At 38.0% G+C, this 72,089-nt stretch overlaps 1 pseudogene; it reads right to left on the bottom strand.

The window, feature by feature from the left end:
• Positions 1–31,386: 31,386 nt before the first annotated feature.
• LOC142505738 (uncharacterized protein At5g41620-like) lies at positions 31,387–34,691 on the bottom strand (annotated as a pseudogene).
• Positions 34,692–72,089: the final 37,398 nt, after the last annotated feature.

The raw sequence follows: 72,089 nt of genomic DNA, 5'->3' as shown, positions 1-72,089 counted from the left end.
ACAAATACAACATCTCAATATCTTAAATATCAACTTACATAACAATTCTAAACTTTAACCCATTTCCAAACTTGAATAAAATTGGAAAATACTTACATCATCTTGAAGCCCGTGATGAGAGGATAAAAAATCTACCTTCATTTCATATTTTTCTTGAACAAATCTCCCATAAATTGAAGAAAGAAATTCGTTATTGGAGAGAAGATGGATGAGGATTTGCGGGGAGAAGGAGGAAATGATTGGTGGAGGTGAAAATGAGCTTAGATATTGATTTTTCACGTCTGTAGCGCCACATCGCCAATTTTCTGCGCCTCAGCGCCAAATTTGCGCAAAACTAGCGCCTAGGCGCTACTATTCTAGCGCTGCAGCACTTGAATAGTAACCGATAAACAGTAATTTTTTTTATATATTTATTTTTAAATTCGGGCATAACAATTTACCTAGGATAAGTGGGCTCAATTGCTCCTAAACTTGAAAGCCCAAAACCAAGCCCATTATCATGTAAATTAAAATATATAAAATAGAAACCTAGGCTTTTTGGTACTCATATCATCCAAACACAACACACTGTATTTCGAAAATTCCTGGGAAGAAACAAGGAGTCTTCGTCGCCCGTTCTTTCTTCCTCGCATCCCATGCTGGTGATCACATATTCGAGCATTCTAAAATGCAAATGCACGCTTCTAAATCCTTTGACGCATCATTCAAACAACTAGCCACCGATACACACGCGCTGCGTGTGTCATGAATATATTGAGTGAATATATTAAACATTGATGATATTATAACACCACGTCACCGAAACATTTTGTACTGAATAATGAAAGACAGTGGAGTCCAAAGCATAAATAAATCTACCAATCTCAATTACCTTACATGATATAAGATTTGATCATAAAAAATAATATTATTTTGAAGCCGCAATATCATCTAATATGAAAGAATGATAAATTTCAACGTAAAAGAAGTAAACAAATAGTCAAATGATTTTCTAAAAATATAATAATATCAGCGAACTAAAATTTATTAAATATAAAAACCCCAAATTTGTCTCCTAAATTCAGCTAATAAATTGAACAAAAACAATTAAATCTATATTTACCTTTAGGCATTGTACGCATAAGTTAAACACCCTCTGTTCTAGCGTAATAATAAAATATTCATTTTATCGAATCATACCCAAGTACAACATAAATATACAAAAAAAATAGAGCAATTTATTAAAGCGTGCTATAAAAAATTGACATGATATAACAAAATGTAAACTACTTCAAGGATTTCGCCAAATACATAGAAAATAAAGTAGAAATTAACAAACTCCTGTTATTTGCCAAAAAAATCAAATATGGTAAGTAGATTACTTCACAAAGACGAACAATACAAATTCTAGCAATAATGGTAGAATTAAGTCATTTCTGGAAGACACATTTTATGTTTTGCTCAAGTTGAAATAGAAATCAACAATTTAAGTAGATCGAACAATGGAAATAAAAAGTTTTTTAATCCATGCTAAGGTCAAGTTTGTTACTGTAATACTAAGTATGCTTAAAAACCTGTGTGTTGGCTATTTATGGAGACTGTTGGTTGGATTCCTGCCTCGATCATCCTCGTTTTCCATGTATGAATCGTCAGGTTTGAATACATATGCAACAAAGATTCAAATATGCCAGATCAGTAAAGATGCAAATGTGCCAGATAAAAGTTCCGATTTTGAGATCAGAACTCTGCTCGATCTTGAAACATTTTAGTTTAATCTACCAACCAAAATGTAAATTTGTCTATAACATAATGGTAAAAAAATTAGAAAACAATAATAATGGTAAAAAAATCATAACAGAACAGAAAAGAGAATCAAAACCTTGTAAATTTTGATGAGTTTGAGGCGTGGTTGAAGATATGTCTAAGTTGTCGGCGTCGTGAAATGCAGCTAATTGGATGAGAGTAAATTGACAGAGCTTATCACAAATGAATCTAAGAACACCGAATAACGAAGATGAAAAAACCTGAGAGAATAAAAAATTGGACAAAATATAAAACCTTGATCTAGAAATAAAAATTTGAAAACAGTTAATAATGAGATTGCTCGGCAATATACAAACCTAATATGAATACATAAATCAATGAAGAATGAAGTTTAAAAGGTAAATCAGCTCAAAACAACAAAAAAAATACTAAAAAAGTAGGTCGAGAATTAGTGAATGGCCTTCAAAACATGTAAATAAATGATCTTCAGACATATAAGGACGCACAAAAAAGAACATGAAACCACAAAAAAATCAACATGACATCCGTGTGAAGATCCCAACTTTGCCATGAAAGGCTCAACGTTAAACCAAATTGACCAAATCAATAAGAAGTTTTCCAACCATTTTCCTTTTTGTGCTAGTGCCATGAAATTTAAAAATTTAAAGAACTCAAAGGAAGAAGGATTATAATTTGATGAAATTCTAAGTTGATGAAATCCGAAATTCCCAATCCTACACAATCTAAACAATTGGGGACTATAAATTATCACCAAAACTCAAATCCTAACATAAAACGATAAATAGATAGTAAGTATACAATGAATTAAAAATTGACTGAATGTAATTTTAACAAATAAAGGTTGAAAGTAAAATTAGATTTTTGATATCAGAAAGTGATCTGCATTTGTATAATTTCTGGATAGAAGTCAGAAAATAAAATTCTAAATAAAAATTTAGAAACAAACTTAATTTAATGGCATGATAGATATTGTTTCCATTACAACCTCAAAAATGATTAGTTTTCCTTACATTTAAGAGAATCGAAAGTTTATTTCCCCACTTCCCATCAAATGGCTCCCAACCAAGAAATTGAAAACCTCCTCAATCTCCCTTCACTTTCCCAGTCCAACGGAAGATGAAGACAAACAAAATAGATTTCCTGTTCCGTTTTTTTCCGGAAAGGAGTTTAAAAGTAAATGAAATAGTAAAAGAATCTTGGTCCATATTTACCAGAAATGGACCTGATTTTCGTCGTCTTCAGTTATCCGGAGTTTTTGTTATATCAGTTTTCCTTAAAACAAAGCCGAGACAACGGTTGTTTTTGCTCTTCCAAAAACTACGATTAAATTTTTTGTAGTGAGATGGGTTGGGGAAGATATTTTAACAGGAAATGAGAAAAGAAGAAACGGGAAATCGTGTTTTTATTTTGTGCGGGTCTTGGTTAGGGAGTGAAGAAGAGAGTCTGATGTTTTGATTTTGTGAAGAACAAAGATCTGTTCAGTATAAAAATGAAAAAAACATATGTTTGGCATATTTAACACTGTAGATTTGTACATAATGAGGGCCATTAAAAACTTGAAACAGAAAAAAAGAAGAAGAAAAAGTCGATGTTTGTAATGGAATTAGAGATTCTGATATGAATCACATTTCATAACGATGTTCTCAGAATAAAAAGCTCAGAACCAATGCTGTAATAATGAGTGGCCCAGTACAGTTAAAGAAATCACTTGAGAATAAGCAACAAAGGAAAACTAAGAAGATTTGTGGAGTTACCATATGGCCAGGAAGTTGAGAACTTAAGGGTATGCGTATCCATGTCTCTCCAGAATCATCAGTATACATGGGAATAAGTGGCTTGCCAACGATCCAACCTTCCTTGCCTTTGAAACTGATGGAGTTAAATCTATAGTTGAAATCTTCATCTTCAGCAGAGGAAATGGAACGTGAAACCCAAGTGCTTTCTCCATCTTTTGTCTCTAATATAGTTGAATTAAACGTGTAAATATTTAGGGAAAAAATATATTTTAAAAATAAACACACGATAATCGTCAATCAAACACGTGTAAATCTTCACATCAAATACAGTTTCCTCTTCGTGGATCAATCTTCACATCAAACACAGTTTCCTCTTCGTGGATCCACCATTGACGATCATATAATTGACTTTGACGGTTCTGAAAACTCCGATTAGATTTTTTGTAGTGAGATGGGTTGGGGAAGATATTTTACCAGGAATTGAAAAAAGAAGAAACCGAAAATCATAATTTTATTTTGTGCGGATGGTTTGGGAAGATATTTTACCAGGAATTGAAAAAAGAAGAAACCGAAAATCATAATTTGATTTTGTGCGGCTCTTGGTTTGGGAGTGAAGAAGTCTGGTGTTGGTTTTGTGTGACTCTTGGTTTGGGAGTGAATAACAGAATCTGATTTGGTGGGAACCCTAAGAACGTGATGTGAGCGAAGGGTAATATAGGTAGTTCATAAAACAGACCAAGACAACATTCAGTTTCTATTAGATGCTTACCATTAATAAAATAGTAAAAGATATTATGCATGTTTTCATTAATTTTGCTTGAAAATTATTTAAGATCGATGGCTTTAAAGATATAACGATTATTTCAAACGTTTTGATGATTTCACGCTTGTTTCTTTAACGCTATGATTCCAAAGGGCCTGCTGCCAATAGGAGGTGGTTAAGGTATGGGAAAAGAGTCGTTAAAGGTTGGAACGAAGGCTGGATATCGTGCTTGGCCGAGATAAGAGAGTCCTAGGGTTTACTAGCCATACCCGATGGGGAAGATGGCTCGGCCAAGGGCTTGGCACGGTGCATGCCTCGGCCAAGGCTGGGATAGGGGCAGGGCTAGACGTGGATAGGTGTTAGGAAGAGTCGTAGCATGGCTAGGACTCCTTGATAGTAGCCGGGAAGGAGTCCACTAGGGTGAGGACTCCCCCGCGCATGCTTGCAGGTGGTTGCAAGATCTTGCAAGGGTTCGGCCTTGATTAGCCTTGTAGTGCCCAAATTCAGTACACGTATAACCCTTGCATTTATTTAATTATTAAAGCATTTATTTAAGTTTAAAATGAGTTTTAGCCATGCATGATTTATTTAAATGCATTATTTTAAATTAATTATGTTTATGTGATGTACGTTAAAATGTTTTTTTTTCAAGTTTCATGTTCCACGTGATTATTCGAGCCGAGATCGAGGAAAAGAGACCGGTGACGATTTTGGCGATTTTAAATGTGGTATTTTATTTTAAGTTGAGGATGAGGCATTTTAAAGGATTTACTAAGCTTCAGTATTTTTAAAAGCCTTAATTGTTTATCTAGTGACTTTAGAATTTTGAAATTCGCATTGTGAATCCTATTTTGCTAATTAGTAATTTTGTAAAAATTAGTGTGCATTTTACTTCAATTAAGGGAATTGTTAAGTTAGTCTTTGATTAACATTTTATTGGCATTTTATTAGCATTTTGATTAGCAATTTTTAACTAGCCATATTAACTCCTAATTAAGCAATTTTTCCCCTTAATTATACTAAAATACACGACACACACACAAATACATATTTCAGAATTTTACTTTGAGAAAACCTAGGGTTCTAATTTCAGAGTAGCCGCCCCTATCCCCTTCAATTTCCAGCACCTTTTCGTTGGGTTCCTTCAAGGATTTTAGCGCCACGTTCGTCCCGGATCAACCTCGCTTCCTTCCCCGCGTCGGTATCGTCGTTTCGGTATTTTATCATCAAAAGGCACGTATATTATGTTATTGCTGCATCGATCTCGTCATATTATGTGTATGTTGTTATTTATGTGTAAAAATACATGTGTGATGCGTAGAAGTTTGAGCAATTATGTTTCGAACACTTTTGAAATCATTTTAGATCTAAAATTTTTTATTTTTGCTGTCTTTTAAATGCTGCGATTTTTCGGTCGCGTTTTTGAGAAAACTTTCAACATGAAAATGGTAGAACTTTATGATACCTTCGATTTAACAGTAAATTCGAAATTTTTGGATGAAAATTGAGTGAGTTATGACGTTTTTCGTGGGACTGCTCAAACTTCGTTTTTCAGAAAATTATGTATTGATGTGTTCTTGAGATTTTATTGTTGCAGACTTCGTTGGAGATCGACGGGTGATCGTTGTTGCGTCTAGGTATGTTTAGTATGATGTTGGGTTGTCATTTGATATGTCGTTTAGTGTAGATAGACACTCGAATACACTAGAAGTCGTAGGAATTGATTTGGTGTCAATTGCCACGTTTTTGAATTGTATGTGTCTTATGGTGGAAGCCGTTGCTTTGGATGTTTTTCCGAGTTTCGTTCGATGTTATGGAATGCTAGGATGAGTCTCGGGGTGTCGGTTCATGGTCCGTACAATCGAGTCTAGAATGATAAGTTTGGCGTGTACAGATTTTTCGTGAGTTCGCGTCCACCGAGAGTACACGGACCCGGAAACGGACCCTGGCACGGGGTCCGTGTCTTCGTTCCTTCATGAGTGTCCTTTTTGCAAGCTGACACGGACCCCCACCCGGACCAGAGCACGGGGTCCGTGCCTTTGTTTTCTTCTCGGTGTCAAGTTTGCGTACACACACGAACCCCTTCACGGACCAGAGCAAGGGGTCCGTGTGTTTGTTATTTTGGGAAAATTTTTATAGTATGCTTTGAGGTCTGATGTCATGGTTTAGTACAATAATTTACAAGGCCGAGTCATGGGAATTTTAGAACGCCCTAAGGAATTGGATGAGCCCGGAAGTAAGCATGGTATTTACGTCTAAGTTATGCAAGTTAAGCATTTGAATTCAAGTTAGTAGGTGCAGCAACGGCCCCAATCGAAGTTCAACGAATCCCTCAACGCCATGTAAGTATATGACGTTGAAGAAAATTATTTTCAAGTTTTTGAGGTATGCTAAATGTCTTGTGACCAAATTATGAATGGGTTTGGAAGTCGGTGAACGTGGCCGAGGATCTCTCCACCCCGTTAAAGCATGAACGGGTTTAGATCAGGATTTGAAAGCGTTAAAGCATGAACGGGGACCAATCCACCCGTTAAACCATGAATGGGGATCTCATGTATGTGGCAGTGGGTTCGCCCCTGTCATTCCAGTACTGTGGTTTAGTCTGATAAGGCGAGTTATGTTATGGGTCACTTGCTTTGAAACATCCTCTACGCAAAATGATGAAGCCATGTATGTTTAAGTATGTTCAAGAAAAGTTTATGGCACGTCTAAGCATGTATGTACGTATGTTCAAGTTTTATCTTGCAAGTTCAAGTTTAAAGTATGTATGCCCTATTTTAAAATTGCATGTGATCTTATTATGTAGTACTTGTTACTTTCAGTTTATACGTGTTGTCTTTAGACTCACTAGACTTGATCGATGCAGGTGAGGATGTTTATAAGGAGACAGGAGGTGGAGACCAAGGAACAGGCTTGGACTGAGCGGGAGGCTAAACCCGAGGACCGCCATGTTTTTAAGTCTTTATGAAAATGTTCAAATACTTTTGTCAAACTCTATCTTAGATCTTTGTTGAGACGTACAGTTTATTTTATCGAATTTTGAATGCTCGTGTTTTATTTAAGAAAAATTTTTAATTCTTCCGCAAATTTTAGAAGTATAAAGTACGGTACGTTACAGTTGGTATCGGAGCGGTGTTTTTGTAAAGGGTTACGCCTGCTGCCAGTCGCAAGAAGCTCACGAAGTCACACCTCAAGTCTGTAAGTTTTAAAGTTTTAAATTACGTTATGTATTAAGCAATAAGTCATGATTTCAGCATGCCCCTGTTTTAAGTTCAATGTACGTGCATCTTATGTTGTTTATATCATGTTCATGCATGTGGGGCTTACGTGTTGGGTAAATTATTGGAACAGTATGCCTCCTAGACGTGTGATCGACCGTGAAGCAAGGGATGAGGACAGAGAGCCTCGAGAGGAGAGAAGAGACGCTCCTCCACCCCCACCGCCGGACATGCAGGCACAGATGCTTGCAGGTATGACGCAGTTCTTCGCACAGTTTGCGAGGAACCAGACTGCAGTAGATGCGGGGGAGAGGCCCAGACCGGAAGGAGTTTACGAGAGGTTCACACGTATGAGCCCAAAGGAGTTTTCGGGTACCACTGACCCGATGATAGCTGAGGGATGGATCAAGTCCATCGAAGTAATCTTTGATTTCATGGAGCTGACCGATGCAGATAGGGTCAGGTTTGCCACGTTTCTTTTGACAGGGGACGCTAGACTATGGTGGGAGAATGCGTCAGTGGCAGTCAACTTACAAGTGTTGCCTTGGAATGGATTCAAAGAGGTTTTCTACTCAAAGTACTTCACTGAGGAAGTACGGTCCAGATTGACGAGGGAGTTTATGACGCTACGACAGGGAGACAGCAGCGTGGCAGACTTTGTGAGGAAGTTTGAGAGGGGGTGTCATTTCGTACTCCTGATAGCTAACGATGCCCAGAGTAAGCTGAGGCATTTCATGGATGGATTGCGGCCGATTTTGCGCCGTGATGTCCGAGTTGCTGGTCCTACTACTTATGCAGTCGCCGTATCTAGAGCATTGGCGGCAGAGCAGGATCAGAGGGATATCGAGTTGGACAGGCAGGGCAAGAGGCCCTATCAGGCACCACCGCAACACCAGCAGCAGCAGCATCAGAGGCCCCAGTTTAAGAAACCGTATCAGGGGCCGCCAGAGAAGAAGCTATATGAAGGACCGCTAAAGGGCAAGGGTCCAATCCAGCAGCAGGGGGTTCTTCAAAAGCCAGGGAACTTTCCAGTGTGTCAAAAATGCAATCGCCAGCATCCCGGACAATGCCTAAGGGGATTCGGGAAATGTTTTAAATGTGGAGCAACTGACCACATGTTGAAAGAGTGCCCACAGTGGAAGCAGCCAACCCAGGGCAGGGTGTTCGCCATGCATGCACAGGAGGCGAACCCAGATACTACACTGTTAATCGGTAACTTGTTTAATTCAGTACAGTTTTAAATTTTTGCCTTGCATGTGGAATTTTATTTAGAATTATTATTGTGATAGTAATATTTTTGAGTGACTTGGGACATTAATTTTCTACTATTCTTAGGATTAAATGTTAGAATTTTGGGATATAAGTTTGTGTTGTGCTAACGTCTCTCAGGAAATATTTTCATTAAGAGATTAGCCACTCAAGCCTTGATAGATTCAGGATCCACCCATTCTTTTATTTCGGAAACATTTGCTAGTCACTTGGATATCAAGACTATTGGACTCGACGTGAATTATTCAGTGACAGTCCCATCAGGGGAAGAACTGGTAGCTACCAGCGTGGTCAGAGACATTGATCTAGAATTGCAGGGCCACCTAGTGTATGCAGACCTGATAATATTTCCGATGCCAGAGTTTGACAGTATCTTGGGTATCGACTGGTTGACAAAGAACAGAGTTCTAATTGACTTTCAGAAGAGATCAGTGTTGGTCAGACCGATTGGAATGGAGCAGTTTCTATTTGAGCTAGACAGGTGGAGAAGTTTCCCTCGCATGATCTCCTGCATGCAGGCACGGAAACTTATTTCTAAGGGGTGTCAGGCCTTCGTGTCCAGCATTATTTCAGCACCTGAAGCACCCGCTCCGTCTATATCAGATGTACCAGTAGTCAGAGACTTCCCAGACGTCTTTCCTGACGATGTCACAGGCCTACCACCAGAGAGAGAGGTGGAGTTCGCAATCGATCTTATGCCAGGGACAGTGCCAATCTCTAAGGCACCATACCGATTAGCGCTAGCTGAGATGTTAGAAACAGCAGATACAGGAGCTTCTGGACAATGAATTCATCCGCCCCAGCTTCTCATCGTGGGGCGCACCAGTGCTTTTTGTGAAAAAGAAAGATGAGAGCATGAGACTGTGCATCGTTTACCGGGAGTTGAACAAGGTAACGATAAAGAACAAGTACCCACTTCCTAGAATCGAAGACTTGTTTGATCAGTTGCAGGGAGCCACGGTGTTCTCTAAGATAGATTTTCGATCAGGGTATCACCAGCTGAAGGTGAAAGAGACAGATGTGCACAAGACAGCCTTCAGGACCAGATATGGGCATTACGAGTTCTTAGTAATGCCGTTTGGACTGACGAATGCTCCAGCAATTTTCATGGACTTGATGAACCGAGTATTTCAGCCCTACTTAGACCAATTCGTCATAGTGTTCATTGACGACATTCTTATCTACTCGAAGAGCCATGAGGAGCATAGCTAGCATTTGAAGACAGTTTTGCAGACCTTGCAGAGTCGCAAGTTATTTGCGAAGTTCAGTAAGTGTGAATTCTGGTTGGAAAAGGTAGCGTTTTTGGGTCACATAGTGTCTAGCAGTGGAATTGAGGTGGATCCAGCAAAGGTAGCAGCCGTTAAGGAATGGGCTGAACCGAAGAATGCTTCTGAGATCCGCAGTTTTCTGGGTTTAGCCGGTTACTACCTTAAGTTCATTCAGTGGTTTTCTTCGATAGCAGTGCCACTCACTTCACTGACCAAGAAGAATGCTAAGTTTGCGTGGAGTGACGAGTGTCAGAAGAGCTTCGATACTTTGAAGCAAGCTCTTATTTCAGCGTCAGTGTCAGCCATGCCAACAGGGCAAGGGTATTTTGTGCCATACACTATTGCATCTAACCGCAGGTTAGGCGCGGTGTTGATGCAGCATGGTCGGGTGATAGCTTATGCTTCCAGGCAGTTGAAGGTGCATGAGAAGAATTACCCGACTCACGATCTGGAACTAGCCACCGTTGTCTTTGCATTGAAGTTTTGGAGACATTACTTGTACGGCGAGAAGTATCAGATATTCACGGATCACAAGAGTCTCAAGTATTTCTTCACACAAAAAGAACTGAATATGAGGCAGAGACGGTGGTTAGAGTTGGTGAAAGACTACGACTGCGAGATTAGCTACCATCCGGGAAAGGCTAATGTCGTCGCAGACGCATTGAGCCGGAAAGTTGCAGTATAGCTCAGTTGTCAGTGCAGAGACCTCATCAGTCTGAGATTCAGAGGTTTGATTTAGAAGTTTACCGCAAGGGCAGAGCTCCAAGGCTGTCTAATTTGACGGTCCAATCTTCCTTGCTAGACCGTATTCGTGCGGGCCAGCCTTCAGACGAGCAGTTGCAGAAGTGGAGGCTGAAGGATGAAGCCAAGGGTAGTGTGCTCTACACAGTGTCAGATGGTATTGTGATATACAGAGGTCGAATGTGAGTGCCTAGTGTTGATTCGATCAGAGAGGATATTTTGTCAGAGGCACACGCATCTCCGTATTCCATTCACCCAGGAGGTACCAAAATGTACAAGGATCTGCAGATTATGTATTGGTGGCCAGGGATGAAACGAGACATCCGCAGATTTGTGTCTGAATACCTCACTTGTCAGCAGATGAAGGCAGAGCATCAGAGGCCAGCATGATTGATTAAGCCACTCCCCATCCCAGAGTGGAAATGGGAGAATGTTACAATAGACTTTGTGATTGGTTTGCCAAGGTCAGTCAGGGGATCAAATTCTATTTGGGTTATAAAGGATCGACTCACTAAGTCGGCACATTTCCTACCAGTGAATACGACTTTCTCCATGACGCAGTATGCGGAGCTTTATATAAGAGAGATAGTCCGATTGCATGGGATCCCAGTTTCTATTGTGTCCGACAGGGACCCGAGATTTACATCGTCCTTTTGGAAGAGCCTACATGCATCCATGGGGATGAAGTTGCTTTTCAGTATCGCTTTTCACCCGCAGACAGATGGCCAGTCTGAGTGAGTGATTCAAATTTTGGAGGATCTATTGCGAGACTGTATGATCAATTTCCAGGGGACTTGGGAATCAAAGATACCTCTAGTGGAGTTTACCTACAACAACAGTTTCCAATCATCTATAGGTATGGCTCCCTACATGGCGTTGTATGGAAGGAAGTACTGATTGCCGATTCATTGGGATGAAGTCGAAGAAAGAGTAGAACTTGGTCCGGAGATAGTTTAACAGACTGCAGATGTGGTGGTCGAAATTCGGGACATGATGAAGACCGCCCAGAGTCGTCAGAAGAGCTATGCTGATAAGAGAAGGAGAGACCTCGAGTTTGCCGTAGGTGACCACGTTTTTGTAAAGATAGCACCCATGAAGGGTGTTATGAGATTTGGGAAAAGAGGCAAGCTTAGTCCAAGGTTTATTGGGCCGTTCGAGATCCTTGACAGAGTTGGGACACTAGCTCATCATGTTGTCCTTCCGCCGAGTCTGGCCGGGATACACAATGTGTTCCACGTCTCGATGCTGAGGAAGTACCTAGCTAATACTTCACACGTGTTGAGCTATAAACCGTTACAGTTGGCTCCAGACCTGTCTTATGAGGAGAGACCTATCCAAATCCTAGACAGACAGGAGCGTAGACTTCGGAACAAGGTGACCAATCTGGTCAAAGTCCGGTGGTTGAATCAATCTGTAGAGGAAGCCACTTGGGGGACCAAGGCGGATATGAGGATTCGCTACCTGGAGTTGTTTGGTAAGGTTTAATTTCGAGGACGAAATTTTTATAAGTGGGGGAGGAACTGTAGTGCCCAAATTCAATACACGTATAACCCTTGCATTTATTTAATTATTAAAGCATTTATTTAAGTTTAAATTGAGTTTTAGCCATGCATGATTTATTTAAATGCATTATTTTAAATTAATTATGTTTATGTGATGCACGTTAAAATGTTTTTTTTTCAAGTTTCATGTTCCAGGCGATTATTCGAGGCGGGATCGAGGAAAAGAGACCGGTGACGATTTTGGCGATTTTAAATGTGGTATTTTATTTTAAGTTGAGGATGGGGCATTTTAAAGTATTTACTAAGCTTCAGTATTTTCAAAAGCCTTAATTGTTTATCTAGTGACTTTAGAATTTTAAAAATCGCATTGTGAATCCTATTTTGCTAATTAGTAATTTTGTAAAAATTAGCGTGCATTTTACTTCAATTAAGAGAATTGTTAAGTTAGTCTTTGATTACCATTTTATTGGCATTTTATTAGCATTTTGATTAGCAATTTTTAACTAGCCATATTAACTCCTAATTAAGCAATTTTCCCCTTTAATTATACTAAAATACACGACACACAGACAAACACATATTTCAGAATTTTACTTTGAGAAAACCTAGGGTTCTAATTTCAGAGTAGCCGCCCCTATCCCCTTCAATTTCCAGCACCTTTTCGTTGTGTTCCTTCAAGGATTTTAGCGCCACGTTCGTCCCGGATCAACCTCGCTTCCTTCCCCGCGTCGGTATCGTCGTTTCGGTATTTTATCATCAAAAGGCACGTATATTCTATTATTGCTGCATCGATCTCGTCATATTATGCGCGTGTTGTCATTTATGTGTAAATATACATGTGTGATGCGTAGAAGTTTGAGCAATTATGTTTCGAACACTTTTGAAACCATTTTAGATCTAAAATTTTCGATTTTTGCTGTCTTTTAAATGCTGTGATTTTTCGGTCGCGTTTTTGAGAAAACTTTCAACACAAAAATGGTAAAAATTTTCGATACCTTCGATTTGAAAGTAAATTCGAAATTTTTGGATGAAAATTGAGTGAGTTATGACGTTTTTCGTGGGACTGCTCAAACTTCGTTTTTCAGAAAATTATGTATTGATGTGTTCTTGAGATTTTATTGTTGCAGACTTCGTTGGAGATCGACGGGTGATCGTTGTTGCGTCTAGGTATGCTTAGTATGATGTTGGGTTGTCATTTGATATGTCGTTTAGTGTCGATAGGCACTCGAATACACTAGAAGTCGTAGGAATTGATTTGGTGTCAATTGCCACGTTTTTGAATTGTATGTGTCTTATGGTGGAAGCCGTTGCTTTGGATGTTTTTACGAGTTTCGTTCGATGTTATGGAATGCTAGGATGAGTCTCGGGGTGTCGGTTCATGGTCCGTACAATCGAGTCTAGAATGATAAGTTTGGCGTGTACATATTTTTCGTGAGTTCGCGTCCACCGAGAGTACACGGACCCGGAAACGGACCCTGGCACGGGGTCCGTGTCTTCGTTCCTTCTTGAGTGTCCTTTTTGCGAGCTGACACGGACCCCCACCCGGACTAGAGCACAGGGTCCGTGCCTTTGTTTTCTTCTCGGTGTCAAGTTTGCGTACGCACACGGACTTCCTCACGGACCAGAGCACGGGGTCCGTGTCTTCCCTTTTGTTCACGACACATTTCACCAAATGGACAGGGACCCGGAGCCGGACCTGGGCACGGGGTCCGTGTGTTTGTTATTTTGGGAAAAGTTTTATAGTATGCTTCGAGGTCTGATGTCATGGTTTAGTACAATGATTTACAAGGCCTAGTCATGGGAATTTTAGAACGCCCTAAGGAATTGGATGAGCCCGGAAGTATGCATGGTATTTACGTCTAAGTTATGCAAGTTAAGCATTTGAATTCAAGTTAGTAGGTGCAGCAACGGCCCCAGTCGAAGTCCAACGAATCCCTCAACGCCAAGTAAGTATGTGACGTGCAAGAAATTTATTTTCAAGTTTTTGAAGTATGCTAAATGTCTTGTGAACAAATAATGAATGGGTTTGGAAGTCGGTGAACGTGGCCGAAGACCTCTCCACCCCGTTAAAGCATGAACGGGTTTAGATCAGGATTGGAAAGCGTTAAATAATGAACGGGGACCAATCCACCCGTTAAAGCATGAACGGGGATCTTATGTATTTGGCAGTGGGTTCGCCGCTGTCATCCCAGTACTGTGGTTTAGTCTGATCAGGCGAGTTATGTTATGGGTCACTTGCTTTGAAACATCCTCTACGCAAAATGATGAAGCCATGAATGTTCAAGTACGCAAGCATGTTTAAGAAAAGTTTATGGCACGTCTAAGCTTGTATGTACGTATGTTCAAGTTTTATCTTGCAAGTTCAAGTTTGAAGTATGTGTGCCCTATTTTAAAGTTGCATGTGATCTTATTATGTAGTACTTGTTACTTCCAGTTTATACGTGTTGAGTCTTTAGACTCACTAGACTTGATCGATGCAGGTGAGGATGTTTATGAGGAGACAGGAGGTGGGGACCAAGGAGCAGGCTTGGACTGAGCGGGAGGCTAAACCCGAGGACCGCCATGTTTTTAAGTCTTTATGAAAATGTTCAAATACTTTTGTCAAACTCTATCTTAGATCTTTGTTGAGACGTACAGTTTATTTAATCGAATTTTGAATGCTCATGTTTTATTTAAGAAAAATTTTTAATTCTTCCGCAAATTTTAGTAGTATAAAATACGGTACATTACAAGCCTGACAAGCATGGGTTGTAGAATGGTCAGTGAGGGTCAAGAGGGTGTGGGCTTGGTGGTGGCTCGATGGGAGGAGTCCTAGTTTAGAAAAAAGAGTCCTAGGCGCATAATGTAGGGACGTCGTGGTTCTTGTCTTGTGAACGAGGCTGCAGCATGGGCTAGGGGCTGCTTAAATGGGTTAGGGCTGGTTAGTAAAGTCCCTAGGTGGTCTGGTCAGGGGATGGTTCGAGGTGGCTTGGGTGTGGTTCGAGAAAAACGAGAATGACTCGAAGGAAACTATCTTTGGTTCGAACTAGGGCTAGGGAAAAGAAAAAGGTCGAACTATGGATCACTGGGGGTCAGTTCATGGTTCACGAGGGGTGCTTAAACATAAAAAGTCTATGTTTAAAATTTGGGAAGAAAATATTAAGGATTGAAATAATTCGGGAATTAAACGCTTCACGAATTAGTAAATAGAAAGTTAAATTGAAAGCCTCGAATTTAAGCTAAATAAAAAAATTAAAAATTAAATTTAATCTTAAATAATTATTTGGGATACTCGAGTCAATAAAAGTGAGAAAAAGTCAAAATCAAGAAATTGTTCGTCTTAAGGAAAATTGATCATTTTACACCTGGGTACAAAAAGGGTTGAAAACGTCCCGAAGGGTCATAACGCATGTTAAATGATATTTTATGATGATTATGATGAAAACATGAGATTTTGTGATTTATGGTAAATGTGTGCAATTTTTACTGTTAAAACGTCATTTTTCAAATGTGGAAAGGACAATATTTTATGATTAAAAAAAAAGGAAAAATATTTTGAAAGATGTGAATTGACTATGACAAAATGGATACTGATGGATCAGTTCGAGCAATTTCGACGGTGCTTTAAACACAATATTCTCAATGAGCTGCAATAGCTCATGTTCTAAGAATGTAAACACCGATGAATTAGATCGAGTTTGGTTTTAAATACAGCGGAAAATACTCGAAATAATCTTTCGTTAAATAAGCTAATCAGTTTAAAGGTTTTAACTTGTGTAAACTGAATAACTGAAATAAGAGGGATCGGTTCTTGCATATATCATTTCAATTATAGTGATAACTGAACTGATAACAGTTTGAACTGATCAAATCAGTTTTTAAACAAATTTTAAGCAGTTAAATACACAAGATATGTTTATGGATGTTCTGAGACTTCAACTGCTCCTACGTCACCCCTTATTCCACCTTGGGTAGGCTCCACTAGAAAACTTTGATTTATACAAATCCTTGTATAAACCCACTCAACTTAGGACTTACCCTACTGCCTAATTGAACTCCTAGCCTGGACTGAAGGCAGCACCACCTTCTGGCCAGCACTTGTTTAACGTCTATGTGTCAAAGACTACATACACAAGTTTTACATCTTTGTGCAAAACTCAGTCAGCTAGTCAATAAGCTCAACTATCTGTATATGTGAGTGATTGTTTGTGTGCATGTATGAGAACTGAAATATGAATACAACACGAAGATGTTCTCACACACTGAGAATTTTTGCTTTTATACTAAGCAGTTGGCATGCCCTTTTTCTCTTTTGATCTTCATACACTTCTTGTAATCTTCGTTGGTCTTCACTGATCTTCATCTTCTATTTATAGGAACGAATCTTGATCGTACAGTGAGACTCAATTAGTGTATCCATTGCATTTTGAATATGTTCCTCGATATTTGTCTTGTACTTTTCGATAGCCATTCTGGAACGTTTTGCCTTTAAGCATTACTGCAACGTCTATTATTGTCCTTTGACTGGACAAAACCTTTTGCTCAGTTTGCACAGTTAAATTCCATTGAATAAACTTGTCGTGTTCTGCAAATTGATTGATTCCTAACTGATGCTCTGAACTGATTTGGTGAAATCAGTTGGCTCGTCAGCTGATCTGATTTCACTGCTTCAGTTGTACTGGTCAGCTGAGCTCTTCATCATTTAAGCTCTTCATCAGCTGGCCGGGCTTCTGAAGGTCTTTTTTGCTGAACCGCCTATAAGTTGGACAATCAGTTGAACTGGTTGTTTGATATCTCAGTTGAACTGGTTCAGTTTGGGCGATCAGTTGGTGCTTTCAGTTTGCGTCTCGATAGCTTCAGTTTTGGCTTGATAACCGATATGTTTGAATTCTGATCAATTCTTGTTTCTGCGCATTTAGGTAGAATCATTGAAAACAAAATAATAAGCTTTGTTAACATCAAAATCAAGATTGCGAACATGAAATGTTCTAAAATATATGATATATCAATTTTCGGAATATCGTGAGGGAGAAGGCCCCAGAGGAAGCCCATTTACGGGAGAAGGCCGCAGAGGGAGCCCAACGATCGTATTTTGATTTTACGTCGGTGCCTAGTGCCCGTCCCCGTGCACAATGGGAAGCTAAGACTGATAAGTCGACTAAAGGATAAAGGCTAGTCATTTTCAAGGATCAAACTTCTCCCAAAGTGATAAATGATTGAAAGCTTTACGATTTGACGATTTATGATTTATTTATGCTTACAAGTTGTTTTAAATAAAAGTATGATTTTAATGCATGTGCTTGTATATGTATTATTTGCTACTCATGTATAGAACGTGCTGAGTTATTAGACTCAATAGGTTTGAATGCTGCAGGTGATGACGATATTGAGGAAGGCGCTGACTTTTTGAGTGGATCGAGTTCGACAGTACACTCCCGAGGGACATTTATTTCCGCATTAGCTTGATAGTTAAAGTTTTAAAAGATTTTTTTGAATGATTTATTAGAGATTTTTAAGCCTTATGTTGGAAACTGAATTTCGGAAGTTTGACAAACTGAGCATTTAATAGATTGAACTAACTGATCGAGAAGACTGATAGCAACTGATCTAAAATACGCCAACTATCGGTTGCCCATAATTGAAGATTAGTACGCAGATTTTCAAAGTCAACTGAACTACGCAGACAACTGACTGGTCAGTTGGAAATGATCAGTTACTACAATCAGTTGTGAGCTTATCAGCTACAGCCTATCAGCTGATCTTTTAGCAGTACACGTCATCAGTTAAAGAAAAGGACGTTCAACTGACAACTATACAAAAGCTGACTGCAACAAGTAGTGGGATAGCCGCATTTCAGAAAAGCTGCAATGTACGATTGTCAGAAGAATGTTGACGTGGCAAACAACGGATAGAAAGTTTCAAATCGTATTCAATATTACGTTGGAAGCAAAGCCGATAAATAGCAGAGAAGAGCAGCTGAGAAACTCTCTGGAATCAACCCGATCGATACACTATTCTATCAACCGAGCTGTCACTTTGCTGAAATCTTTGCAAATTTCAAAGCTCACGCTTATTGTATAAATTCATAGCATTTAGGGCTATACTTCAAGCTTACAAGCACAAACTGTTATTGTTTTAATACTTGATCTTGAAGAGATCTGTTGTGCTAAATTATTTCAGTCTATTTGAGTATTGTAAACTGGTTCGTAACTAAGAGTTTCAGTTTGGCATTGTTAAGTCCAAAACGGAAGTGGGTCTGTACAACTCTTTGTAGCGATCAAAATCTTTTAGTGAATATCCTATCTTTGTGATAGAAGGGGTGACGTAGGAGTGTTTGAAATCTCCGAACATCCATAAAATCTTGTGTCTTCTTATTTCAGTTTTACTCTAACTATCAGTTAGTTTATTTCCGCACTTTTATTGTAAACTGATTGATATCGACTTACAAGATTCCCGAGTATTAGTTTATCACTAAACTGACTCATAAAAGAGAAAATGTTGTGAAAATTGTTAGTGTTTATTCAACCCCCCTTCTAAATACTCTTTCACCTTTACCCGATCCTATCAAGTGGTACAAGAGTAGTTGAATCTTGTTTCTGAATATTCCAATATGCAAACTGATTATCATGTCTTCATTAAAAAAATTCCATTGTTCTCCAGAGAAGATTTTGTTGATTGGAAAATCAGAATGCAGGCTCATCTAGTTGCACAAGACGATGACATGTGGTACAATATTGCAGATAGACCCATGAAAATATTAAATGCAAACACTGCTGTTGCCATAACTTATGAGGCACCACACCTCATTGAAAAACCTCGAGATGAATGGACAGCTGAAGACAAGAGAAAAACCAACTTAGACAACGTGGCTAAAGACATTTTGTACAAAACGCTAGACAAAGTCACTTTCAGCAAAATAAAAATGTGTAAAACTGCTAAGAAAATATGGGAGAAATTGATTCAGCTCTGGAAAGGCAATGAGCAAACCAAGGAGAATAAACTATCTGTTTCTGTTCAAAAATTCGACAATATCAAGATGAAGATTGGAGAATCCATGCAAGAATATGATGAAAGAATAAGTAGCATAATAAACGAACTGAATGTACTCGGAAAGGTGTATTCAAATAAAGAAGTAGCACGGAAAGTAGTCAGAGGTCTTCCCAAGGAATGGGATGTTAAGATCATGGCAATGCGAGAATCAAAGGACCTGAACAAGGTCGAACTTCATGATTTATTTGCTGATTTAAAAGCCTACGAGTTTGAGTTGCAAACAGAGAAGAGGAACCTTCTACACCAGCTGCTACAACTGCCCTAACTGCTGTCAAACTGGAATCAACTGGTTCAGTTGACAAATCTGCTGATCAGTTAACTAATGACGCTACGTAATTATTTGTCAAAACGTTTGGAAGATTTATGAGAAGAAATCAAGGAAACTTTCAAAGACAATATCAGAGAAATAACTCCAAGGAAGAACCTAATGCTTGTTACAAATATGGCAAAGCTGGTCACTTTATTGCTGACTGTCCTAAGCCAAAGAAGGAGAGTCGAGGCTCAATTGAAAATGTAAAGAAATCTTACGAGCACAAGAGAAGAACTAAGGATGATAAGAAATCAAACAAAAAGAAACATGAGGTGATTCTAGTAGAAGATAGCAAGTCCAAATGGGCAGAATCTGACAGTGATGATTCAGAACCTGAGAGCTTGAGCTGCACCAGTGATCATGATGAGGAGGTCAAGTGTCTGATGGCTGATGACACAGAACTGGAGTCAACCAGTCAACAGGTATTCGACTTTAGTTCAACTGACTTCATACGAGATGAACTTTTTTTTCACTTCATAACATGGTCAATGAATATCACAAGCTTGCCCTATCTTTTGAGAAGGCCAGAGCAAAGCACACTGATCCCAAAGACGATAAAACTGAAACTGATGAATCAGTTGATCTCTTGAGTCTTAAACGAGAGATTGCTGAGCTGAATGCTGAAAGAAGCAAGAATCAATCTATGATTCAGCAGCTAATTATTGGGAATTCAAAGCAAACTGAGCTTATTAAGGCATAGAATAAATCATCTGTTGCACTAGCTGAAATACAAGATTAGCAAAAATCAGTTACTAATAAAACCTATTTAGGGTTTAGCAACCAAGATGAAACTTTCACCAGTGATACTTAGCCAAAACTGAACATGGGCAAAGACAAATATATTCACTTTGTAAAATCATTTGACGTACAAGAACAACCTGAGCCAAGTAAACCAGTTGTACAGCCTATTGAAAATAAGAACAAGAATAGAAGGTATGGTATTGGTTATAGCCCAAAAATTTCAATGGACCGACAAAGTCAGTCAGCAAAAACGTTCAGCAATAAATACATGAACTATTCAAATGGCTACTCCAATTACTATAATAGTAAGCTAGTTCAGAAACGATATCAGATGAATAACCAGTTGAACAAGGCTAATGCTCATATTGCTTCATCTGCACACTACACATCAAGCACACACAAGCCGAGAAAAAGTATTTGGAACACATCAACTAGAAAGTCAGTTAGAGTGGTCCAAGTCTGGGTTCCTAAAGGACTAATCAGTTTAGGACCCAAATAGTTGTGGGTACCAAGATTATATATTGTATGTGATTGCAGATGACATGTACAAACAAAGAATCAACATGGTATCTGGTCAAAGGATGCTCGCGTCATATGATAGGGGATGGAAATTTGCTATCCCAACTGATCAAATATACTGGTCCAAACATCAGTTTTGAAAACAACTCCACAGGTAAAACTGCGGGTAAGAGTAAGCTTATCCATATTAATTTTACTATCAAAGATGTTTTACTAGTTGAGAATTTGAAGTATAACTTGGTTAGCATCAGTCAATTATGAGACAATAAATTCTCAGTTCAGTTCAACAAACACACTTGCTCAGTTAGAGACTCAACTGATGAGGTCATCCTAACTGGTAATCGTTGTGGGAACATGTTGGAACTTTTCAAGTTCGCAATATTAATTTTGATGTTAACAAAACTTGTTATTTTGTGTTACTAATGTTTTACCATAAAATCTAGGATCAATTACGAGCGGTTTACATCGCAAACTGAAGACCCAACTGATCGCACAAACTGAATCAAGCGAACTGATACGTCAAATGAGTAATCCAGCTGATTGTCCAGTTGATAGGTGATTCAACAGGAGAACCTCAGAAGCCCGGCAAGCCGAATGAGTGTTCAACTGATGAAGAAACCCAGCTGATCAGTTCAACAAAACGAGAGTGAAATTAGTTCAACTGACGAGTCAATTGATTTCACTAGCCCAACTGAAGATCAGTTCAGCTGACTAGTTCGGAGCGTCAGTTAAGAATCTTTCAGTTGTAGATGAAAACAAACTCATCTAGTGGATTCCAGCTATACACAAAGGTACAAAGCAATTGTCCACTCAAAGGACAATAATGAACGTTGCATCAGAGCATTAAAGACAAACGTTTCAGAAGGACAGTCGAAAAGTCGAGACACAGAGTCCAAGGAACGAATTCAAAATGAAACGGATACAATAATTGAGTCTCACCGTACGATCAGTTTCCCGCCTATATAAAGAGGAGATCAATGAAGATGAAACATATAGAACAAGAAAGAGATACAAGAGTGTGTGAAGATAAAAAGAAAGGGCACGCTTATTGCATATTAGCTTTCAGAAGCAATCAGCCAAGAGGGAACGATTCTCAGTCATATAAGCTTAACTTAGAAGCTTATTTACCTCAATGTGTGAGAACATCCTTGTTCAGTTCTCACACACGAACACACTCACCACCACCCAAATACAGTCTTGCACAAAGACATTAAACTTGTGTATGTAGTCTTTCTCAGATAGAAGTTAAATAAGTGTTGGTTGGAAGGTGCTACATTCAATCTAGACTAGGAGTTCAGTTAGGCAGTGGGTAAGTCCTAAGCTGGGTAGGTTTGTACAAGCAGTTGTATAAATCAAATTCTTCTAGTGGATCCTACCCGAGGTGGTAGAAAGGGTGACGTTGGAGCAGTTGAAGTCTTCAAACATGCATAAACATATCTTGTGTATTTAACTAATTAACTCTTGTTTTCAAATTGACTTGATCAGTTAGAGTATCTGTCTGTTCAGTTTTTGCCATAACTGAACTGATATATGGGACAACTGATCCCTTGCTTTTCAGTTATTCAGTTTACATAAGTTAAAATATTTTCTAATTTAACAGTCTTCTTCACGAAGGATTACTTTGAGTTTCTTCCGCTTGGTTTTTAACCAAACTCGATTTAATTCATTGTGTTAATATTCTTAGAACACGAGCTATTGCAGCTCATTGGAGAATATTGTGTTTGAAATGCCTTCAAAGGCACCAGCACAGGATCCTTCAGAACACCTACAAAGTCAGTTGGACTAATCAACCTTATGCATCAGTTTGTTTTATAGCTTCCAAAACTTCTAAAAACTGGTTGTGGGCATAAGAGGTTAAACCACCTAAACTTTAAATCTATTGCTTATCTGAGTAACCATGATCTTGTAACTGGTTTGCCCAAAATAGATTTTCAAAAGATAAAATTTGTTCAGCATGTCGGTTTGGTAAGCAAGTAAGATCTTCATTAAAAAACAAGGGTTGTAAATCATCTTCCCGATACTTAGAACTGCTAGATATGGATCTTTTTGTTCCTATACCAGTCATGAACTTAGGGGAAATGAAATACACCTTAGTAGTCGTGGATGATTTTTCAAGAGTTACTTGGGTTATTTTTCTTAAATCCAAAGACCAAACTGCTGAACAACTGATTAAACTTTTCAAAAGACTATTAAATGAAAAATCAGTTGGTATTGATCGAATAAGGTCTGATCGAGGGACTGAATTCATCAATCAAAATCTTTCACAATTTTTAGAATATATTGGGATCAAGCATGAGCTCTCAGCAGCAAGAAATTTTCAGCAAAATGGTGTAGCTGAGAGAAGAAATCAGACCCTTAAAGAAGCTGCTAGAACAATGCTTGTTGATTTTGGTATTTCTCAGAGGTTTTGGGCAGAAGCAGTAAACACTGCATTTTACACTCAGAATAGATCAATGATTAATAAGAATCATCTGAAAATACCATATGAGATCTGGCATGGACGCAAAAGCGTGGTTTCTTTTTTCGGCTGCAGATGTTTTATTCTTGATAATGAAAAAAATCATTTGAAAGATTTTGATGCTAAATCTGCAGAGATAATATTTCTTGGATATTTTTCAGTTAATAAAGCTTACAGAGTTTTTAACAAATGCACTTTGAGTGTAGAAGAGTCTATTCATGTTATATTTGATGAATCTGTGCTAACTGAAAAGCCAACTGATCTAGTTAAGCTAGTTGATCGCTTTACAGATATTAGTTTAGAGGATGATAATGAAGAAGAGAATCACATTAATCGAAATATCCTTCAAACACCAGAACCAAAAGTGCTGGATCAATCAGTTGAACAAGAAATTGTTACTGATAATCAGTTGGTGGAGCAAAATGATAATACTCAGTTACCAACTAATATAATAGCAACTGAAACTGAAGAAAATATATTAAGTTGCCAACCGAAGCAGTTGCTGAGATGGATGCAACGAATGCTGAGTATAGATGGAAGAAATCACATCCACCAGAATTGGTAATAATTAATTCATCTGATACAGTAAGTACTTGAAACAAAATGTTTAATTTATTTATTCATTCAGCTTTCGTTTCCTAATTGGAACCTAAGAAAACTGATGAAGCTCTTGCTGATCATAACTGGATAAATGCCCTGAAAGAAGAGCTAAATCAGTTTACCCATAACAATGTTTGGAACTTAGTTCCAAGACCAGATTCTAAAACCATTATAGGAACAAAGTTGGTATACAGAAACAAACTGAACGAAGATGGTTCAGTTGTGCGCAACAAAGCGAGGCTTGTAGCACAAGGATATAGGAAAGAAGAATGAATATATTACGATGAAACTTATGCACCAGTTGCAAGACTGGAAGCAATCAGAATGTTCCTTGCTTATGCCTCATTCAAGAACTTTAAAGTCTACCAGATGAACGTGAAGAGTGCATTTCTGAACGGTCAGTTGCAGGAAGAAGTATATGTTGAACAACCACCAGGAAAAATTTGATATGAGTATGATGGGTGAACTAACATTTTTCCTCTATCTGCAAGTGAAGCAATTGGAAACTGGTACTTTTATCAGTCAGACCAAATATACAAAGGGATTGCTTAAGAAATTTGGCATGAAAATATGTTCAGCTGAAAGTACTCTCATGAGTTCATCAATCAAACTAGACAATGATCAAGGGGGAATATCAGTTGAGACGACACTTTAGAGAGGTTTAATAGGTTCATTATTGTACCTAATTGCTAGTCGTCCTGATATTGTATTTTTCGTTTGTATGTGTGCTAGATTTCAGGCAAATCCTAAGCAATCACACTTTTCAGCTGCTAAACGCATCTTAAAATATCTTAAAGACACACAAAATGTGGGCTTATGGTATGCTAAGGATTCTTCTTTCAATTTATTTGGATTTTCAGATGCAGATTATGCAAGATGTAAGCTAGATCGTAAAAGCACCAGTGGATCATGTCAGTTTCTAGGAGACAGACTGATTTAATGGTTCAACAAGAAGCAAACATCCATAGAAACTTCCACAACTGAAGCAGAATATCTTGCTGTTGGAAGCTGCTGTACACAACTGATCTGGATTCAGCAACAACTGAAAGCCAATGGAGTCATTTCAAAAGAATCACTAATATTTTGTGATAATACAAGCACGATTGTAATTACATACAATCCATTTCTTCACTCTAGGACCAAGCATACCGATGTCAGGCATCACTTCATCAAAGATCATGCTCTGAAGAAAGCAATAAGGCTGGAATACATACCAACTGAACAACAAGCAGCTGACATCTTCACCAAATCATTACCAGAGACTAAGTTTTCTAATTTTTGCAATATTCTTGGCTTAATTGATCTGTCTTAATTATATCAATGATAATGTTTTTATATCAGTTTTTGTTAATTTTTATTCAGTTAGTTAGATATCAATTAATAACTATTCAGTTAGCCATTATCAGTTAGTTAACTGTTTGTCAACTAATATCAGTTCATATGCTGACAAGGAAAGAGCAATGAATTGAAACATCAATTTTATTTGTAAAATCTTTCAAATATTACACGATTCAGTTCCCTTTCTACGGCATCTAGCCAAAGGAACATCCAACTAGACAATGCTTTACAGGAAATTCTCCGTTGTCTTCCGAGAAGATAATCTTCTCCAGGGCTCTCTGCTCCTGTATCAGCATCAACTCCAACAGGCCTTCATCATTAGAAAGATCTGAAGTGTGGATCACATTAATACGCTTATTATACTTTATCTCGATTGAAATCTGTTTATCAGTAGAAACAAACCCATCTCGCTGAATAGCTTGGAGGTCTTGGACTTCAGTCTAGGTGGACATGACCTTCTCAAGGACATAACTCTCCAAAGCTTCCTTCTGTCTCTCCAGACGGCGAAGCGTTACTGGAGAAGAAGGGTTGTTGGAACTGCATGCTCTATCCATCTATGTTTAATTATCGTTGTTATCATTTAATGATAGTGGTCTTATTTATAGACAGTTCTTTTGAAGAAATAGAAGAAGACGAAGATACCTTAGTCAACTGAAAGCCTTTGACTTATTCAAACTAAGCTTCTCTTATTCTTTATTTTATTTATATGCATCTATTGAGGGGGAATATCGAATATAAACGGTTAACTCAGAAGACAATAGTCAGTTGGTCTTCAACTGAAATGATTCAGCTTACAACTGATCACTCAGTTGCTAACCTAACTGATCTTCACCAATAAATTAACTAATTAATCGATAAATATTCCATAATAAGTGACGTGACAGATAATTATGCATTTAATGGAAGTCTTTCAATGAATAGTATTTTAAAACGTCCCTCGTAGCCCATTTAAATTTTACACACGTTTTCATCACACATACACACGATTTTATTCAATTTATCTTGAACTGACACGTGTCCAAAGATTTGAATAGTCACATACATATGTACTTGACCCCGCCTCATTTCAGTTTTTATTTACACGCATTTCAGTTTACAGAGCAAATCAATACACAGAACTCTCTCTCTCTCGCTAATAACCAATCTTTCAGCAATGTTAAATCAAATTTCGGCATACATGTTGAACGCAATGGTAATTGATTTTGATTCAGTCCTTTCTGTCTAGGATGAGGATATCAAGAATGTGTTTCTCAAACTGGAGGCTGCTGGATTGAAGACATTTTTGGGACTATCTTCCCAAGAAATTTATCCCAAAGAGATTCAGGATCTCTGTGTCAATGGATTTATCTATGCTGACGGCAACATCACTACCACCGTCAACAATCAGTTGCTGATAATCGAAGAAGACTCCTTCAGCAACATCTTTCAGCTGCCTACTGATGGACTAGCAAATATCTCTGAGGTGAAAACATCTGATGTCGAGGAGATGCAGACTCTCCTATCTGTTGATGGACGAAAAATCAAGGTTTCCGATCCCAAGAAAGAACCGAAGCCAAAAATCCAGTTACTGGTCGACATCGTGGTCAAATGGCTACTTGCCAAAGAGGATCTTTTGCTGCTCTCACACTTGAAAATTTTCAAGTCATGACTGCTATCATTGCTGGAAAAAGACTACAATAGAAAGGTATCATCTCCAGCCTTCTCAAGAACATGTTTCAGTCATCGAAACAATCGAAGGGATTTGCAGTGCCGCTCAGCTATCTGCTGAAAAGCAAGGGTTTGGTGGGTGACTCCTATGAGAGGTCATCCAAATTCAAGATTTTCAATATCAAGAATTTTAAGCTTCCGAAGCTCAAGCTGGACATCTCTCCTGAACAATTCATTAAGGTGGAAAAGGAGATTGGGACGCAGGAGGCTTCCAAATTAGTTAAGAAAGCCAAGAAGACAATTCAGAAGAAGACAACCAAACGCAAACTGATTGTCAGTGAAACTGATTTTGAGAAGACTCTCTCTTCTAAAATCGCCAAGAAGCCCAGAATTCTTAATAAAAAACTAGCAATTGTTCTGAGCACCATCCCAACTGACAGGCTGATACAATCTGGAGCTGAACAGCTGATCAAGGCTACTCCTTTGAGAGCAATACCAGTTGAGTCTTCAACTGAAGATCAGTTACTTCTTCCTGCTGCTCAACACAAGAAGACTATAACTGAATCTAGTGATAAGAAGAAACTTGCTGGAGTTAAAGCTCCACTGATCACTATCACTAGCTCAACTTCTTTGCCATTTGTCAGACCCAAAGGAGTAGTGATTAGAGAAAAGATTGATGCAACTGAATCAAACTTAGGATTCCTCATGTTCTGACTGACTCAAAGGGAAAGGACAAGATGACAGAAAAGCCCAGACCTACAAACGTAATTCAAACTCATATTGACCTAATCTAGAAAGAGGTCAATGAGTTTTCTGAGACTAAGCTAAAAACTTATGATAAATGGGTCAGGTTTAGGACTGAAGTGTTTTCCGGGCAACTACAGAAGAAATCAGTTTTGAAGAAATTTAATGCCCTAGAAACTATAGCCCTGAAAATGGTCAAAGCGGCCTCAGTTGTTCAAGCTTTGTAGAGGAAGAAGTACTTCTTTGATCAAGTATGTGCAAAGAAGTTAGGACAAATGATTGTTCAGCTACGCCAAAATTATGACCCCACCAGTACAACTGCCTTTAATGACAAAGCAGTTCATGATCAACTGGACTCGGATCTAATATCACTGCAGAGGGAGATTAAACATTGGCAACTAAATCAAGAACTGACTATTCCAGCAGATTCCCACAACCTTTCATCAGACGAGCAAGCTGAACAATCAGTTCAACCGCTAGAGCCATCCCAGGAACCAATTGCTAAATCTTCTGAGCAAATAACTGCTTCTTCAAAGGATGCGCAACTATCAACTTCTACTCCTCAATCCTCAACTGCATAACTTCAACTATATACTAATGCTGAATTATCATTGGCGAACATCGACGAAGTCAATAAATCAATTGCCACTGATATTCATCTGATTAATACAAAAGCAGTTGAAGAACAAATCGCAACTGAAGAACCAGCCTCACAGGCTATTTTTCAAGCAATTGAAGAGCCAGTTCAGTTAACTGCCAAGAATGAACATGAAGTTATCACAGAAATTGAAGAGCCAGTTCAGTCAACTGCCATGACTGAACTGGTAGTTCTCACAATAACTGAAGAGGCTTAGCTGCACTTGATACAATTTGAAGAGGTGCCAGCTGAAAAGCAAACCATAGTTTCAGTTGCTCAAACAACCGAAGAACCAATTTATTAATCAGCTGAGCAACCAACTAAAGAACAAACTGTTGTTTCAGCTGATCAACCAACTACATATCCTTCAATTTCCACTATTGTTCTGATTCTCTCTTCTCCTCCACAGCTTCAGCAAGAAGCTATACCAGACGATGTTTCAGAAATGGGTAATCTTGAAACTGAAACAACTAACAGGGCCTTGGTGATATTCAATCAAGTTAATAGGGAGCAGGAACCAGAAACTTTTGGAGCCATGTCTCCTGGTATATCAATAGAAGTTGAATCAATGTTCGAAGAAATTCAACCATTCAGACCAACCTTGTTTATATAATGACTTCCATTCCTGACATCAAGTCAACCCAATTTCTGCATACAATGAAGCTCGACTCTGAAAAGGAGTGCACTATGGGAAGACTACAGCAAATCGCAAAGGATGTAATTGCACTATTTTTCCAAATGGATAAACTTCGAAAAGACATAGCGTCAGCTGAAGCACGCTTCAAAACTCAAGCTTTGTTCTCAGGACGCCTTGATTTTTTGGAAAACACTATCTCAAAAAGAATGGATTTGATGCAAGAAATTCTGATGAATGCAGTATCAAACCTCTCCTCGGATGTCTGCATGTTATCTAAAAAGGTTTATGCATTTCACAAAAAGGGGGAAGAAGAAGGAAAAGATCACCATGAACAATATACAAAGAAATAGAAGATATTTGGAAGATTTTGAATATTATTTTAGTTAGTTAGAAGATTATTTTATTCTTTCATTCCTTGTACAAATCTGTACATTGAAAGAGTTGTCAATAAAATGTTATTTTATCTACAATGAGTTCAGTTGATCAGTTCATATTTTCAAAGTTCTGTCAAACACCTAAAGGGGGAAATTGTTGGAAACTGAATTTCGGAAGTTTGGCAAACTGAGCGTTTAATAGATTGAACTAACTGATCAATAAGACTGATAGCAACTGATCTAAAATACGCAAACTATCGGTTGCCAATAACTGAAGATTAGTACGCAGATTTTCAAAGGCAATTGAACTAGAAAACTAAACTACGCAGACAACTGACTGATTAGTTGGAACTGATCAGTTACTACAACCAGTTGTGAGCTTATAAGCTACAGCCTATCAACTGATCTTTCAACAGTACACGTCATCAGTTAAGAAAAAGGACGTTTAACTAACAACTATACAAAAACTGACTGCAACTAGTAGTGGGATAGCCGCATTTCAGAAAAGCTGCAGTGTACGACTATCGGAAGAATGTTGACGTGGCAAACAACGGATAGATAGTTTCTAATCATATTCAATATTACCGTTGGAAGTAAAGCCGATAAATAGCAGAGAAGAGCAGCTGAGAAACTCTCTGGAATCAACCCGATCGATATACTATTCTATCACCTGAGCTGTCATTTTGCTGAAATCTTTGCAAATTTCAAAGCTCATGCTTATTGTATACATTCATAGCATTCAATGATATAGTTTGAGCTTACAGGCACAAACTGTTATTGTTTTAATACTTGATCTTGAAGAGATAAGTTGTTCTAAATTATTTTACTCTATTTGAGTACTATAAACTGGTTCGTAACTAAGAATTTCAGTTTGGCATTATTAAGTCCAAAACTAAAGTGGGTCTGTACAACTATTTGTATCGATCAAAGTCTTTTAGTTAATATCATATCTTTGTGATAGAAGGGGAGACGTAGGAGTGTTTGAAATCTCCGAACATCCATAAAATCTTGTGTCTTTTTATTTTAATTTTATTCTATCAGTCAGTTTATTTCCGCACTTTTATTGTTAACTGATTGATATCGACTTACAAGATTTCCGAGTATCAGTTTATCACAAAACTGCCTCATAAAAGAGAAAATGTTGTGAAAATTGTTAGTGTTTATTCAACCCTCCCTTCTAAACACTCTTTCACCTTTACCCGATTATATCAATTTACTTTGAGGATAGTTTCGATCATGTTAAGAGGTGGATGTTGAATTTTGTTAATTGACGATTTAGAGATTTTTGTGCACTTGTGATTTTAAATGTTAAATTATTTTGATTTATGAAAATATTAAGTTATTTTAATGGTGAATTTCGGAATTTGAGGTTTTAAAAAAATAGTAGGGTTTTATAGTTAAAAAGTAGTGGAGGACGTTTCAAGTGCAGAGACGGAATTTAGAGCAACGGCTTGTAAAATTCTTTTGTTAAAATGAGTATTGGAAGATCTTAAGAAGTCGTTGAGCCTACCAATCAAACTATATTGTCATAACAAATAAGCTATTAACATTGCTCATAATCCGGTGTTGAATGACAAAACAAAGCATATAGAGATAGACGAGCGCTTCATAAAATAGAAGATTGATGAAGGAATAATTGTATTCACTTTATACCAAGTTTGCAACAGGTGTAGATATTTTCACTGGCTTGAAGGAGAGTGTGGATAAATAAAAAAGATTCTATTAATTAAAACCTCATAATATCAAGGTTAAATTGATTGGCATCGAATCCCTTACTATATTCAATTTCCTCATTTAATATTTTCTCTAGTTCTTTAAATTCATGTATCATTTACTGTTTTTAAGTTAAGTAATAAAATTAAGGAGATTTATTTTCTCATTTCTTTACTTACAAGTATTATATTATAAAAAATAGTTTCGTTTCTTTAGCAGCTGCTCGAAGTTAGAAAAAGCATGACTTTGATGCTATAATCAAAATGTAAAATATAACGCACACTTTATGTTATTTCAGTGAGTTCGCACGAGTAAAAATGAGGACGATGATCGGCCAGAAAGAAACACACAAGTGATGACAAAAATCCCAACAAAACAGCTCAACTTGTTTCAATATATGCTTCTGTACAACCACCGTTTTTCACACTTACATTAGCATAACTTCTTTCGAAATTGATTTTTTCGCCCATACTTTCAGCAGTAATACTAAAAGGTTTGAGGTTGATTGAGTGCATGAGGAGAGCAACGGATAGCAATGGAAGTTATCCATTGTTTTTCAAGAATGAACTAGATGTCAACTTCTTGGGATTTCTTGATCAAGTTAAGGTGAACAAGAATGTAACACCTCAAGAATTTCAAAATTATTTCGGATTCTGTAATAGTCTTGCAAAAGCAGTTGTAATACAACAGAAAACTCAACATTTTGAAATTCTAGTACTCTGGCTCTCCCCTCTGGCATCTGCCATTCTTGATTTTGAACTGATCATTTGAATGGCACGTGATTTTTCCTGAATAGTGTAAGGATCACGTGGAGACCATGATTGCTCATTTTGCTCGGATAGAATGTGATAGTCTCTGACAAGTGGTAACTTAGAACTTGATAGTGCGTGATCTTTGAGACCCTTGCTTGATTTGTCTGTAAGTAACGTCAAGATGGCTTCTGTTTTGAGCTTGTTTCTCGAGTAGATATCTTGCCCAATCTACACCTTCACCCAAGCATGGACTACTCGCATCTTGAATGGCAGATTCAACACAATCTGACACACTCCTTTGAATAGAACCACTCCTGCAAGCAACGTGCACAGAGATAGTTTCGAATCATGGTTTCATCGTTAACTGTCAATTTCCTAGACTCAAGGTCAAGAGCAGATGCACGAGCCAACTTGTACCCCTTATTGTTGTTATTATTATCCATGTTCAATTCAATAGAATGAAGATCACTGTTTCCTGAGTCTTCTTTACACTCTATAAATCTACTATTCCATTTCCTTCTTCTTGCTCATTCTGATGACAACCAGCTTCAGCCTTACTCAAATACATCCCATTATCAACTTCATTGTCTCGTTTCGTTCCAAGGAAACATTCCAATTGTTTCCTTAACTTCTTAATGGCAGAATTTTTCTTCTCGAATTGATTCTTAGAGTCAAATGGTTTAGCAGAATCCCGTTTTAGCATTTCTACTTCGGCCCTCTCCTTGTCGATATTCTGAACTAATTCATCACACACTTGTTCGGTAATTTCTCTAGCTTGTTTCTCGCTTTCCAACTCTTTAGCTGCCTCCAAGAATGACAGCTTAATCTCTGCTAATTATTTCCCAAGTTTTTTGTTCAAGATCTCGAGTTGCCTCCTTAAACATTCGCTCTATCTCTAGTTCACCAGAAATAGACGCAACCACAAATTCCACAGCTTGCTGTTCTTTACTTTTCCATGATGCCTTTTCTTCGGCAAAACACTTGATGAGATGGTTTATCTCTCTGTTATTAGGGCAATATTCTTGGATAAACTGATTAACTTGAAGACGAGCTCTCTCAAGCTCGGCATGAAGGGCAGAGATTAGAGACATGCTAGACGAAGGTGTATCTGCACGAGCCCAGATTCGGTTGATGATTTTTAAGAGCTCTTTAGAAGTGGTCAGAGCATTACTTGCGTCCTTATAACGGTTAGTATTACCACTAACTGATCCACTTGAAGTCGGGGCTCGGGATCGAGTCTCTATCTGAAATTCATACTTAAATGTGAATGTTCCAATAGAATTTTTCAAAATTCTTATCCTGGGTTCGATATAAACAGGAGCAAAAAGGACACGAAAAGTACAACCGGAGATGAAAAATTTCTTGATATTAGATTGCATTTGGATTTATGGATTTGAAGTCGAATATTTGAAATGCATAATAACAATCCTATTGGTTTGTCTGGGTAAATTCATTTGACATCCACAAGTTTTTTTTTAATCATAGTAAAATGAATTTCAAATTCATTCCCACAACGAGTCATCTTAAATCCTTCCTTCAAATACTTCGTCAAATCCAAATTTTCATCCAAATCCAACGTAAATAGCAATTATCAGGTAGGAAAAATCTTTACCTCCATGAAACTGGCATTTCTAAAAGAATCAAGAGCTCCCACATTTTGGTCTGATGACCTAAGCCTTTGAGAAAATGACGGGGACCTTATCTGATGACTACCTGTTCCAGATAGATCCATTTTCTACAAAATACAGAAAAAAAAAGAAAGAAAATAAGAAAGAAGTTTGATTTCAACATAATATTGTAAATTGAAGAGCATACAAACAAGGATGGGGGAATGAAAGTTAAATACAACCTGTCCGAATTTGACATTTACAGTATCATCTGAAGCGCATAACCTTAATGTAAACATGAATTATTTCTTCCTTGGCACAATAGAAATAGATATATGGCCATTGAAGCATGCAAATATGGGACCCCAATCAAGTTGACATTTTTATACCAAACCGTTTTCCGGCATACCAAAAGCTATACAATATATAGTAGTAGTGAAATTCAATTATTTGAAATCGTCTTGTAGCCCAAACATCGTGATTCAATTGCAGTGCCAAATAAACAATTACAAAAGAAATTACGAAGATCCTCAAACAGAACTTCTGATTACACTGCAATATGACGGCCAAAGACTTGTGTCATCGTGCAAACATCTCCTAATAGTTTCCTTAACAATTTAAATTCAAAGCCAATGTGAAAATCAGTAAACAAAACATATTACATCACGGATCATTAAAACAGCATCAAGACCACATAACGGCACATTGAAGCAGCATCAAGCAAATTTACCATCGGAATTGTGTGATTTGAGCAATCCACAAATTGATGTTGACATCGTTTCCTGCTACAAAGATAATCTTTCTTCCCTAAACCAATGAAAACTTCACATAGACAACCATTAACTCTGATGAAGAGGAGCACCTCAAACATAGTTAAATACGGGGGTCATCTCCAAGCTGCGGCAATCCATTCCCAAAAACATATTTTTTCCTTCTTTACACCAAACAAAATCAAATTTTTAATATGAAAACAGGTCCTACGTTTCCCACAAAAGTCAAGCAACACTAATGAAATTACGATTTGATGCAGAACCCAAAGGGAACTTAGCAGGGAACTGAAGCATCACAACAGAACGTAACACCTTACACGCCACAATGTTGTTTTTTACGGATATAAACCTCCAAGATACGAATATCCAAATCAAATTAGAACACATTTAAGGTATTAAAAGCGAAGGATCAGCATCCCACCTCCGAAATAGTTGGGCTGTGTGATGGATCCGATAAATGTGGTGACAAATATCGTGATCCGAAGTGCAATCCCCATCCAGGCTGCATTTTTTCCCTCTTAGAAACCGTCTTTACTCTATCCGTCTTCTGTTGATGTTTTATATGTTAAGAGTAGATGTCCAACTGTTGGTAATAAATTTATTGAATAAACCATCTTTATTTTAATATAATTCATTATTCCATGCTTTGTTATTTTTTTATTTGTATACTTATGTGATCAACATAGATAAAGACTTTGATTATACTTTAATACAAATGAATCGTAATTCGATGTTGAAACTCATTTGTAAATACTGTATAATCTAAATTAGTTTCCTAGTCGATTCAGCCGCCTAAAACATGGATAAAGGTCGCTTGAGCTCGAGACTAGCATCTGTGATGTTGCGTACCACATTTCTTGGTAAGGGCATAGAGATGTCCAAACATGCAGATGGGTAGTCATATGATGATTATACCGAACTGCTCTCCCTAGAACATTCCAAGTGGTTATCATTCATCGAGAGGATAAGTTCGTGGATATGATTGTACACCATTACTCCTTACGACCCGGGACAACACTGAGGCTCTATAAGCTAGGGCGGTGCTTTGACTCGTTTAACGACTCCAGGAGGGTCATCAGGTGGTGAGATTGGGTATAGTTGCGACGCATGTAGAGCCAATGCATTGTAGTCGGGGATTCACCGCTCACCTAGGGGTGTGGATATCTGTGTGATCTGATGAAATAATAGTGTATGAAATCTCAGGCCAGAGTATGAGATGTACGTTAGAGAAGGAGTTCTCCAATTGTATATGCGATGCCAGTATTTATTATCAAAGATATGTCACAGAGTCATCGAATTCTTATGCAACCCTCGAATAACTAATGGTTGCGGATTCGATCGGGATATATGAGATGAAAGGACCTTACAGTACGTTAATCATAACCGACTGATTCTTGCAGACACTATCAGTGATACTTAAGGAATCATGGGCGATGCTACTAGACGCTCTTACCATGATTCGATGAGTTTAATCAGAAATATGATTTCTGACATTCTCATGAGCAATTGTTGATACACAGAATGGGGAGAATTAGGGTAAGCCCGAATAAAGGATTATGACCAAAATCACATAGAATTGTGAACCCATGGTTAGCTGTATCCCTGAACCATTGAGGGTAACAAAAGTATATGATTATTTTGTCCCTGTTGGGATAATAAATTCAAGGAGTTGAATTTATATAAAATATTGAGATAATAAATACAAAAAGTTGAATTTATAGAGAACATTGAGAAATAAACTCAAGGAGTTGAATTTTTGAATATTAAACTTTTGAGGTAATAAATTCAAGGAGTTGAATTTATAATTTAAATATTAAATTCAAATGTTGAATTTATAAAGGAGTTAAATTAAATGTAATGTGTATATGTATAATGGCTTGAGCAATAAACCACACCCATGGACCCATGGTTCCAATTTTTCATCTACAAATCTCGTTTGTGGCCCTTAATCAAACATACCGAGCCATCTCACGATTTACTCGAGCCATGCCCGAGCCATCTCAAGCCAAACACGACCCAACACCCATCTAGGCACCCTACTGACACACCCTGACCAATAGAACCTGAACCTAACCCACGCACAAATCTTCTGGAACAAGGACCCGAACTGCACTCTTGAAGCTTTCTCGTCCAAGGACTCCTATCCAACCTAGGACTCTATTACTCGAGCCACCATAGAGCCCACCTGACCCTAACCAACCTTGGACCATACCCAAACCCAGCCCAAGCCACTGCACCCATGCAGTGAGCCACCAATTCGAGAAACCAGCAGCTGCGCGTCTAAGCTACTCTACCATGCTAAGCTCGAGCTCACGTCGAGTCACCCTGCACCAACCCATGACCCAACCCTTGGCCAACCTCCCTTGACCATACTGGACCAACCTGGCTCGACCAAGCCAACCGCGAACCGCCCCAGCAACCTTCTCCCCCATGCCTGCCTTGGAAGGGTCCTAGCACCAGCAGACTCTTCCTTGCATGCTGATCCTCGAGTCCTAGCCATGCTAGGACTCTACCAGGCCCTCAAACATGACCATCCTCGAGCCCAAGCCAGCCTTTGCCGATCCCACCTGCGGCACAGCCCCTAGCCGAGCCCCAAGACAATCACAAGCGCAAGATCCATCCTAGAAAACCCCAGGTGTTCTTCCCTTGTTATTCCTCGGTTCCAGAAGGTAATTTATTTAAAAAATTCATATTTCATTCATATAACATCCTACGTAATTGGCAGCGTGTCCATTGGATTCATAACGTTTTCAAAACCAAGCATTAAATCGTAGAAACTTTGAAAATATTTGATAAAACGTTGAACCAATCATACAAACTTATTTTTCATGGATAAACAATTAAATCATCCATATTATGATTCGTATGATGTTTAAAAGTGTTTAAAAAACGTGCCTTTGCGTTTATAACGGTGGAATAAACGATTGTTGGCGATGGTACGAAGTTGGACAACCGGACGACAAAGAATCCTAACTTTTCTTCCTCTTGATATTTTCGAAATTCTAATGTGTAAAGAGTGTGATTTTCGGCTGCTATAGGTGAATTATTGTGTTTTGAAAGCCTAGATAACATATTTATAGATTTAATTGCAAGTTAATGGGCTTTGATTTTGGGCCTCCAAGTATATGAGCAATTGGGCCTAGTAAATTTAATTAAATTGGGCCCAATAACTCTTATTTAATTGAAATGCAAAAGTTTATAAAATTAGTTTTCCAAAAAAAAATATTTTTAATATTTTAAAACTCATTTTTTGCCCAAAACCGGCTAGCCAAGAAAAATCGAGCTCGACTCGTAAAATAATTTGAACTCTAGAATTTTTAGAAAAATTAAATCATTTTAATCATATTAGGAAGCCTTGAAATTATTTAATGAAAAATAAATATTCTAGTCTTGTTCGTCCCTGGTCTTCTTTCCCCTGCCTATTATCGAATATTCGGGTAAAATCCTTTAATTTCATGAAATCATGTCATATAATCATTTAATCATGCAATCATCCCTTTAATCACTTAATAAATATCATGCAAACATTTGAAATCAATTAAATAAGATAATTAAGCAATTCAAATAATTTACATGCATGTCATTTACGTAAGTTGATTTTTCGGACGTTACAAAAAGTCTGCTTATTACAAAGATCTCTTTTTGGATTCAAGCATTCTCCTAGACAGTGGTATAGGAGGTTCGATGACTTTATGTAAAATAAAGGGTTCCATTTATCAAAATTTGATAGCTGTGTTTATTTCTCTAGACTTCCAGATAAGTCATACACATATCTACTAATCTATGTAGATGACATGCTCATTGCTTGTAAATATTTGAAGAATATAGAGATTAAAGGAACTACTGAACTCTGAATTTGACATGAAGGATCTTGGGCCAGCTAAGCGCATCTTAGGTATGGATATTATAAGAAACAGAGCTCTTTTAACCTTGAGCTTATCTCAAGAAGGATATATCAGTAAGCTACCAGATATTTTTGGTATGAAAGTGCTAATAGTGTAAACACTCCTATTGGTGCTCATTTCAAGCTAAAATATGTCAAGGAGGAAGATGCTGAATTTGAACATGCTCACATGAAGGCTGCACCATATTCAAATGTTGTAGGAAGCATTATGTACTCTATGGTATCAACTGTTGGATCTCGGTTTTCTCGTGCCCAAAACGCAGCGGAAGTTTTAAAATTGTATTTATTTTATTTTGACAATCAAAATAATTGTTTGAACACTCGTATGGTTTTATTATAATGAAACATACATAGGATGTTGTAATTATATCTTTAGTGAATAAATCACTTGGCTCCAACTAATATGGTATGACGGATCTAGCTCTTGATGAATCCCTACGAACGATCTTCAAAAGCTCTTTTGTTTATTCTTCTAATTAGGTCTACGACTAGATGGTTTGATCCTCTTCTAAATTACACTAGAAAATTTAGAAGAAGTTTTGCGTTGGAGATCAAATATCGAGAGACGTCTCAACCTTAGAATTTCTTCAAGGTGGCCGAAAATATTTAGGAGAGGAGGAGAGCCTTTTTTCGAAAATTGTGACTCTTGTGGTGGCTAGGTTTATGCCTTTCTAACACCTATTTATAATTAAGTCATCACCTAACAATCATAATTAACATTAATGAGCTTGATTAATTAAATGAGCTAGTCCAACTAGTTTAATTAGTTAATCAAAGGCCATTAAGAACTTTAATTATTTAGTATGTTAGATTTGTACTTCTACAAGCCCATTAAACATACTTACCACAAATTTTAATTTAATATTTAATAAACTCAACTTTTGAGCTTAATAAATTAAATCGATAATAAATTAAACATTTGATTTTATTATTTAAATTATAAATTCAACTCCTTGAATTTTATTACCTCCAAAATTTAACATTTAATAAACTCAACTTTTGAGTTTAATAAATTAAATTCTAAATTTTTATAAATTCAATTCCTTGAATTTATTCTCCTATAATTTAATTATCATAAATTCAACTCCTTGAATTTATCATATCATAATATAAATTCAACTATTTGAATTTAATCTTCCAACGGGAACAAACAATCCAGTGCTTGTGTGAGCCTCAATGGTTCAGGGATACAGCTAGCTGTGGGTTCACAGCTTTCTGTGATTCAGAATAACATTTATTCTTATTCGGGCTTACCCTAGTTAGCTCCATTCTTTTCATAAACACCTTGATCAAGAATGTCAGAACTCATTTCTGATTGCACCCATCGGATCATGGTAAGAGCGTCTAGTAGCATCGCCCCATGATCCCCTAGGTATCACTGATAGTGCCTGCAAGAACCAGTCGATTATGATTAACGTACAGTACGGTCCCTTCATCTCATATATCCCGATCGAATCTGCAACCATTGGTTCACCGAGGGTTGCATATTAATTCGATAACTATGTGATAACTATAAATAGTGGCATCGCATGTACGGTTGGAGAACTCCTTCTTTAACGTACATCTCATACTCTGGCCAGAGATTCCACTCACTATAATTTCATCAGATCACATAGGATATCTACACCCGCAGGTGAGCGGTGAATCCCCGACTACAATGCATTGGCTCCTATATGTGTCGCAACTGTACCCAACCTCGCCACCTGATGACTCTCCTGGAGCCGGTAAACGAGTCAAAGCACAACCCTAGCATATAGAACCTAAGTGTTGTCCCGGGTCGTAAGAATTAGTGGTGTACAATCATAACCACGGACTTATCCTCTCGATGAATGATAACCACTTGGAAAGTTCGAGGGAGGGTTGTTTGGTATAATCATCATATAACTACCCATCTGCATGTTTGGACATCTCTATGCTCTTACCAAGAAACGCAGTACACAATATCACAGATGCTATTCTCGAGCTTAAGCGAATTTTTCCATGTTTTAGGCACCTGAATCGACTAGGAACGAATTTAGATCATACAGTGTTTACAAACGAGTTTCAACATCGAATTACGATTCATTTGTATTAAACTATAATCAAGGTCTTTATCTATGTTTGATAACATGAGTATACAGATAAAGAAATAACAAACCATGAAATAATAAATTATATTAAAATAAAGATTGTTTATTACAATTGAGTCAATAAAATCCCTAGCCAACAGTTGCCTTGCAGGACATCTACTCTAACATCAACAAGACCAGATATTGCATATGGATTGGGTTTAATTTGCACGTTCATGAGCAAGCCATGTGGGGAACATTGATAGGCTGTGAAGTTGCTGCTAAGATACTTAAAAAATACCAAGCAGCTGAATTTGGTTTAATCTGGATCTCAACAATCAACATGTTGTCATAGGATATTGTGACTCAGATTAAGCTGCTGATCTTGATAAAAGAAGGTAATTGTCTGGTATGTTTTTGTAATGTCTGGGAAATTCGAGCTACGTAACCTGACTGCATGCAATCTAGGGTTTTACTAAAATATTTGTTTAATTATTTTATTACATGATTATTGCATGGATATGTGGTTTAGTTCATGGTTTATTTAAAGTTTCATGCATTAGGGCTTTAAATTGTATTTCGTGCTCGAACGAGGAACGGAGTCCGAGGATATTTAGGAAAAATATTTATTTAAATAATTATTTCTAATTATTTAATAAATGGTGTAATTAACTGTGATTTTCAAAAACAGGCCTTGGCCTTGTTTGGGTATTTTTATTCGCCAGTTCATATTTTCAATCGGTACGCAAATTTTAGCGAGTCGGGGGACTTTTTGAGGGTTCGGGAAATATTTTCAAAAACCTACCTCAAAGAAATATTTTTTTTCGGGAGTATTATTGGGCTTGATGAGATTATTTTATTGCTTAATGGGGCTAAAATCCTTTTAACCCTTTTAATTTTTATTATGAGCCCATTAGTGCATAATTATACAACTTAAACACTACATTTTAAAAACCATAAACCTGCTTACAATCCCTCACAACACACGACCGCCCCTCCCCTCAGTAGCAGCAGTTTTTCGAATTGTTCATCAACTTCCCCTTCGAAAATCCTCTCAAAGTTTTCAAAGAAATCCCTTCCCGCCTATACAGTGCACATTCTACGAAAATATTTCGAGCGTTTAGTCACAATGGCACGCCATAAATCCATTCTTTCTCATCATTCAAGATAATATACGCTGATGTGTCTGTGTTTGCATGATGAGGGTTTAATTCTTTTATGTGGAATCGTTTGTGCATCGTTTGGTCACGAAATTTTCATTTTTTGACATATAACTCATGATTTTTATTATTGTCATGTAAGGGATGCCGATTTGTGATGTTAAGGGGCTGAACACGTTGAAGGGTAAGGTGTCTAAGTGCTGGAGTCACGAGTTGGTCACTTTTTGGGGGAGGGCCAATCGGTCTTCTTGAGGGGCTAGGGTTTGTGGTTGGTCGTGTGAGGAAAGGGTAGGCTCGGCAAAGGAGGGCTGAACCAGGACACAGAGCGGTCAAGAAGGATCCAAACCGAGGCCTAGGGAAGGTCCATACATGGCTGGTCTCGAGTAGAAGGGAGTTCCAAGAGCTAGGAGTCGATTTAGGACGATACGGTGGCTAAGTTTTGTGTTTCTTGAGGAACTGAGGGATGCAAGTGCATTGGGTTGAGGGCAGTGCCTAGATCTGTCAAGGAGGGTCCAGATGTGGGCTAGGAAGAGTTGGTTCAAGTTTGGTCCCTGTTAGTTTGGTCTAGATTCGAGAATTCGAGGGTTTAGTGCACTAGGGTTCGGCTCATTTTGGTGCAGAAAAATCCCTCAACTTTCAGGTGCTATTTGAGGGTCTTAAGTGGGTTGGTTTATGTGGTTTAAGGGCTGGTAGAGTATGGCTGAGTCATGATTTAAGCTCTGAAAGTTTCGGTTAAGTTTTGGGTTGATTCAGATTAAAACTGAGACACCTATCCAAGTTTTAAAACGAATCGTATAAGTTATGAAAAATGCTCGAGTTTATGTCTAAGAGACAACTATAACTATGTTTTGAGGTGTTTTAATGGCTTCAGATTGAAAATTTTCAGGTCCAGGGGTAAAATGGTCAATTATGGTTTCCAGGGGCAAAATTGTCATTTTGCACCCTGGTCGAGTTAGTAGTCCTGGTTGTTCCCTGATCAGAGTTTGACATGTTTTAAATGTTTATGTTATCATGAACATGACTTTTTATGGAAATATGAAAAATACATTGCATGCTTGATTTTAAGAAAATTTACGCATATGCATGATTTTTATTAGTGATGAATACGATGACATGTTTTTGGAGGAAGGGAGTTGGTTGTTACTAATATGATGACACGATAATGGATGGGTAATGTGGGGACCTGAACCTAATTCGTCTTTTAATCATCATTAGGATCAATTAATTAATTTGGGTCTAATTTTTTTTTAAATACGTAAGTGTGGAACATATGATAATCAGTCTGATATAAACATCGAAAGTAAAGTACAAGTTTTGTACAAAATACATTTATCTCAAACTAAGGTTCAACAACTATACATCAAGTGTTGAAAGGCAATCTACTTCTAAGTCCGGATCTCCATGCTAATCTTGATCTCTCATCCTCTTCTTGACCCTGATCCTGTCCCACCTGTTGTCATGCACACATACAAACACAACAACAGCCGGATAACTCCGGTGAGAAATATATTCCAAGTATAAAAAACGTAGACATGCAATCATATAAGCAGATATAAAAGCATGGAACAGATATCAATAACATGCATCATAATCTAAAAGACATGAATCGATATAAAACTGTAAATCAAACTCTTGACTCAACATCTCTGACTCGACTCTTTCCTAATCTGGGGATCCCGGTCGAACTAAGACTTTGGCATTCTGTATCAAATCTCAGCGATAGAAGTCGATCTACTCCTAAGCAACATCGATACACCAAAAGTCTAGTGCTTTGGCGGTTCTGCCAAAGACTTGGCACCTCAGCCAATGACTAGGCACATCAGTCCATGACTCAATACATGCTCTGCTATAAATCAATAGACTAAGCATATTAATCTCATAAATTGCAAACATCAATGCAATAAAATAAAGTATGTGGTTTTGGGAAACTCAAGTCAGATCTAACTCGAGTTGTATCTTCCCGGTTCAACATTGATTTATACCATTTTTTTCTCGATCTGACGAAGTCGAAGTCTCGAATTCGAAGCCTGTCAATACTAAATCTGGAAATGAAAATATTGAGGAGTACAATATCAATATACAACCCAATCAATACCGGATATAATCAGAACTCAATCTAATTCTGTTTCAGCGGCATAACGGCAAAATCTCAATATACCCAGCAATACAAATATCAACAAATACCAATCTCAACTCATAATCGATAATAAACTCAATCTGATATAAAATCTGTATAATTTGAATCAAATCAAATCTGAAAATGATAACAATTTCATACGGTATCCGTTCTTCGATCTGATTTCAATTATACAATGACAACAATCTCATGAAAAGATAATAACAGTCATATCATGATTCCTCTCATATCAGATTTTCAAATCATATCAAAACATAATAAAACTTACGTCCAGTTGAAGTCTTTGTCGATAGGAACACGGTACTGAACTCGGATTGAAAATCGAACGGTTGGATCTGACACAATCAAAACTTCTAAAATGAAACTCGAGGATTCTCTCCAAAGCTCTCGGTTTTCTTCTGAATATCATTTTGAAGAAGAATGAAGATTGTTATATATATATATATAATGCATGCCCAAGGACAAATGGCTCATCCTTTGTTCAGCACGTCTCGAGCATATGCGCGACCTCCCTTGGCGCATATGCGCGAGACCTACTGGTCTCGGCATTCTTCATTTCCTCAGCTCGCGCATATGCGTGTCCTCTCCTCGCGCATCTGCGCGAGGTTCTCTGCCATGCTCGCGCATCTGCGCGCATCCTGTCGTGCATATGCGCGAGGTTCTCTGCCTGCCTCGCGCATATGCGCCCTGCTTGGTCGCGAATATGCACGAGGGGTTTAGTCCTCACACATATCTCATGTATTGTCTCGTCTTCCTCGGTCTGTCTATAATCACATCAATTATCAATTAATCATTTCAGATTACAATAATAAAATCTTGGGCATTACATTTGTAACGTCCCAGATTCGACGACTGTCCTCACTGTATCAAGACGGTTCTTTCCAGCGTGCTTATGTCCTCACTCACACGCACCCTGGGAAACTTCCCAGGAGGTCACCCATCCCAAAATTGCCCCAAGTCAAGCACGCTTAACTTTGGAGTTCTTATGTGATGAGCTACCGAAAAGAAGATGCATCTTCGTGATATGAGTAGTACAAATAAAATCTTTTAAGCCCTCTTGAACTGTACAGTCCACTACATTGAACAGTGTCGCAATCCCTCTCATTCCGGTGTGGGATTGGTTCATTCATGTTCCCTCCACCTAGAAGCCTGCCAGGAGCCGCTCATTGTCCGTGCAACTGATGGCACCAGCGATCACCCCCCGCCCTCTTCGGCCCCGGGCCTCACAACATTTCTCCCCCTCTAAGATCTGATTTCGTCCTCGAAATCGCAAGTAATCAAATCAGATAGCCAATCAGATATAATAGGAAATGCATAACAGAAGCTAAACAGGAAAACTCACATCAGTGAAATAACTCTGAGAATTTCTGTCTCATGTCTGATTCTGTCTCCTAGGTAGCTTCTTCAATGCCATGACGACTCCACTGAACTTTCACAAGTGGAATAGTCTTCGTTCTGAGTTGTTTTTCTTTACGATCAAGAATCTGAATCAGCTTTTCAAAATAACTCAGAGTCTCATCAAGTTGTGCCTCGCCTGGCTGAAGAATATGAGATGCATCAGGAAGTGAAAGGGGATCGGATTTAGGTGTTCTAAAGCGCAACGGAAGTTCAAAATTTATTTTGTAGCAAGAAAAACGAACACCTCATGTACTAGGATGTGTAGCAAATACAAAAACACAAAATATGACATTCATAGTGTGTTTAGAAGATATACCTATCAATCACAAAGGATTGATGATGGCTCCAACCAAGTTGTAAACAACTTGGCTCTTGAAAGGATGAATTTCTACAAGCTTTCTGATATGTGAGATTTTTACGTGCTTTATTACATTAGTTTGTGTGTGTTTGCATTGTGCATGCGTACATTTCGTTTACATTTTGTTCATTTTAGAGTAAACATTTGCATGTGATCGTGTCTCACTTGGATGTGACGAATTTGCAAGAAAAATGGCCGGAAAAATGGAACTCGGAGCCAAGTGCTAAGCCAACAAGATTGTATACAGAAAGGTTGGCGCCCGAGCGGTAATTTTCTACCGCTCGGGCGCGAGAAGCGAGTTGCTGAAGAGACGGACAGAAGATGTGGCGCTCGGGCGGTGAAATTCTACCGCCCGAGCGCGAGAAGGGATCCACAAGGAAGAAATTACAGAAGATTGGCGCTCGAGCGGTACTTTTCTACCGCCCGAGCGCCAGAAGTCGCATACTCCAGGCATTCTACAGAGAGTGTGGCGCTCGAGCGGTACTTTTCTACCGCCCGAGCGCCACCTAATTTTGGCAAGATTTCTTGTCCGATCTTTTACCTTATTTTGGAGGAGGGAAGATATAGAAAGGAGGGAGGACGATTTTGACTCATTCAGACTCCATTATTCAGCCACCAGAAGTTTTCGAGAGCCTCTGGCGCTTGGATTGAAGATTTGAAGATTTCCGGACATCGTTCTTCATGTTTTTCGTCACTTCTAGTATTTCTTATTTAGTTTTTGTCACTTGAACTTAATTTTGTTGATTTCAATCATGAATTCTAGTAGCTAAACTTTAATATTTGTTGGGATTTAAGGAGAGCCTACCCCAAACTTTGATTTGAATTAATTTTTATTCGATTGTTGCGTAATTCTTGATTATACTATTGTTTTTCTTCGTGTTGTTAGAGCGTAGCTAACTTTAACAACGTTTTTATATTGCGAGTGAGTTCGAGAGAATAACTTGTGATAGGAACGAGTAGTATAATCCGTGGATCTACAATTTACATAGACATATGAAATTGGATACGCGCCGATAGTCATAGTCCTTAGGGTCGAAAACTAGGGTATTTCATAAATCGACATGCGATTCACTCTTGATAAATAATTAAAGACATTTAATTACTTCATTGAGTCGAATTAGTTTGGCATAGCTCGAGAGAGTGTGTTCAATTGTAAAGGAAATCCTGTCGGAAGCATATAATCACTATCGAACGAATTAATTAATTAACGAGGGGTAGGTGAACCGAAATTCCCAACAAATTCATTTCTCCTTCAATTTTACTCAACATTTTAGATATTAATTCTCATTCATTACTTATTAAAGAATTTTATTTACATCTTTCTTTGAGCATAGTAGTATTAATTACTCAATCAAATTTTTGTTGCTAAAGATCTCATAACTGAAAAGAATAATTGTTAAATACAGTCCTCAGTGGAACGATACTCGTACTCACTTACATTATACTATTACTTGACATCGTGCACTTGCGATTAATTTTCGAGCTTACAAAACCATATTTTTATTGGGGATTTTATTGTGCAAGTTTTGCTCGATCAAGTTTTTGGCGCCGTTGCCGGGGATTGAAATTGACAAATTTTTCTTTTTGTTATTTTCTTTAGTTAATTTAATTTTTATTTATTTATTTTATTTTATTTTATTCCTGCGTGATCTACCATTTTCTATTTTCTATTTGCAGGAAATTTTCTTGTGCAATACTTTGAGATGTTTCATCGAAAAATATTCACAAGATTTGCCCAACAATGCGGAGAGCCTTTTTACGCAGCATGGGAGAGATTCGATTATTTAGCAAACAATTTCTTGTATCATGATTTTTCTAACTATTCTCTTCTTAAATTTTTCCTTAATGGTTTGGATGCAGTAACACGAAGATGGGTGATCGACGGAGCACTAACAACAGGCAATCCACTATTTTGCCGAGATGATGAGGAAATGATACTTTTGTTGGGTGATATGGCGGACTTTGACTACCATAGGTATTGGGGTCATTCGCCACAGTGTTGGAGTCATCAATACACACAAGATCATTACCCAGAGTTTATAGACCAACCATTCGAGTTTCAAAATGATGATAGAGATAGCCATGAACTGATCACGACTCAACTAGAAGATACCGTGAATAGGTATGTGGCACTGACTGAGGCAGCTATGGAAAATCAAATTAATTCTCTGCGCAACCTTGAGGAGCAAATAGAAAATATCAATAAATCCATCTTTCAGAGTCACCGAGAACATGAAGTGAAGCGAGATACTCAACCGGTGATCGATCTGGTTTGGTTTGATGATGATGACTCAAACAACCAAGATAGTGAGAATGATGTGGATAAGACTGAAAATCTAGAGTTGTTTGAGCCTTCACTGGTATGTGAGCCTCAGTCGGAAGAGATTTTTGAAGAATTTGCTGATAAAGGAGTGCCGACACTGTTTTTCTCATCTCATGCCGATTATTCAGAGTTGTGTGTTGTTGAGGTGACGAGCTTAATGTGTCCATATCTAGCCAGATTTGAGGGCATATGGAATCCAGACCCAGATGTGGTATCATATGACACTTACTTTGGGCATCAGCCGCTCTTTGATAAGGGCTTCTGAGGGTGCCGACGACTAGAAATCAGGCGCTACTTGGGAGGCAACCCAAGCGTTTTGTATTTTAGTTATTTATTTTAATTTTAGTTGTTGCATTGAGTCTTGTTTCTTTGTGATTTGGATTTTGCTCAATTTCTTTTGTGCAGGGTGAGCATATTGGAGACGTGGAAGATTGATGGCCTCAAGGGCTCATACAGTAGGAAAAGATTAATATCCAACTGCAACTACTACATTATAATCAACCAGGGGAGTTTCTATTTTTATTTTTTTATTTTTTATTATTTTTTTATTATTATTATTTTTTGTATGCATGCATTTAGTTGTGGGTGTTTGATCGATTTTTTTCTCTTTTCTTATGTGTCGTTTAATGCATTGGGGACAATGCATGACCTTAGTATGAGGGGGGTCGTTTTTCGTATTTGTTGTCTTGCGTATTTGTCCTTCATGAGTGTCAGTTGATGGTGAAATTAGACAATTGGTAGCCAGTGATGATTTTAAGCTAAATGAACTGCATGTTGCTTAGTCTTATCACTCGTTATGAATCCCCCGGTATATTAATTTTGTTTATGCACACATAGTGGATTTTAATAGTGGTGTCGATGATGGTTAAGTTCAAAATAATCTGTGAGGGGAACTGGAGAAACATTAGATGCGAATGGGACTTGAATGAATACCTGTTGAAATGAGTGACTAACCAGTAGCATAAACTCAAGTAGAAAATCAAACGTATTCCTCAAATATCCTTCATCCCAATCGTGCATAGGACCTAAAAATCCATCCCTAGGCCAGATAAATAAAAATACCCGATATCCAAAGCCTAGGGAGTACGCATGAGAAAACTATGCACAAAAAAAAAATGAAATAATAAAGGGGATGTAAGGTGAGGGGGAGCCAAAAAGGGATGAAATCCTATCCCAAGGCTAAAAAAGATGGAGATGTAAGACGTTGAGGAATGTCAGAGAAAATTTCTGACAAGGGCATAGTGAAAATGATCTACGTACTCCCAATCTCCCTAAGCCAGTTGAGCAGTTATAACTATTGACCCCATGCCTTTTGATGTTTTACCATGAAATTCTACCACTTTATGTGTTTACTGGTCGGTCCCAAATAGAAACAGAACTCAGTAGAGCGAAACTTGCGTTGACTTGTCTATTTGGCAACCCACATGATTTGCGAATAAAACTGTCTGAAACACAAGCTAGAAAAATCCACGGCACACACAACCACACTCTGTTGGAAAAGAACAAATGTTGTGCAATGTTTTGAAGGGGCAGTAATATATGTTGTGATTTGACTAAGTGGATGTAGTTCAAACACCCGCTGAGGCAGGAGATACCGGTTCGCTACTTCACCATCATTTTAGTTGTTTCAGTACCCTCCCTTTTGTGTTTGTTTCGTGTTTTGATTGTGGTCTATAACCTATTTTACTTGAGGGCAAGCAAAAGGTTAGTATGAGGGGGTTGATATGTGTGATTTTTACGTGCATTATTACGTTAGTTTGTGTGTGTTTGCATTGTGCATGCGTACATTTCGTTTAAATTTTGTTCATTTTAGAGTAAACATTTGCATGTGATCGTGTCTCACTTGGATGTGACGAATTTGCAGGAAAAATGGCCGGAAAAACGGAACTCGGAGCCAAGTGCTAAGCCAACAAGATTGAATACAGAAAGGTTGGCGCCCGAGCGATAATTTTCTACTGCTCGGGCGCGAGAAGCGAGTTGCTGAAGAGACAGACAGAAGATGTGGCGCTCGGGCGGTGAAATTCTACCGCCCGAGCGCGAGAAGGGATCCACAAGGAAGAAATTACAGAAGATTGGCGCTCGAGCGGTACTTTTCTACCGCCCGAGCGCCAGAAGTCGCATACTCCAGGCATTCTACAGAGAGTGTGGCGCTCGAGCGGTACTTTTCTACCGCCCGAGCGCCACCTAATTTTGGCAAGATTTCTTGTCCGATCTTTTACCTTATTTTGGAGGAGGGAAGATATAGAAAGGAGGGAGGACGATTTTGACTCATTCAGACTCCATTATTCAGCCACCAGAAGTTTTGGAGAGCCTCTGGCGCTTGGATTGAAGATTTGAAGATTTCCGGACATCGTTCTTCATGTTTTTCGTCACTTCTAGTATTTCTTATTTAGTTTTTGTCACTTGAACTTAATTTTGTTGATTTCAATCATGAATTCTAGTAGCTAAACTTTAATATTTGTTGGGATTTAAGGAGAGCCTACCCCAAACTTTGATTTGAATTAATTTTTATTCGATTGTTGCGTAATTCTTGATTATACTATTGTTTTTCTTCGTGTTGTTAGAGCGTAGCTAACTTTAACAACGTTTTTATATTGCGAGTGAGTTCGAGAGAATAACTTGTGATAGGAACGAGTAGTATAATCCGTGGATCTACAATTTACATAGACATATGAAATTGGATACGCGCCGATAGTCATAGTCCTTAGGGTCGAAAACTAGGGTATTTCATAAATCGACATGCGATTCACTCTTGATAAATAATTAAAGACATTTAATTACTTCATTGAGTCGAATTAGTTTGGCATAGCTCGAGAGAGTGTGTTCAATTGTAAAGGAAATCCTGTCGGAAGCATATAATCACTATCGAACGAATTAATTAATTAACGAGGGGTAGGTGAACCAAAATTCCCAACAAATTCATTTCTCCTTCAATTTTACTCAACATTTTAGATATTAATTCTCATTCATTACTTATTAAAGCATTTTATTTACATCTTTCTTTGAGCATAGTAGTATTAATTACTCAATCAAATTTTCGTTGCTAAAGATCTCATAACTGAAAAGAATAATTGTTAAATACAGTCCTCAGTGGAACGATACTCGTACTCACTTACATTATACTATTACTTGACATCGTGCACTTGCGATTAATTTTCGAGCTTACAAAACCATATTTTTATTGGGGATTTTATTGTGCAAGTTTTGCTCGATCACTTTCCTTGAGCACACCTTGCTCAAAATCAAGCCTACCACCAACTAGGTAGATACCCTCATATTTTGCACTAGAAAAATAGGAGGATTTTTCTTTGAGAAGTAAGTGTTTTCTCCAACAATTGAAGAACAAAATGAGGGAGAATTTTTGCTCAATATTTTGGCCAAAGGGGGTGGGGAGGAAGAGTGAATGAGTTGTCTTGGTGTGTGAGAAAGTTAAGACCACATTTTGCATGCCTTGCAATTTTTTAATAAAAAGTATTCCCCAACTCTTCACCTCCCAAGCATGCAATGTAAGTGGGCTTGTAACATTTACAAAGCCTATGGATTTTTATTTAAATGTCCCAAACATATTTGAGACCATTTAACATTTACTTGATTTTACTCAAGCCCACTAGTTTAATAATTATTTCTAATTGAGCTCTACAAGGCCCAATGCTATTTAATTAATCCAACACTTGAATTAATTTAATTATTTGGACTCTATTAGGTCCACTAGTGTTTAATTAATTCAACACTTGAATTAATTTAATTTAGTCCATAATAATGTTTATGAAAATCATAATTTTCAAATACATTATTTATTTGGCCAACTTTTAATTTAGGAACACTTCCACAAATTAAAAGTTACATTTTCCTCATAGAAGTCATACTTCTATTATTCCTTACGCTTATAAACTCCTTTATAAGCCGTTCAACACATTGAACTATTTTACTTCTCAACGGGATCTAGAAAGCTAGTACTTGTGTGGCCGTCAATGGTTCATTGATACAACTAGCCGTGAGTTCACATCTCCATGTGATTCGGACTAAACATGTCCTTATTCGAGCATACCCCAATTGCTCCATTCTTAATTATCAACTCTTTGATAGCAAGAACGTCAGAACTCAAGTCTGATAGTACCCAACCAATCATGTTAAACGCCTAGCAGCATTGCTTACATGATTCCCAAGGTATCAAATGATAGAGCCTGCAAGAACCATTCAATTATGGTTAGAGTACAGTACGGTCCCTTCAACTCATATATCCCGACCGATTCGACAACTATTGGTATATCGAGAGTTGTCAATGAATCGATACTATGTGTCATGTCGTAGTTGCATCGATGATGTAATCTAAGAAACCCCTTTCTTAATTACCACCATACTCTGATCAGAGATTTCATACTACACACACATGATTTCACATAGAATATCCATACCCGAAGGTAAGCGGTGAATCCCCGACTACAATGCATCGACTCCTATATGTTTCGACAAAACACCCAACCTTGCCACCTGATGACCCCATGAGAGTCGGTAAACAAGTCAAAGTGTAATGCTAGCACATAGAGTCTCAATGTTGTCCCGGGTCATAAGGACTAATGGTGTACAACCATAAACTAGGATGTTTCCACTCGATAAGTGAAAACCACTTGGAAAGTCTTTTATGGAGGGTTGTTCAGTGCACTCTACCAGGAGCACCTATCTGCATGCTCGGACATCACAATGTCCCTACCAATGAAACTTGGTACTCACATCGCAGATACTAGTCTCAAACTCGAGCGGCCTATATCCTTCTTAGCGGCGGCTGAATCGATTAGGAACTGTTTAGAATATACCGTATTACAAATATGAGTTTCATGATACTCATCATATGAGCATCTCATATTCTTTCTACTATTTGTATATTCAAGGGCTTTATCTATGCAACTAACATTGATATACAGATAAAGAAGTGCCAAAACAATAATTTCAAATATTATTAAAATAAAGATTGTTTATACATAGAGTTTAAACATGAACCCTCGGCCAACACTTGGCTCGACGGGCACCTACTCTAACAGGAAGATACTTCCGCAATAAAGATACATGAAAGACATCATGTATTCCAGATAGAGAAGGCAGTAGGGCGAGTCGATAGGCACGATCTCCTATCTTTTCGAGAATCTCATATGGACCGATATATCGTGGAGACAACTTCCCTTTCTTGCCAAATCTGACAACACCTCTGAAAGGAGAAATCTTCAGGAATACTCTGTCTCCTGCCTCAAATACCAACGGTCGACGACGAACATTGGCATATTTGGCCTGTATGTCTTGAGCTGTCTTCATTCTCTTCTGAATCAGCTTCATTTTCTCAGTCATCTCTAATCATATCAGGCCCAATCTCAGGTACCTTAGAGATATCATCCCAATAAAGAGGGGATCTACACTTGCCATACAACGCTTCAAATGGAGCCATCTCTATACTCGTCTGATAGCTGTTGTTGTACGAAAATTCACAAAGTGGCAAAGAATCTTTCCAACTAGTGACGAAATCTAGCACTACAACTCTAAGCATATCCTCCAGTGTTTGGATAGTCCGCTCTGATTTTCCGTACGTTTGTTGATGATGTGCGGTACTCAAGTGCAATTTAGTACCTAGATCTTGCTGTAAACTGTGCCAAAAGTGCGAAATAAACCGAGGATCATGGTCTGAAACAATTGACTTCGGCACTCCGTGCAATCTGACCACTTCTCTGACATAAATCTCTGCCATCTGGTCATGTCTATACGTCATCTTGTACGGAATAAAACATGCTGATTTGGTCAATCTGTCGATAACAACCCAAATCGCATCACAACCTCGGGAGGATCGCGGTAGCTTCGTCACAAAATCCATAGAATGTGATCCCATTTCCATTCTGGAATAAACAAGCTGTGCAACAGACCTCCTGGTTTCTTTCATTCTGCTTTCACCTGTTTGCAATTTAGACATTTTGATACAAATTCTGCAATATCTGCTTTCATCTGTTTCCACCAAAACTGTCTTTTTAAATCATTATACATCTTTCTGCCACAAGGATGAATACTGAATCGACTACTGTGCGCTTCTGACAAAATCTGTCGTTTCAAATCTGAAACATCTGGCACAACAAGACGATTATTCATATACAGTACAAGATCACGTACCTGATATTATGATCGATGCCCTGTTCTGACCATCGAAATCGAGTTCTGAACATTCTGATCACTTTTCTGCGCTTCTATGATTTTCAAAATCAATTCTGGTTCGACTTGAATAGCATAGAGTCTCAACGGTCTACAATCTGTCTCAAATTCTAATCCAGACAAACAGCAATCTTCAATCAAATTCGAAACACCAATCATCGATAAGGATAAAGAACATACCTTTCAACTCAGTGCATCAGCTGCTGCATTAGATTTTCCCGGATAGTATTTGATTTCACAATCAAAATCTTTCAATAAATCAAGCCATCTTCGTTGCCTCATATTCAATTCAGACTGTGAAAACAGATATTTCAGACTCTTGTGATAAGAATAAATCTCAAACTTCTCACCGTATAGATAGTGTCGCCATATCTTCAGTGCAAATACGATGGCTGCCAATTCAAGATCATGAATTGGGTAGCGAGACTCATGTGGCTTCAATTGTCTCGAGGCATAGGCAATAACATGTCCTCGCTGCATCAAAACACATCCCAACCCTCTGTGAGAGACATCGAAATAAACAACAAAATCACCAATACCTGATGGAATAGTCAACACTGGAGCACTGGTCAATCTCTTCTTCAATTCTAGAAAACTGGACTCACACTCTTCTGACCAAACAAATGGTGCATTCTTCTGAGTCAACTGAGTAATCGGCTTTGCAATACTGGAAAAATGAATCGACGGTAATAGCCTGCTAAACCCATAAAACTGCGTATCTCTGGTACAGATGTCGGTCTAGGCCAACTGATCACGGCCTCAACTTTTCTGGGATAAACAGAAATACCATTTCCAGATATAATATGACACAGAAATACAACTTGTTTCAGCCAGAATTCACATTTCGACAGTTTGGCATACAATTTCTCAGCCCTCAGAATTCTCAACACAATTCTCAAATGCTCAGCATGATCAATCATATTCTTGGAATAAATCAGAATATCATCAATAAATATAATCACAAAATCATCGAGATACTTCTGAAACACACGGTTCATCAGACCCATAAATACAGCTGGAGCATTCGTTAAACCAAACGGCATGACAATAAACTCATAATGGCCATACATGGTTCTGAAAGCTGTCTTCGAGATATCAGAATCTCTTACTCTTAGCTGATGATATCCAGATCTCATATCGATCTTGGAATAAATAGAAGAACCCTGCAACTGATCAAATAAATCATCGATACGAGGCAAAGGGTATTTGTTCTTTACCGTAGCCTTGTTCAGTTGCCGATAGTCAATGCAGAGTCTCATTGAACCGTCCTTCTTTCTCACAAACAGTACTGGAGCACCACAAGGAGAAACACTCGGTCTGATGTAACCCTTGGCCAGTAAATCTTCCAGCTGATCTTTCAATTCTTTCAGTTCAATCGTTGCCATTATGTACGGAGCTCTAGAAATCGAAACTGTACATGGTACCAACTCAATGCTGAAGTCTATCTCTCGAACTTGAGGCAAACCAGGAATCTCATCTGGGAATACATCAGTAAATTCACATACCACTGGCAAATCTGTCAATGATGGGCTCGATTTCAGTACGTCTACTGAATACACAAGGAATCCCTCTGCTCCTTTCTGTAATAATCGAGTTATAGATAATGCAGATATCAAAGGAATTCTTGATCTAGAACCCTTACCGTAAAATTTCCATTCATCAGCCATATCAGGTCTGAAACTTACAATCTTCTGGAAACAATATACGGTAGCTCTGTACTTGGTCAGCATATCGATACCAATAATGCAGTCAAAATCAGACAACCCAAAGTACAATACAATCTAACTCAATTTCATGTCCGTCATACTGTAGCATACAAGGTTTCACAGAATTCACTGATATAATACCTTTCCACAAAGGTGAAGAGACAGATACTACAGCAGATAATGACTCAACATGCAATGCATGAATCAATGCAAATCTTTCAGAAATAAAAGTATGGGATGCACCCGTATCAATCAATACGTAGACAAGATAACCACATAAAGAACAGTTACCTGCAACAACATCATCTGGTGCTTCCTGTGCCTGTTCTTCAATAAATGCGAATACTCTGGCCTGCTGTCTCGGAGGCTGGCTAACAGTCTGGCTTCCTCCTGGCCTGGGCTGTGACTGAGTAGTAGGCGGTGGTTGCTGGAAGGAGTGAACAGCAGATGATCGTCTATCAGTCTGAGCCACTGATCTAGATGATTCTGCTCCCTGGGATCTTTGGGAACCTTTCTGTTGACATACTCTAGCAAAATGTCTCTGCTGTCTACATATGTTGCAACTACCAGATACTCCTTGGCATTGCTCTATGGGATGTCTTCCTCCACAAGTTCTGCAATAGACCCCTGTACTACTCTGGCTCTGTCGGGAACCAATGGAGCTAGATGAACTGCTCCCTGACTTCTTGAACTATTTTCCTCTGGCTTTCAAATAATCTTTCTTCCCACCATTGCTGCTACTACCACTCTCAAATCTGGGAGGGAGTTGTTGGAACTGAGTAGAAGTTTGTTGTCGTCTCGATACTGGAGGAACAAACGAAGCTCCTTTCTGTCTAATCAGGCCAGCTTCAGCTCCTTTTGCTCTGTTCAGGGCATCAGCAAAATTATTCAGTTTCCCAGTGTTTACCGACGTAAAAATCTCAGGATTCAGCCCATTGATAAACTGATCAGCAACAGCTTCGTCATTCTCAGCAACATGTGGAGCAAATCGTAGCAATGTAGATAACTTGGCCACATACTCTTCAATATTCAACTGACCCTGTCTCAGATTGGCAAACTCTGCTCCCTTGTCTTTTCTGTACGATACTGGGAAAAATCTTTGATAAAATTCATTCTTAAAGGTTTTCCAAGTGATAAGTGTACCTCGGTGCTCTAAAGCCCTCTTCGTCATAAGCCACCAATTCTTTGCAACATCATTCAACTGGTGCCCAATCATTCTAACTCTGCGCTCATCTGTATAATCCAGTGAATCAAACAGTATCTCTATATGATCGAGCCAACTCTCACACTCAATAGAATTTTCTATGCTCTTCAAAGTCGACGGTTTAAACGACTGAAATCTCTTCAGTAAGGTTTCCATCAGAGTTGCTGTGACATCCATCGGATTAGTCGAGGTACTACCCTGTTCTGGGATTCTTCGAGGAGGCATATCTGATTATCAAAAGGATTAGTAACCAATACAACAAATCTGTTTCAGTCCTTCTCCGATCATCTTACTGCTGATCAAGAATCGTTTCTGATTCATTTTCAAGTCATACATGTTTCCAATCAAATCAGATAATCAGGTAAACATGTATTTAAAAGTAGTAAAACATGCTAGCATAGCAAAAGCAGGAAAGAAAACTCAATCTACCCCGCTCACTAGCTTCTAACTCAGTCTAAGGAACCTACTGCTCTGCTACCACCTGCTGTGGGGACTCGAACCTAATTCATCTTCTTAATTATCATTAGGATCAATTAATTAACCTGAGTCTAAATTTTTTTTATTTTAAAATACATAAGTGCGGAACATATGATAATCAGTTTGATATAAACATCGAAAGTAAAGTACAAGTCTTGTACAAAATACATTTATCTCAAACTAAGGTTCAACAACTATACATCAAGTGTTTAAAGCCAATCTACTTCTAAGTTCGGATCTCCACGATAATCTTGATCTCTCATCCTCTTCTTGACCCTGATCCTGTCCCACCTGTTGTCATGCACACATAGAAACAAAACAACAGCCGGATAACTCCGGTGAGAAATATATTCCCAGTATAAACAACGTAGACATGCAATCATATAAGCAGATATAAAAGCATGGAACAGATATCGATAACATGCATCATAATCTGAAAGACATGAATCGATATAAAACTGTAAATCAAACTCTTGACTCAACATCTCTGACTCGACTCTTTCCTAATCTAGGGATCCCGGTCGAACTCAGACTTTGGCATTCTGTATCGAATCTCAGCGATAGAAGTCGATATATTCCTAAGCAATATCGATACTCCAAAAGTCTAGTGCTTTGGCGGTTCTGCCAAAGACTTGGCACCTCAGCCAATGACTAGGCACATCAGCCCATGACTCAATACATGCTCTGTTATAAATAAATAAACTAAGCATATTAATCCATGAATTTCAAACATCAATGCAATAAAATAAAGTACGTGGTTTTGGGAAACTCAAGTCAGATCTAACTCGAGTTGTATCTGATCTGTTCAACATTGATTTATACCATTCTTTTCTCGATTTGACGAAGTCGAAGTCTCGAATTCGAAGCCTGTCAATACTAAATCTGGCAATGACAATATTGAGGAGTACAATATCAATATACAACCCAATCAATACCGGATATAATCAGAACTCAATCTAATTCTGTTTCAGCGGCATAACGGCAGAATCTCAATATACCTAGCAATACAAATATCAACAAATACCAATCTCAACCCATAATCGATAACAAACTCAATCTGATATCAAATCTGTATAATCTCAATCAAATCAAATCTGAAAATGATAACAATTTCATACGGTATCCGTTCTTCGATCTGATTTCAATTATAAAATGACAACAATTTCAGGAACAGATAATAACAGTCATATATGATTCCTCTCATATCAGATTTTCAAATCATATCAAAACATAATAAAATTTACGTCCAGTTGAAGTCTTTGTCGATAGGAACATGGTACTAAACTCGGATTGAAAATCGAACGGTCGGATCTGACACAATCAAAACTTCTAAAATGAAACTTGAGGATTCTCTCCAAAGCTCTCGGTTTTCTTCTGAATATCATTTTGAAGAATAATGAAGATTGTTATATATATATATATATATATATATATATATATATATATATATATATATATATATCATGCATTCCCAAGGACAAATGGCTCATCCTTTGTTCATCACGTCTCGCGCATATGCGCGACCTCCCTTGGCGCATACGCTCTCTCAGCGCATATGTGAGAGACCTACTGGTCTCGGCATTCTTCATTTCCTCAGCTCGCGTATATGCGCGTCCTCTCTTCGGGCATATGCGCGAGGTTCTCTTCCATGCTCGCGCATATGCGCGAGGTTCTCTGCCTGCCTCGCGCATATGCGCCCTGCTTGGTCGTGCATATGCGGGAGGGGTTCAGTCCTTGCACATATCTCATGTATTGTCTCGTCTTCTCCGGTCTGTTCCTTTCGGTCTATAATCACATCAATTATCAATTAATCATTTCATATTACAATAATAAAATCTCGGGCATTACAGTTAATAATGTGGCTGATGTCCCCGCCTCCAGGTGCCGCGATTATATGTAGATGGATCCATCGAGTAAAACGATGATACGAAAGTCACAACTAATGAACATAATTAAAGTAAAGAAAATTAACACGTAATGTTGACATGATGATATATGTTTTGGTCACATTTATACTTTGACACGATATGTTTAAGTCCATGCTTTTAAGATCATGAAGTTTATTTTAAGTATAATAATTTTTACTGTTGCATGTTATTTATATGTACTTGTTATAACGACTGAGTTGTGTTGAGTCTTTAGACTTAGTAGGGGTGAATGATGCAGGTGAGAATTTTGTCGAGGAGACTGGAGGTGCTGAAGACTGAGTAGGTGGAGTTTGATGTGCACAAGCTAACTCGAGGACCATAATTTTTCCGCACATTATTTTTATGAGTTAGGAGTGAACATGGATTTTTTATATACTTTCGTTTTTATATGTTGATGGTTGTCAGGACTTTGCATGTTACTTGTGTGAACTTTTTAATCAGTGGTTTAGGAATTTGTCATGTTTAAGGACATTTAAATTTGGTATTATTATTCAGTAGTGCATGACTATTTTTAAATGCATGTGTTGAGTCATTTTTCGGAAATAAAAATATAAAAAAATTTATTTTCTAGTAGTATTTTAAGTAGTAGGCATTTCAGTTGGTATGAGAACAAGGTTTCTATAAATGGTTGTGCTACTGCCACCATCTATAGCTCAGTCTTCAAGCCTCAAGTCTATAAGTTTGCTTGTTTTTAAATGTTTTGAATGGTTTAACGCTATCACTTGCATGTTTACACGATACATGTTTCACAGTGATTTACAGTACATGTTATCTGCTTACATGATTTAAGGATTAAATGTTTTGAAAACTAGATTAAATTACATGATGCTGTTAGGTTTAGAATTTGGAATATATTCAGATATTATGTCTCCCAGACGCGCCCCCAACACTGATAGATAGGATGATACTTTTGGAGGCGATAGAGGCCTTCCACCACCACCACCACCGCCAGGAGACGCAACTACCCGAGTCCTTGATGGTATTGCTAGATTTATGGAGCAGGCACAACAGGCTCCCAAACCCTAGACAGACATCTATGAGCAGTTTAGACGGCTCAACCCGAAGGAGTTCGGAGGTACTACTGATCCTTTTGCAGCGGAGGGTTGGATACGGTCATTGGAGCTACAACTTCAGTATTTGGAGATGAGGGATGGCGACCGGGTCAGGTGTGAAACTTACATGCTGAGGATGCTGCATCCCGATGGTGGGAGGGAGCTGCTCGCGGGGTGGACTTGGCTACCCTTACTTGGAGTCAGATCAAGGATATCTTCTACAACAAATATTTTCCAGCGGATGTCAAGGGACGCTTGACGAGGGAATTCATGAGTCTCCGACAGGGGGACTCGTCTGTGGCAGAGTTTATCAAAAAATTCGACAGGGCTGTCACTTTGGAGAGCAAAACACACAACACACACCTACACATTTTATTTTCAGATTTCAAATATTTTGGAGAGAAAAAACCTAGGGTTCTTTGCTAGAGAGCAGCCGCCCCTCCCCTTCAGATTTCAGCATATTTTCGTTGAGTTTTATTCAAAGGAAATCGTCCCACGGTCCTCCCCTCGCTTCCTTCCCGCGTCGGAGTCGTCGTTTCGGTAACGTTAAAGATCTAAAGGCATGTATATTCTGTTTTTCTTGCGTCGATCTAATCATATTATGTGTTGCGATGTTTTTATGCGAGAAAATACATGTGATGTGTAGAATTTTGAGCAATCATGTTTGGACCACTTTTGAAACCATTTCTGGGATCTCAAATCTCGTTTTTACTGGTCTTTTAAAAACTGTGATTTTTCGATCGATATTTTGGAAAAACTTTCAACGTAAGAAACGTAGAATTTTTGATACCTTCGATTTGATATAAAATTCGAAATATTTGGATAAAAATTGAGTGAGATATGATCATTTTCGTGGGACTGCTCAAACTGTGTTTTCTGAAAAATTATGTTATTGATATGCTCTTGAAGTTTTATTGTTGCAGGCTTCGTTGGGGATCGATGGGTGATCGTTTCTGCATTTAGGTATGTTTAGTATGATGTTGGGTTGGTATTTGGTATGCCGGTTAGTGTCGATAGGCAATTGAATTCATTAGAAGCCGTAGGAAACGATTTGGGGTCAATTTCCATGTTTTTGAGTTGTATTGTATCGTAGGGTGGATGTCGTTGTTTTGGGGTGGTTGTATGGGTTTGGATTCAAGGTTATAGTATCCTAGGAGGGGTCTCGAGGTGTCGATTCATGGTCGGGATGATCGAGTTAGGAGAAATAAGCCTTGAGTATATGAATTTTCGTTGGTTCACGCGTACCGAGCCTGCACGGACCCGTACACGGACCCTGGCACGGGGTCCGTGCCTTTGTTTCCTTGGAAGTGTCAAATTTGCGAGCCTACACGGACCCCTAGACGGATCCTAGCACGGGGTCCGTGTCCTTACTTCTTTTCGATGATTTCTTTTGCGAACCTACACGGACCCATACACGGACCCGGGCACGGGGTCCGTGTACTTCATATTCTGGGAAAAAAATTAGACTTCGCATCAGGTTTTGTTTTGGGGTTCAAAATGGTTCGTACGATGATTAAAAGAGGTCAAGTCCCGAGGGAACTAGAATGTCATAAGCTACTTATTCACTTCGGTGGTGTGCTTGAGTACCTAAGTCTAAGTTATGCAAGTTAAGTATTTCAAACTCATGTTAGTTTGTGCAGCAGCGGCCCCAAGCGAAATCCAACGAATCCCTCAACGCCAAGAAAGTATGTTTGACGTGCAAAGAAAATATTTCAATTTTTTTAGGTATGCTAAATGTCTTGTAACCAATTATGTATGAGATTGGAAAGCGGTAAAGCATGACCAGGGACCAATTCACCCCGTTAAAGAATGAACGGGTTCAGATCAGGATTGGAAAGCGTTAAAGCATGAACGGGGACGAATCCACCCGTTAAAGCATGAACGGGGATCTCATGAATGTGGCAGTGGATCTTCTCTGTCAGCCCAGTACTGTGGTTTAGTCTGATCAGGCATATTTATGTATGGGTCACTCGCTTTGAAACATGCCTCTACGCAAAATGATGAAGTATATGTATGTTCATGTATGTTCAAGTATGCAAGCATGTTTAAGAAAAGTGTCACGTTATGACACGTCTATGTCATTATGTAAGTTCAAGCTTTTACACGCATATTAAAGTTCAAGTATGTATGTTCTATTTTAAAGTTGCATGTGATTTTATTACGTATTACTTGCTACTTCCAGTTTATACGTGTTGAGTCTTTAGACTCACTAGACTTGATCGATGCAGGTGAGGATGCATTTGAGGAGACGGGAGGTGGGGACCAAGGAGCTGGCTTGGACTGAGCAGGAGTCTAGACTTGAGGACCGCCCAGTTTTTAAGAGTTTATGAACTGTCCACGATACTCTGATTTCATGTTATCGATTATGAGTTTTAAACAAGTACTTTTAGTAAACTTCGTTTGAGAATTTTTGTTGCAACAATATTTGAGGATGAACAGTTTATTTTATCGAATTTTGAAGGTTTGCCTTTTATTTAAGAAAATTTTAAATTTTTCCGCAAATTTTAAGTAGTAAAAAGTACGGTACGTTACAAATACATTTAAATCCACATGCAACAATGAAAATATTTTTACTTAAAATAGCTTTTCATGAACAAACGTAAACTAAGCAGTTTTTCTTTCATCATATACATTTTTCATTTCATCATATACGTATACATGTTACTTTTATTGAATTCAGATCGTTAATTGTGACTTTTGTATCAAATGAAGGTCGATGGATCCATCTATGTATAACCACAGTACTGGGCGACGGGGACATTAACGACACTCTAACCCGTCAACTGAGCCTTGGCTTATCATATCATCATATCACGTCGATGGAAATATGATCGTCGGGCTCTCTCTAGGGTCTTCTCCCATTAACAGGCTCCCTCTGGACCTTTTCCCTCACGATTTCTCTAATCATATCATCGTATCATCGTATTAGTCACAATCACTTCACCTCCTTCAATGTTTCATATATTCATCACTTATGAAAATTCATGTACATATATAAATCATTTTTCTTTTAAACTACGCATGCAACATGTATTTTTGCATTAATGTTTCATCATCTAATTTCATAAACATTTCAGCATATATTACAGCATTCAGGGCACTGCCAGGACGTCTATCATTTTTCAGGTGTAAAATGATCGTTTTTCCTCTAGTATTAGAATTTCTCGATTTTGACTTTCTCTTACTTTCATTAACTCTAGACCATCCCAAATAATTATTTCAGCTTAAATTAAATTTATAATATTTTTATTTAACTTAATTCGAGGCTTTCGATTTAATTTTTAATTTATTTATTCGTAAAAAAATTAATTTTCAAATCAATTCAAACTTTAATATTTTAATCCGAAAATTTTATCATGAACTTTTCATACCTAAATTACTCTCGTGAACCATGAATCGATCCCCGTAGACCATGGTTCGACCCCTTAGCCATTTAACTCAAAAACCAAACTCTAGTTTATTTCCCCTCGAGCCACATCGCAATTTCTTCGAGCCACACCCGAGCCACCTCGAGCCAAACCCACAAAAAAGGCTAAAGACAAAGGTGAAAAACCGTTGTCGTAGGTCTTGTAAAACCGTTGTTAAAGACCCTGTGGTTAAAGTGTGTGCTCAAATACAACGGTGAAAAACCGTTGTCGTAGACATCTAAAGACGACGGTGAAAAAACGTTGTCGTAGGTCTTGTAAAACCATTGTTAAAGGCCATGTGGTTAAAGAGTGCGCTCGAATACAATGGTGAAAAATCGTTGTCGTAGAGTCTAAAGACGACGGGGAAAAACCGTTGTCGTAGCACTGAAAAATCGTTGTTAAAGGACTTATGGTTAAATGGTTTGCTCAAAGACAACAGTGAAAAACAGTTGTCGAAGATGTATAAAGACAACGATGATAAACCGTTGTGGTAGCTAAATATTGCGACGGTTTTTTTAGAAAAATTGTCGTTAATTAGCAACGGTTTTTCATATTATTTCCATTGCTAATTTGCGACGGTTGTTCATATGATTTTCGTAGCTATTGTTTTACGTAAAATAAAAAAATTACTTTTATAATTTAATAAATCTAATAAAAAAGCTTACAAACTTACTAAACTAATAATAAAACCGTCGCTTTAGCGACAGTTCTAATAAAATCGTTGAAATTTTTAAAAGCGTCGGTTTTTGCAGTTTTTTTTTAAAAACCGTCGCTAATTTAAAAATTCTACTGTTTTATTATTTAGCGACGGTTGAAGAAAAACCGTCGTTAAGTATTGCAACAGTTTAAGATAATCGATTTTTTCTTGTAGTGTGGGATATTGGTTTTTTTAACAACTGTTTTTTAAAAACTATTGTTTGAGGATTTAGAGTGTTGCTTTGAAAGATATTTTTTTTTAAAACCGTTGTCTTAGGCCCTAAAAATGTACATAGACAACGATTTTATAAATTGTTGTCGTAGCTACTTAAAAAACCGTTGTCTTTCAGTGACGTTAATAGACAACTGTTTTTAAAACCGTTGTCTTAGCTACATAAACACGCGCTCATAGATAACGATATTAATAACCGTTGTCGTAGCTACTAAAAAAACCCGCTAATAGACAATATTATAAAAACCGTTGTCGTAACCCATATAAGACAACGGTTTTAACAAAAACCATTGTCTTAGCTAAATAAAAAACGAGCACAAAGACAAAGGTATTGGAAATCGTTGTCTTAGCAACCAAAAAGCACACCCATAGACAACGGTTTGCTAAAACCATTTTCGTTGACCCATAAAAGACAACAGTTTTTAACTAGCCCTTATCCCATGGTTTTCATTAAAATATACAAAGACAAACGGTTTTTTTTAAAATAATATACAAAGACAAACGATTTTCGTTAAAACCATTGTTAAAAGGAAAAAGACAATGGAAAAAGCCACCTAGGGACCCTACTGACCAGTCTTGACCTCTTTAACTAGCCCTTATCCCACGCCAAAATTTTTGCACATGAGCCGCGACCGATACATGCAATTAAGACTCCAACTCATCGAGGACTCCTCACCCGAGCCACGACACGAGCACGAACCCTCATGACCCTCATTGGACCACCCTCAAACCTAGCCTGGACCCCTTGGCCAAGCGCGACATCCCTCGCACAGCTGCTGCCCTCGGTTGGCATGGAAAGAGTCCTATCGTGTATGGACTCTTCCCTAGCCGCCGTGCGTGAGTCCTAGCATGTCTAGGACTCTTCCCCACACCTATCCACATCCATCCCGAACCCTGGTCAAGCCCTGATCGAGCAGCACGCGTTGCTTCTTCCTAGACAAAACCCTAGTGCATAAACATGAATTTTTCGTTCCATCTTTCTCCCGTGCATGTTTAGTCGTGTTCTTGGCATCTATGTACTCTTAACTCAATTGAAAAACGTCCCTCCTTAGAGTCCTACCACGGCAGTCCCTTCATGCCATAACATCATAGGTTTTGGATCACGAAATCATGGGTTCTGTACATGACGTAGTGTAAAAACGAAAATAATCTCAAGATAAACATATTTTTCATGCACACATAATTCAAACACGTAATATAGTTTGATAGATGAGAAAAAAGAGATTAAGGTGTGTCTTTGCATTTATTATGCACGAAAACGAGTTGGCGATGTGAAGAACGGCGACGTGAAAACCCTAGATTATAATCCTCTCAAAACCGTAGCTTTTTCTCCTTCAAGATCTCGTGTGTGCGTGTGGTAAGGGGGAGGTAGAATCCTTGTGTGATTATGAGGGATGGGGCGTATGTTTGAGGGGTTTTGGGATAGGTTTTTTGCATTTTTTTTTTATATAAAAACTCCTAGTATAAGCGTAGGGCCATGTTCCATTAACATGGTATAATAGGCCCATTAAGTAATTTGTTAAACTATTTTTTTTAGAAAAGTTCGTGAAAATATTAGCCGAATTCTCAAAAAATTCATATTTTTGTCGAAAATAGAATACCGTTTAAAAATACGACTCGGTGTATAAAATCACCTCAAAACACTTTCTTTTAGAAAATAACATATAGCATATACCATATTTTAAATAATTAAAACTAATTACTTAATAAAGATATTTTACATTCAGCCATCAGTCTCCGTTCCTCGATCGTGTCTCGAATAAGTTTTAAAACATAGTTTCATGCATTCGTGTCGAAATGTGCATTTTAAACATGTAAGCATGCACCCTATATTTAATTCACGCAATTAAAACCCTTTATTTAGTCGGTTATCATTTTTCCTAGATTCGCATACAGTTAGGTTACGTTATCGCATTTTGGACCTTACAATTCCAGTGACGAATCTGAGGTTCAAGTCTGCATTCTGGAAGAGTCTACATCTGGATTTGGGTACTAAGCTGCTATTCAATACTTCCTTCCGTCCTTAGACTGACGGACAGTCAGAGAGGGTGATTCAGATATTGGAGGACCTACTCCGAGTAGCTTGCATGATCGACTTCCAAGGCTGCCGGGAGCCGAAATTACCTCTCGTGGAATTCACGTACAACAGTTATCATGAATCTATTGACATGACTCAATATGAAGAATTTTATGGGAGGAAGTATAGGTCACCAGTTTAATGGGACGAGGTAGGAGAGAGGGCAGAGTTGGGGCCAGATATTGTCAATCAGACTGTAGAGTTAGTGGTCAAGATCCGGGACATGATGAAGACCGCTCAGAGCTGACAGAAGAGTTATGCAGATCAGCGACGTAAGGATCTAGAGTTTGTGGTGGGCAATCATGTTTTCGTGAAGGTCACACCGATAAAGGGTGTGATGAGATTCGGAAATAAAGGCAAGCTCAGTCCTAGATTCATAAGACCATTCGAGATCCTAGAGAGAGTGGGGACATTAGCTTACAGAGTCGCATTACCGTGGAATCTACCGGAGTTCATAATGTGTTCTATGTCTCTATGCTATGGAAGTACGTGTCGAATCTTTCGCAGGTGCTGAACTAGGAGCCATAGCTGCTGACAACGAACCTATCTTTTGAGGAAAGATCCACTCAGATATTGGATATGCAGGAGAGGAGGCTCCGGAACAAGGTCATCCACATGGTCAAGGTCAGGTGGATGAATCATTCCGAGGAAGAGGATACTTGGGAGACTGAGACCGAGATGAGGAGTCGCTACTCGGAGTTATTTGATACGTTTTAATTTCGAGGACAAAATTATTTTTTAAAGGGGAGGAATTGTAATGTCAAGGAAATTCGAGCTACGTAACCTGACTGCATGCAATCCAAGATTTTACTAAAATATGTTTTTAATTATTTTATTACATGATTATTGCATGGATATGTGGTTTGGTTCACGGTTTATTTAATGTTTCATGCATTAGGGCTTTATGTTATATTTCGCGCTCGAAAGTGAAACGGAGACCGGAGATATTTAGGAAAAATAATTATATCAAACAATTATTTTTAATTATTTAATCTATGGTGATATTAAGTGTGATTTTCGAAAATGGGCCTTGGTTGAGTAGTTTTACTCATCGGGTCATATTTTTAACATGTACGCAAATTTTTGCGAGTGAGAGGACTTTTTGAGGGTTCTAGCTATATTTTAAAAAACGTACCTAAAAGAAATATTTTTCACGAGTGTTATTGGGCTTGATGGGATTATTTTATTGCTTAATGGGACTACAATCCTTTTAACCCCTTTAATTTTTATTAAGGGCTCATTAGTGCATAATTATACAACTTAAACACTACATTTTAAAAACCCTAAACCTACTTACACTCCCTCACAAACACACGGACGCCCCTCCCCTCAGCAGCAGCAGCTTTTTGAATTGTTCTTCCGCTTCCTCTTCGAAAATCCTCTCAATTATTTCAAAGAAATCTCTTTCCGCCTCTTCATAAATCCTTTATTTCTCATCATTCACGCTAATATACATTGATGTGTGTGTGTTTGCATGAGTAGTGTTTAAATCTTTTATGTTGAATCTTTTGTGCATCGTTTTGTCAGAAAATATGCATTTGTTGACATGTAACTAACTGTTTTTGTTGTTTTCGTGTAAGGGGCTGCCGATTTTTGATGCTAGGGAGCTGAACACGTCGAAGGCTAAGGTGTCTATGGGCTGGAGTCACGAGTTGGCCACGTTTTGGGGGAGGGCCGATCTGTCTTCTTGAGGGGCTAGGGTTTGCGGTTGGTCAGGTGAAAGGAAAGGATAGGCTCGGCCAAGGAAGGCTGAGCCAGGCCACGGTGGGGTCTAGAAGTGTCAAAACCGAGGCCTAGGGGTGGTCCATACATGGCTGGTCTCGAGTAGAAGGGAGTTTATGATCAGTGAAGCGATTCTTCAAACTACGAAAAGCAAATGCGCTCAAAACGAAAATGCCCTCGATTCGATGAAATAAAGAACGTTATATTATTCCGATCTTGAAACAAGTAATGTTGTGTAATATTCACCTCTAAATTATAAAGAATTTAGCAACAAATATTAACGAAGATAACAATCGAAATTCAAACAAACCTTCAAAAAACGTGTCTTTGACAATCCGAATGAAGAACAATCAACAAACGCCACAAAGTGTTAAACTTTGATAAGTTTTATTTGAGAAATACACAAAGGTATATACAAAGCCAAGCTTCGAAATTGAGAGAAAAACTCATAAAATGTATTAAAACTATATAATAATTGTTCTAATTCGTGTTTACAATGGATTACATAATAAAATACAACAAAATCACAATTTAGGGTTTCCATATGTAAAATCTGCACGACAGCGCGCCGCGGCGCTGACCAAGTAGCGCCCAGGCACTGAAGCTTCGGCAGAGCTAGCGCCTAGGCACTTGTCTGTAGCGCGTAGGCTCTACAGGCTTGGCCCTGGTGGAGCCTAGGTGCTAGAATGTAGCGCCTAGGCACTAGGCAGCTTCTTCCTAGTGCTGCAGCGCTTCTTCCTTGGCGTTGGGGCGCTAGTCCATCCACCTTGCTCCTCACTTAATAACATTCATTTGACCTTCAAGCTCAATCATATGCATCACGACTCCTTCGAGGCTTGGAACCTCGCTTGCAAGATCTTCTCGATTGCTCATGAGTCCATGCAGTGCTTCCTAGAATCTTCTTCCAACCATTAGCACATCATGCCCGGCCAGATTCATATCATTAGGGTTTTCAGGAGCAAAATGGTCATTTTGCACGTGGGTCGAGTTGGTAGTCTTGGCAGCGCGCTGATCACAGTGTGACATGTTTTTAATGTTTCTGTTATAACAACATGTCTTTTTATGGAAATATGAAAAATACCTTGCATTCGTGATTATTAAGAAAATTTACGTATGTGCATGATTTTTATAAGTGATGAATATGTTAACATATTTTTGGAGGAAGGGAGTTGGTTGTGACTAATATTATGATACGATAATACGATGACATGTAAGGCCCAGACTCAGTGGATGGGTGATACTGTCCCTGATGTCCCAGCCACCGGGTACCGCAATTATATGTAGATGGATCCATTGACTAATACGATGATATGAAAGTCACAACTAATGAATAGAATTCAAATAAAGAAAATGAACACAAATATGTTGACAAGATGAGACATGTTCTGGTCATGTTCATGCTTTGACACGTTATGTTTAAGTCCATGCTTTTAAGATTATAAAGTTTATTTTAAGCATAGTACTTTTCACTGTTGCATGTTATGTATATATATTTGTTATAACGATTCAGGTGTCTTGAGTCTTTAGATTCACTAGGGGTGAATGATGTAGATGAGCATTTTGTCGAGGAGATTGGAGGTGCCGAAGAATTATTAGGTGAAGTTGGATGTATGCATGCTAACTCGAGGACCATACTTTTTTCGCACATTATGTTTATGGGTTAGGAGTGAACATGAATATTTTATATACTTTCGTTTTTATATTTTGATGGTTGTCAGGACTTTGCATATTACTTGTGTGAACTTTTTAATCGGTGGTTTAGGAATTTGTCATGTTTAAGGATATTTAAATTTATTATTTTTATTCAGTAGTGCATGAATATTTTTAAATGCATGTGTTGAGTCATTTTTCGGAAATTAAGATATTTAAGTAGTAGACGTTTCAGTTTTTAAGGTTGGAGAGAATGTTGTAAGATGGAAATCAAGTTTACAACATGCGGTAGCCTTGTCAACTATCGAAGGTGAATATCTCTCTCATGGAAGCTGTAAAGGAAGCCTTGTGGATTAAGGGCTTTGTTACTGAATTGGAATATGAATAGAAATCTGCTACAATCTTATCTGATTCACAAAGTGCAATTCACTTTTCTAAGAATGTTGTATTTCATGAAAAAACAAAGCACATCGATGTGAGGCTACACTTTGTGAGGGAAATCATCTCAATGGAACTAGTTAATGTCAAAAATAACAACACAAAGGTTAACCCTGCAGGTACGCTAACAAAATTATTCTAGTGAACAAGCTCAAGGATGCTTTGGGCCTGCTCAAGATGGTGGAGTGACAGCCCGGTCTTGAATCAGGGAACTTCTTTTGGAACCACTGAAATGAGCCAAATAGGTGGAGAATTGTGAAGACTTATTTTGACTCGTTATGTTAATAGGAGGGCTTAGATTGCTTATGGCTATGAGTTTATCATCCAACGGCTGTGACATCTAATATTGGAAGCCAACAGATTAAAATAGTGATGCGTTGGTTAAGGTCTGTTAATAATCATAACTGCCTTCTTCTTCGTGGATATTCTCTAAAATCAGAGCAAAGTATCATCTATTTTCTTTCTTCTCTTTAAGATTCTGGAATTGGGGAAGCAAGGGAGACAGCACCATATACTAACTTGGTATACGTGCATAGATTTGTATTGAGAGCTCGGTGGTGTGGCTTTGTGAGAATTGTAATCTTGTATCTCATTTGTTTAGTGGACTCAATTGGTGTCGGAAGTGTGTACTATATGATTTATACCAAATATTAAAACTTGAGATATTCTAACTTTTTGTAAAGAGAAATGGTTCAGTTTGGATTGAACGTGATTGCGTGTTAGGATTCTTCGAAACTCGTATTTTAAACACAAAATAAAATTTATAATTTTCAATCTATCAATTTTGAAGATCGATGATTGGCTTTGATTCATAATATAAAACATGTAAATAATAAAATTAAAAGCACGAAAAGATCAGATTCATGCAAGACCTAGGTCGTTGATGAATACGTATATCTTGTCGTATTCTGACCTCAGATAGATTTTTCCGCAACAGCGAAAACCCGATCCACCACCAAAAGTATCTACCATGAACAATCGACATTAAACAACCATTCGAGTTTTATGAACAAGAAAACATATATCATAATGTAACCACAGTCGTAATAATGTAGAGATTGTACTGACATGAATGAATAAAATATTCTCTCAAAGCTTTTGATGGTGTAAGAATTTAATGCATAGAAAAATAAATCGACTGTACCTTTGCAATAAAAATAAGACACATGGTGACAGGGACCAAGAGCCTCTACTGTGGCATCCCCAGAGCAGAGGATGTTGTGCCACAAATTTTTTTAAAAAAAGCATTTATATATATTTTTTAACTTTTTTTTATCATTTTTTTGGATTTTTTGTTTTAATCTTTTTTTACTCCCACTAAAAATTTTTATTTTTAAATATTTTTTGCTCCTTTTAAAATATACTATAATTTTTTTCTCTCTTTCTTATTTGTAGAACCAAATGTTTACTACATTAATGAAAATTCGATGTTTTTTGGTAGAATTGATTGATGACGAAAACAAAATACAAATTTTTAATCTTATTCGAGTATCAATGAAAACGGACGAATCAAACATGCCAAAAGAACTAAAATTGAAACATACAATATGTTTTACTTTCAAAACAAACGAAGTAAACAAAATGTAAAAAAAAAAAAATCAAAAATAGAAAAAAAAAGAATTATAATATATTTTAAAAAGAAAAAAAAATATTAAAAAATGATAAATTTGAGTGAAAGTAAAAGAAAGATTAAAACAAAAAATCAAAAAAAATGAAAAAAAAATATTAAAAAATATATATAATATCCTTTTAAAAAAAACTTTGTGGCGCAGCATCTCTTACTATGGGGATGCCGCAGTAGAGGATCCTGGTCCTGGTGATCGTCGGATCTCTTACTCTTTCTACAAAC

Source organism: Primulina tabacum, chromosome 10 (genome assembly GCF_025594145.1).
Source record: "Primulina tabacum isolate GXHZ01 chromosome 10, ASM2559414v2, whole genome shotgun sequence".
NCBI lineage: Eukaryota > Viridiplantae > Streptophyta > Magnoliopsida > Lamiales > Gesneriaceae > Primulina > Primulina tabacum.
Note: the sequence above shows the minus strand (reverse complement) of the source record. Positions and strands in the feature narration are given on the sequence as shown.